Here is a 72,089-nt window from a genome sequence, read left to right as displayed (position 1 = left end):
TTTGATTCGGGAAAAACTTTTTCAAAAAATGTTATTCACATTGGCTAAAATATCTAAGCCAAAGTGTTCTGCACTTGACCTTAGAAGCTCATCTTTCTGAAATAGTTCTATTTTGTCTAATTACCTCCTGTTACATTAGATAAGTTTCTTCATGCTGGTCTAAAGAGTTCTTCTAGCCTGCTGGTATTTGCACATGGCATTTAAGTATTTGCAAGAGTACTTGCCCCTGTTCTTTACTCATCAGTTTGCAATGTCAATCATCACTTAGTCTCAGATTCTGCAACAATTATGAAGCAAATACTAGTTAGTTTTTTGGAGCTTTTTTTTTTTTTTTTTTTTTTTAATATAGTCTCCCTTTGTCACCCAGGCTGGAGTGCAGTGGCACGATCTTGGCTCATGGCAACCTTTGCCTCCTGGGTTCAAGTGTTCAAGCGATTCTCCTGATTCAACCTCCTGTAGCTGGGATTACAGGTGTGCGCTACCATGCCGGGCTAAGTTTTTTGTGGTTTTAATGGAGACCAGGTGTCACCATTTTGGCCAGGCTGGTCTCAAACTCCTGATCTCAAGCAATCTGCCTGCCTCGCCCTCCCAAAGTGCTAGGATTGAAGACGTGAGCCACTGCACCCAGCCGACTGGTTAGTCTTTATTTTTGCTTTGTTTGTTTGTTTGTTTGTTTATTCATTCTCCTAACAACATCCTTAAGCAAGGGCCACTGTTATCTCACTCATTCACTATTCATTGACAGTCACTCACATATGACAGCTTTAAAATTTGGTCTGCGAATTTGCAGAGTTTTACCTTAATAATCAGAGAGAGATGCGGTCAAATGCTTACAGGCAATTCAACATGTTCTGGTGTGCACAACATATAGTGAACACACAGAGGATGAGGAAGCAAGGTCCAACTGGCGGCACTGGGAATGTCCTATGAGTAGAAGGCAGAATGAAGAGAAGTCACTGTGAGTATTGCAGAAAGAAATAGAATTCTCAGTTTTCCACTTGTTTTAACAGATTGAGACATAATTGGTAAACAACAAATGGTACAAATTTAAAATATACAATTTGAAGTTTGTGTATTTCTAGTTATAAATTTATAAAAATACCACCATACTTAGGATGATGAACACATCCATCACCTCCCAAAGAATCCTGCAGCCTTTTTGCAATTTCTCCTGTCTTTCCTGAGGTACTTCCTCCTCTACCTCTAGGGAGCATGGATCTGCTTCTGTTACAAGACAGGTTTAAAAATTCTAGAAATTGATATAAATGAAATCATACAAGGTGAACTCTTTTTTTTTGCTGTGGGAAAAGAGTTCTGGCTTCTTTTACTTGGAATAATTATTTTAAGATCCATCCATGCTGTAGCCAGTATAGTTTATTCTTTTCATTACTAAGAGGTATAACTATTTTTTAAATTCCTTCATCTGATAATGAACATTTGGGTTGTTTCCAGTTTTTGACTATTTCAAATGAAATTGCTATGAAGAATTTTATATATAGGAAGTATAAGTGTTTGTAAGGATATATACATTTATTTTGTTTATTTCTCTCAAGCAAATATGAAGGAATAAAATGATTAGATTACATGAAAGTTTAAACTTTTCAGAAACTCTCAGTCTGTTTGTATATTTTTTCTTCCCTCTAGCAGCATATGAGAGATCTTTATATGCCACGTTATAATTGTTTTTTCCTAATTTGGTGCTGAGTTCTCTCACTGAGAGTGGCCTTTAACCAGAACAGCTATTATCTAAGAGAGCCTGGACTGGGGGTAACATAAAGTTCAGGTGTGTGTGTCAGGAGAGATACAATGAAGTGAAACCAAAATGCATGAAACAGAGAACACTTACCATTCACAGGTCCAGAGAGCTCAGGCGTGCTGATGGGAGGCTGCCAAGAAGTCTGCAAGAAGTAGACCCAGGAAGTTTACCCAGTTGGTGGGGGGGAGTGAGAGAGAGAGAGAACCTGGGGAACTATGCTATTAAGGTCCATGGTCTTTATTCTTTAGGTTTCCTGTGATGGTTGTGTATTACCTAGTTTAAAGAAAACATGCATGCAGCAGGGAACTTGTTTCTATGACTCTGATGTTGACTATTAAGTTTTATTGTGGTCAGCACCTGCAGGGTGTGTTAGGTTTTGGGTCTGTGAGATGAAGAACAACTGGGCTATATTACAAACAGCCACAGGGAGGGGAGCTTTTAACCAGGCTGGAGGTGATGGGGTATGACTGTATTTCAAACACCTTATGTCAGGCCTAAAATTGGATTCTGAGGCAGCAACTATATTAAACAAATGTAAAATACTCCACATCTCTGCCAACACTTGGTATGGGCAGGTTTTTAAAATTTTAGTCATTCTAAAAGACAGAGGTATCACACAGTGGTAGTAATTTGCATTTATAGTGATTAATAATGGTTAGCATCCTTTCATTGGTTGTTTACCATCCGTATATCTTCTTTAGTAAAAAGTGTTTTCAAATCTTTTGCTCATTTATTATTGGGTTGTTTGTTTTCTTAATGTTTTTGAGAATTCCTTCCGTATTATACATGCAAGCCCCTTATCAATTACATCAATTACAAATATATTACTTACAAACATGTCCCCTTGCATTTGATGAGCAATGACTGTGTACCCAGCCTAGTGGGTACAGGCATGAGCTCACTGGAGTCACACAAGTGAAACCCTGTTCCCTTTGTGGCAGAGGTTTATTTCACACTTATGGATGAGGAATTGAGGTTCAGATAAGTTACGTAACTTGCTCAGGGTCACACAGCAACACACAGAGCCCATGCTTTCAGCAACCCAGGGAGTATTAAGGGGTGGGGTTGGAGAGACAGGCCATGTTGGACCATGAAGAGTTCTGAAGGCCAAGTTAAGGTGTCATGGCCCAATCCTGTGGCCACTGAAAGCCATGATAGGGTTTTGAGTGAGGAAAGGAGAAGGTCGTGGCTGTATTTGAGAGAGAAGAAACTAAAGGAGAGGTGTAACATGTTAAAAAGCAACAGGGACGATGCAAAAACCATGTAAATTGAATTTCAACCGAGGAAAAGTACAACATGGAAATAAAATATACATCAGATTAGATTGTGCCTATACTCTGCATCCACTTTACTGTCCCATTAGAATCAAAGTTTTCAATTTTGATAAAGTCCAAATTATCACTGTGTTCTTTTAGAGATCAAACTGGGCATTGCTTCTAAGAAATGGTTGCCTGACCACCACCACCCCCCGACCCAGGTCAGAAAGCCCCTTCTCATATGTTTTATTCTAGAAGGTTTATAGTTTCAGGTTTTACATTTAGGGCTACAACCCATTTTGAGTTAACTTGTACATAAGGTGTGAAGTATACGTGATAGTTCTGTTTTGTTTTTCATTTGCCTAACAGATATCCAATTATTTTTTCAAGCACCATTTATTTGAAAGACAATCTTTTCTCCATTTGATTGCTTTAGCACCTTTCTTGAAAATTGGTTGTCCATATATGTGTAGGTCTATATCTAAACGTTCTGTTCTGTTCCATTGATCCATCTGTCTATGTCATTACTCAATGAGCATAATGTCTAGATTAATATCACTTTATATTAAGTCTTAAATTCAGGTAGTTTTGTTTCTCCAACTTTAGCCTTTTATTCAAAATTGCTTTGGCTACACTAGACTCTTTCTATCCCTATATAAGTTTTATATTAAGCTTGCAAGTATCTGTGAAGACCTGCTGGATGTTTTATTTAGAATGAATTGAAGTTATAGCTCAATTTGATTCATATATTTTGTCTGCTTTTCTTTCCATCTTGGCTAGAAGCAGAAAATGTATCTCTGCTAAGTATAGTTCACTTGATAGATCCTTTACAATTCAACTGGGTTATAGATGTAAATTTTACTTTCTATCAACTGATGAGTTTGAATTTGACTACTTAAGAAAATATAATAATAAAGCTCAGTGGAAAACTGGGTATTTATATCCAGGATTAAAAGATATCTGTAGTGAAGGACTAATATTGTTTGATGATTTGTTGAATTCTTCTTTGAATGCTAAGAATTGACTAAGGGTAATATTTTATACTGAAAATTACTGTATGCTCTGATTTTAGACATCCTGGCTTATATCCTCGATCTGCTACTTAATACTCTGTAATTCTCATTTATTACTTAACCTCTCTCATCTTCCATTTCCTCATCTATAAAATTGAACTTTTAATATGCTGTAAAGCAAATAATTATTTTCATAGCTAAAGTTATAAAATATGTAGAAAATATTAAGCTCTTAGAAGTGCTACCAATAATTACAAGGCTATTACAAATTTTTGAATATTTTCAACAACTTATAAGGATAGATAGCTGATGGGTGCTCACAGCCTTCTTCCCCACTCCAGTCATGCTATGAGCATTGCGGAACAGAGACTGAGACTAGAAATATGGTGAACAGCACAGTATAAGCACATGGTGTTTCTGCAAACTTCCTGTATGCGATTTAACAGTGCTGTGATTCTGGCTAGCTTCAAGGTCGGTCTTTTTCTTTTGCATGTCTTTACCTTTTTCTTCCTTCCCTCTTTTTCTCCCCTGGTCTTAGCTGCTTTTAAAATGTTTCTCCTTATCATAGAATTTGAGAAGTTTTATATGTTGTGCTTTGGTGACGTTTTCCCCACCCTTGGTGTCCACTGAGCTTCTTGACCTGTAGGGTTTTGCTGTTAACAAATTTGAAAAATGACCATGATTTCTTCAATTTTCTTTTCTGTCTACACCCATCTTTGGGGACTCCAATTGCATGTATATTACAGAACTAGCTCCTTTATTTTCTCTTCATACGTTTTCAGTCTCTTTCTATGTTTAATTTTCATTATTTTCTATTTTTTCAAGTTCACTATATTTTTCATTGACAATATTTAATCTGTTGTTAATTGAATCCAGTGTATTTTTTATTTCCATAGTTCTCCTCTGTAGAAGTTTAATTTAGAATTTTTTTTTATTTCCTTGTCTTTTTAACAAGTTGCATCTCTTTTTTACTTTCTTGAGCAAGTGAAATGTGATGGCAACTCTCTGGTATTCTTTACTACTTACCGTATCATCTGTGTCATTTCTGGGGTCTGTTTGTATGAATTGACTTTAATCCTTATTATGGGTAATATTTTCCGGCTTCTTTGTGTACCTGAATATTTTTTATTTAACAGAAGTTATTTTTGATTTGACTATATATGTATTCCTATAAATATTAGTGATTTTTTTTTTCGGGAACATGCTTATGTTCCTTGGAATCAGGTTGATCCTTTCAGGTTTTTGTTTTAACCACTGTTAGGAAAAACCTAAGCAGTATTTAGACTAGAACTTATGTTTTGCCTCTACTGAAACAAACCTTTCTAAGTATTCTATTTAAATTGCTAAGTTTTTCCTCTCAGACTGCTGGGAACAGGCACTGTTGTCACTCGTGTGTGTTCCAGAGACTGTTTCTTCTAATCCTTTCTGGGTTGCCATTTTGCCAGCCTTGGGTAGTTTTCTCCCATTCATTCCATGACCAGTGCCCAACTGAATTCTCAAGGGGGTCTTTCTTGAGGTCGTATGAACTTCATCTCTTTGTAGCTTCCTGTTCATCAGTTCTCTTTCCTATGACCTCCAGGCACCCTGGTATCTCCACATTTTCGTCTCAGTCTCTCTTCTCAACCCAGGGAGACCACTGGCTCCCATGTGGATTCCCAATTTCTGCTCCATCACTAGCAAACTCTCTCTAGGATTAAGGTAGGCCTGTTCTAGGATTTAACTAATTTGTCTCTTTTCTATCAAAGACGTCTGGAATTATTTGTTTGATGCCCAGTTTCTTGAAAACAATGGTTTTATATATTTTGTCCACTTCTGGTTTTCTCTGGGAGGATAAATCTGCTCCATGCCATTTTATCTTGGTTAGAAGCAGGCATCATCTACTCTTTTTAATATTACCACTTTCATCAATAAAATGCCACAAAATCTAGCATTAAAATCCATGATGCCTAATATAAACTTTCTGAAAATTGATTTCCTTCAATTCTTACTTTCCAAAAATATGCATATTCAGAAAACTGTTTTTAGGTATTTAAAATTTTAGAGATATGTATTCGATTAATTACGTTTGTCTAATCCGGTTCTCTGCTGAATTGTATCAGACCATTAGGATCTAACCGACACTGGAGTCCCAGGCCCTCCTCCTTCCACAGGCTTCTCTGGGTTTCCACAGTTCTTAGGGGTCCAAGCTCACCTCTTTATGTTGTCACCTCTCTTACATTCTCTGTCCTAGCTCTGTCTCCTAGGACATCTCGGTCCTTGCCCATCTCAGTTCTTGAATCCTGAGCTAGCTTGCTCTCTTTCTCTCTCTCTCTTTCCATTTTTAACTTCTTCACAGAGCCTCTGATTCATCCACTATTAAATTCCAAAGAACACAAAACCTGTATGAAAGCAGAAGTTTTTACCAAAGATTTGAGTATTAGAGGGAAAAGATCATATTTAGCACTACGCCAGTAAAAGAGTTAAGCCCTCAGACACACCACGGAGTCATCCCAGCAGCTTTCAGTTTTCTTGTACATTCACCTCCCCAGTACCGGTTCTCATTTATGCTTTTTCTCAGATTACCTCAGAAGTCTGAATTCTTCACCAGGAAATCTTGTGAAAATGCAGGTTTTGAATCAATTTGTGTTGGGCAGAGCTCACAAATTGTATCCTTAATGAGTTTTCCATTAGTGCAGATGTTGATGCTCCACGGACCACACTCTGAACACGAGATACTAGAACATACAGATCCCCCTTCTTAGTAGGCAGTTACCCATGAAATAGCAAAATGTGTTACCTGCACGTGCTCTCTCATTCTAATGTAATTAGATGACTACACCATTAAACTAATGGGGTAAAAAAAGCAGAGAAACAACATGTGTGAACATCCTTGTATAGAATTTATTTTGTCAAATCTAAATCTTAAGAGCTACTATTATACTGCTCTTTAAGTAAAACAAAATAAAAATAATAAAATGAAATAACTCTTAAGAGCAAAGTCCGTATTCCTAAGGATTTCTTCCAATCAAATCAGCCACTAGAATCCAGTAAAATGTGAGGACAACATTCCTAATATTTTAGGATGATTGAGACACTTGCCAATCATTTTTTCCCACAAATAATTCTGTCTTAGGAAATCAATTAAATGTTTTATACTATGTTTTCAATATACTAGACTACCCAATATGTATTAAATAAAATGTGAAATTATATAAATGGAAAAATATTTTATAACAATTTGAATAAGAATGGACAATTTTGCTACATTCTTGTTTAGATATGTATATCATATTCTTTAGCACGAGGAAGAATTCGAGTTAAAAATACATGCATAAGTATTACTTTACAAACATAACCATCTCTTTCATTGAAATGACTCTCGAAACAATTTTACCTGTTACAGGAACATGAATTCCCTGCTTAAGAGCTATGTCTAAGAGACTATATAAGAAAAAGCAAAGCTCTGTTTTTGATCACAGAAAGAAAAAGATTTCTAAAGGCACAATCAATCCTATTTAAACAATTAAAAACAATGAGAAATTATGGCTTATGATTAAGTCAAAGAAAATTGAAATATGTTCTTAATGATTCCTAAGGCATGTAGCTAGAAGTACTAAGATAGCAATATGCCTGTAAATCCTTGGAGAGGAGAGGTAATTTACTCAGGGTAATTAGCTCATCCTCACACTCTGTCTTGCGAGGTGCTCTGGGACCACTTGTGCCCCTCTTCCTGTATAAACCTGGTGTAGGTTTGCAGGCTTGCTGAGAATGCCACCTGCTCCCTGTGACTGGGCATCTTCCTGCTTGTTCTCTGGGTGACTGTGAAGAGGCCTTGGCTCTAAGCCAGACATTTTGTTTCCCATGTGAAAACCAAATAATATCAAAAAAAAAAAAAAAAAACCACAAAAAAACAACCATCCTATGCTTGTGAAGGTTGTTTTGGGAACCTGTATGAGGCCTGAACACATTTTTTATGAATTCTTTATGAATTTACCTTTGTTTCTTGCTGACAGGTGTTCACTGATAATGTGGCCTTCTGGTTTTAAAATATTTGTATTTAGGCCGGGCGTGGTGGCTTAAGCCTGTAATCCCAGCATTTTGGGAGGCCGAGGCAGGCCGATCATGAGGTCAGGAGATCGAGACTATCCTGGCTAGTATGGTGAAACCCTGTCTCTACTAAAAATACAAAAAGTTAGCCAGGCGTGGTGTCGTGTGCCTTTAGTCCCAGCTACTCAGGAGGCTGAGGCAAGAGAATCGCTTAAACCCAGGAGGTGGAGGTTGCAGTAAGCTGAAATAGTGCCACTGCACTCCAGACTGGGCGAAAGACTAAGACTCCATCTCAAGAAAAAAAAAAACTGTATTTAATTTACCTAAGCAGCTGATACAGAGACACACCAATCCTAATTCTAATGCTTAAAAATGCATTTTATTTACACTTTCTTCTTTACCCTTGGAGTTTCTATGCTTGTTTAGGCACCATTATTCCAGGGTTCCAAGCCATCAAGTAAACCATTCTCATAGGGTACCTATTTATGGAATGCATATCAAAAGCTGGAAAGACATTGACATTTGGGATAACTATATCTTGCTAGGCTCTTGGTATGTAAAATATATTGTATGCCTCATATTTATGTCATATTTAAATCCACTTGAAACATTTGTGTTTGATAATATAGCCATAAAGAACCTGGGTTAGATTTTGTATGTACATTGTGATTTAATTTAAGTTGCAAATGAGAATATTTGATACATAGAAATAAGGTACTCTCCTCATAATTCTCCAACTTTCCAACATTTCATATCTCATCTGGCATTCCTGGCAAAAATTTCTATTAGACATTGAATTAAAAATGTGTGTATGCTTATGATATGTCCACGCAAAAATTTGGCAACATTTTCAGTGGCCGTAATGGGAATTAGGAAAGTCTTTCCCATGCCACCCAACAACTAAAGAAAGAACGAGTTTTCCTATCGAGTGCAATTTGCTACTGACATTGAAGATCACCCTGTTCCACATTTATGAGACAGTTTCTTGATGCTCTTGTTCCTGCTTCTTTAGACAACTTGACCATCTCTTCCATCTCCTTAGCTGTGTGCTGACCTCACTTTGAAGCTCAGAATGACACTACATGTTCCTCAGCCGGGGTGACTGTAGGAAAGAAAGGGAAAAAACAACAACAACAACAAAAACATAAACTTTATTTCTTGTTCTTGTCATCATTTTTTTTCTCCTCCTGATAACGCTTTCTTCCTGTGGATTCTTTCTGATACATTTTGTGTCAAGAGAAAGGAGAACTTTAGACTTTTCAAAAATTTGCACTTTTATTCCTCTGCAGACTAAACCCTGTGTGGTACTTCCTGCCATCAATTTTCAACCCCCTCCTACTCTGCCCATCCTCCACCCTTAGGAAACTCTTGGGTCTTATGTCTTCCAAATTGCCTGTGGTTAAGGTGTCAAATGGGTTTGCAGGACTACACAGACCAATAAATGGCATGGTAAAGGGAGCCCATATGCAGGCCAAGTGTATATCGTACATGCACTTGAAGGTAGTATGAGATAGATGACATTTTACATTGTGAGAGAATCGAATACATTATTTAACATGTGGTACTGGTCCAGTTGGCTAACCATGTGGAAAAAGAAAACAAAGTTAAACCCCTACCTCACAACACATACCCTAATAAAATCCAGATGAATTAAACATTCAGATATAAAGAATGGAGCCATAGGATTACTGAAATGAAACATAAGTGAATTTACGCTATTGGCATAAAATAGGCAAAGAAAGAGAATATAAGGAAAAGAGCTGTTAATTTAACACTCATGAATTTTCTGTATAGTAAAAAGTAAAACTACCAGCACATAATTTGTAGTATATAACTTTAATATAATATTGATTTTATAAACATGTCCTAATATTAACTAGTTGACTACACCAGTAGAAAAGTGGACAAAGGATGTAACTGATGCTGAGAATAGGAAGCAAATGGCCAAAGTCCATATGATAAATTGTAGAAAAATAAGCAAAAAATGTAAGTTCAAGCAATAAGAAAAATGTCATTTTACCTATAAAATGGGGAACTAAGATGCGTTATGCATTGTTTGCAAGGCTGTGGTAAAGATATATGGTCATACATTTCACTGAAGTTTAAATTGGTTCTTTATGGTGGGCAAGTTGGCAAAATGTATCTAGAGCTTTGAATATGCATACATTTGAGGCCAAATTTCATACTAAGAGTTTACTGCAAGAGAAATTGACATGTAACATATTGTTTAAAATATTTAAGTATTAAAAAAACTAACATATTGTTATAAAACTTTGATTAAATTATAACACACAAAAAAGGTTACTGCAAATCCAGTTAAAATTATGAGGGATACTATTTAAAATCATGGGTAATAAATTACTACTTACATATTAAGGACGTAAGTACAATTCAAAACAAAACACTATATAAAGTCAAACCCCGTTAAAGTATTGTGTGGATATTTATAATTTTTAACTGGTTGATTGGAGTTTATTACCTATTTTCTTTTTTAAAAAAAGAAATAATGCTTTTCTCATTAAATAAGAATGTTAAAATAAGTCTCATAACCATTTATATATGTCACATAAAGTTCTGTTACAGTATGTGATATGTTTTGGCTGTGTCCCTACCCAAATCTCACCTTGAATTGTAATAATCCCCATGTATCAAGGGAAGGATCAGGTGAAGATAATTGAATCATGGGGGCAGTTTCCCCATACTGTTCTCATGGTAGTGAATAAGTCTCATGAGAGCTGATGGTTTTACTAATGGGAGTTCCCCTGCACAAGCCCTCTTGCCTGCCGCCATGTAAGACGTGGCTTTGCTTCTCTTTTGCCTTCCACCATGATTATGAGGCCTCTCCAGCCATGTGGAACTGTAAGTCCATCAAACCTCTTTCCTTTATAAATTACCCAGTCTCAGGTATGTCTTTATTAGTAGCATGAAAACAGACTAATACGGTAGACATCTTTAAAATCAAACAAAATGATGTGTTAGAGTCCCTTTCACAAAATTCTTTTGTTTATTTCTGAGAGGCCACTAGGTGATTAGAAAAGAATAAGCAGATACACCGGAAAAATGTTTGACTTTCAAATTTATATTCCTTGGATGGCACCATGTCATTCATTAGCCACTGTTACCTGACAAAATATTTTGCAATAATAATCTACTATCCCTTCTTTTCATTCTCTCTGGACTTAATTTAATTCATGAGGGCATTTCTTATGTGAATTTCTAAACCTTCTACTAAATAACATGAGAATTATATTCCCAAGTTTTACAATTATGTGATAGAGACATTATAGAGACAATGAATGTCTAACCCATGTATCTGCTGTATATTGAGGTAATGTATACTTTGAAATTAAAAACAAATTCATTCTTAAACAAATGAGAGTTTTCTCTGCTCCACAAAGCAATCTGCTGAAATTTGAAAGAAACGTGTGTCTGGAATTTTTCCCAGTTTTATTTCTCAGAATTCTGAGATTGTTTCCTGGGACTCCAGATCTATTGGATCTCAATATGCTTCCCTGTTCTATAGCTCATTAATCAGTACATAACCATTTATTTTCCTCTAAAAGACAATTCTTACCAGCCATCTTTGATGTAACAAATGAGTTCTTAAAAGTTGGTGTAACAGAGAAGTTACAGCAACTCTTCTTTCTTTAAGACTGTGTCCTCTTCTGAGATGCCTCCCTTCAGCTCAATGCGTAACAAATAGTGCTGTATCGAAGCCTCATAAACTTGCTGCCCTAAATGATTATCTGTCCCAACTGTTAGCAAGTGGAAGAACTGCTAGACACTTTGGAATTTTGGTATTTCTCTTAAGTCATACCACTAGAGTCTGAGAAGGGTAAAATGAATTGTAAAAAATGTTTCTACCAAGATTAATCAATTAACTGGATTGTCAAAATATCACTGCTTTCTCTATTTTATTTGAAAAAATAGTGTTTGATATATAATAACTGTTAATTATTATGCATAGTAATTGTTAAATAAAAGTTTGCCATGTTATCACGTTCTCTTAAATGACTGAGTTTTAAGCTATTATTCCGGAAAACCAAGTTTGAGATTCTAAGGAAACATTCTGTCATAGGAGCCGTACTCATTGCCTTCAAGACAGACCTATTTCAATACTGTCAGGATGTGCACACACATGCTTGTGTTCTGTGTGTGATGGACACATATTATTATAGGTGTTCTACAAGAAAAATCCTTGAAGGGTTTTATGGGTTCTCTAATTAATAAAAAGAAAAAAAAAAAGCCAAAAGGATGAGATGGCAGTAAGGAATGTAGGGTTAAGGAAAACTTGAAATTCCACATGAAGTGAATGCCTATGGAAAAGGGACATTTGTTCACTCGGAATGAGACTGCCTACTTACTCAGTATCATAGAATTAAAGAAAAAAAATGAGAATAGGTGTGAAGACTGTAATTACATTTTCATTATTATGTTACATACTTAGGATATAGGATGGAATTGCCAAGGTCATTAGACCACCTTCACAGCCTTCAAAAGGACCATACATCATCTTGTTAGGGCAGAGGGCTGTCTGCCTTAATCACAGTTTGAAAGGTAAGACTACTTCACCTCTGCCTTAGTAAGGATATTTATATCTTTGTTGAAATAGACATCTTGCCTTAAACTTATCTAAATCTCCCTTGCTCCATTTCAATAGGTTGCTAACTAGTTCTATTTAGTTTGGAATGTATGTGTATTCCATTTGATTGAAGAAAGTTGAAAATGCATACGACTATTTATCACACACTAAGAACTTCCTGGTATCTTGGATGTGGAATGAGAAATCAAAAATTTATGACCCCAACTTTGTCATGTACTCACTGCATAACATTGACCAAATTACCTATCCTCTCTAAGCCGTAACTTCTACATCACTAGTACATTTCATGAAGTTGTGAGAGTCAAATACAATGATTTATATGAAGGACTTAGTAATTAAACAAGAGACATCATATTTAGAAGTCAGTCATTTTTAATATAGTAAACACCTTCAGTCAATAGATGCTTTCTACCATTCTTTTTAAATAATTTAAAATAACATTGTACAGGATTGACTTTTCATGCCAGGCTTTGTTTCTGCAATGTGGTAATTCATATTAATGATTCATTTTCCTGATTTCAAAATATGAAATTTATCTTTTAACTTCTCCGTCTCTCCTTCTTAGCCCATATGTCAATAATGACTGAAAGTATTCATTTCCATCTTTAAACTGCCTATTCCAGCCACCTCCCACCTCCATCTCTTTCCTTCTAAGTTTTCTTCATCTTCTACTTTGGGCAAAAGGAAATCGATGTGTCAGACAGGCCTAGTTTTGAATTCTGGATCTGCTAGCACTTCTCTGTGTGTCCTTGGTTATATGATATAGTCTTAAACCTTAATGTTCTTGCCTGTAAAATGGGGATAATAAAAACCTCTTAACAGTGGTTGTTTCATGCAGCTTTCATTACAAACTTCCTCATTCAAAATCTTCAATGATTTCCATTTTTCACAAAATGAAATTCAAAATTTCTGTAGATTATTGAGACAAGTCCCCTACTCTTCACCTAAATTTATCTTTTATTTATTCTCTCATCATTATCAACAACTACTAGGCTTTGTTGCCTTGACTCCAGAGGCAAAAATCTTATCTCCCAACAATGTCTCTTAAGTTAAGTGTAATTCATTATTTGATATTCTTGTTTCAAAATGGGTAGAGGAAAACTTCCTGCATATACCGTAAAATAATTTTAGGGAAAATATACTAATGTATGTTCCAGAGCACTGGAAGGTCCAAAGCTACCTATTTGCATTGTACCATTACTATTTGATGTAGCCTTTTGCTCATTATGCAATGAGCTGAAATACATTTTTCATCATGCCTCCTGAGTCTCTAAGTAAGAGTGATTGACTCATTCCTTTTCTACCAGTGAGATTGCAAAGCAAAAAGAAATATGTAGTATTTATTTACTCATGGAATTCATTCTTATGAAGGTCAGTTGCCAAATGATGCCAAAACCTTACTTTCTAGAATGCTATTCAAGTTATCAGGCTTTAACGTTTTCAAGATGTTTATGTTTGACAACCATATATAACATAAAATTATGTGAAGTAAAGTATAACATAACTGTTTCTTTTCTATAAAACATGCCTATTTCAAGTACATAGTACACTGCACTGCAGATAACCGGCTGATAACCAGCTCTTAACACATACAACCTAATGATTGAATTAAACCATAGTGTATATTTTTCTAAATGTATTCTTAATTAATCACATTACAACCATCAGTATTTGGGTGAACAGCTTCAGCATCCATTAGTTTTTGAGCAAAGAACTAGAATTCGGAGCATTCAAATGATACTAGAGAAAAGACATGAAGACTGTTTATGAGATTGGTCCATCTCTGAGAAATGTCAAGATTTAAGAAGAGCCGCAATTTCAAAACCAGGGCTACTTCATTGTGGACCTGAATCTATTTACCCAGGGTCAAATCAAGGATTTGGAACAGACCATGGGAACACACCACTTTCAAATTTTGAAATATTTGCAAATACATGATGAGATATCTTGGGGATGGAACCCAAGTCTAAACAGAAAATCAATGTATGTTTCGTATCTACCTTATAGACATAGTCTGAAGGTAATTTTAGATAATATTTTTAATATTTTGTTTGACACCAACATTATTCCTGTCTCTGAATTTATATGCTACACATAAGCAATCATTTTCTTATACCTATTCACATGTAAGTACTTAACAGTTAAAAATTGACATACCATTCATGCAATAAAAAATAATATGCTGAAGGTAACTAAGCAGTATAGCAGCAGCATCACAATAAACAAGCTGTTACAAAATAGCAATAACAAACAAAGGAAGGCTTCCAGTCTCCACCTACGAGTCTGTATTTTAATTTAAAAGTTACTGTACGCTGTATTATTATTATTTTATTTGAGAAGAAACATCAGAAGCAGTCGAGGGATTAGGAAGTGGGTCCTCTGGGGAAGAGGACATATTCGGCTGGATGGCTTCTAAAGTGTTTCCTCCAGTCATCTCCCTCATTAACAATATTTTTTCTTACAAGCCTCTCTTTGATTTTATAAACTGACATGATTTCTTGCTCTATGAATCCATGCTGCTCCAGTCCTTCAATAAGCTGATTAAACATTTTCATTATGTCTTCTGTAGGCACTTTCTCTGCAGGGTTAACAATGTCATCTTCATTGCCACTATTATCATGATCACCTTGATTCTGAACCATTTTGGCTATTTCTCCATCAGTCAATGAGTGAACAACTGAGCCTTAATATCAATAACGTCTATAACATTCTTCAATGTTCACTTCATCCAGTTTACTGAGGGACTCTGAAGGTATATTTTTTGCATATGTAAAGAGGTCAGACAACATTTTATTCTCACTTGATACACAGAATCCCTCAAAGTCACCACCTTATTAATCCTCATCACTGAGCATAGTTGCAGACCCAGAGGGTATGCTAGACATGCATAGCTATGTATTTAGTTCCTGTGTTCCAAGCCTTGGCAAAAGCCAAAACAGCATCCTTCATGCTAAGTTCCTTTTTAGAAACTTTCATATTTATACCACTATTCACTGATGCTAGCTAGCATGGTATTCAAGAAAGTATTTTTTATATTAATTTTCATTGATCTAAGGATACCTTTGTCACACAGCTGAATTAATAAAGTCACATTTGGGGAAAACACATGAAATAAACATGAATGTTTAAAGAGAATTTCAGCTGCAGGATCTGCTGAACAGTTGTCAAGGAATAACAAAATCTTGCAGTCCTCATCCAGTCCAGCTTCCCTGCAGTGAACATGAGCTGCTGGTACAAAATGGTGATGAAACCAGTCAGAAAAGCTGCCCCTGATGACCTATCCTTTTTCATTAGCATAGTAACGACCTAGTAAGAAATGTACTCATGGAAAGCAGTGAGGATGCAAGCTTTGCCTATCATGGCGAGTTTACACTTATGTACGCCTGCTGCATTAGCACAGTGCAGGTGTTCTGTTCTTGGCATTCTTAATTCCTGTATGAGCTGTCTCATTGGCTGTAGTCAATTTTGGCAGGGAACACCAAAACAGTGAAGTTTCATTCGCATTATAGACTTGTTTTGGCATCAGATTTTCTTCCTTTTTTTTTTTATTATACTTTAAGTTTTAGGGTATATGTGCACAATGTGCAGTTGAGTTACATAGGTATACATGTGCCATGTTGGTGTGCTGCACCCATTAACTCGTCATTTAACATTAGGTGTATCTCCTAATGCTATCCCTCCCCCTCCCCCCAGCCCACAACAGGCCCTGGTGTGTGATGTTCCCCTTCCTGTGTCCATGTGTTCTCATTGTTCAATTTCCACCTATGAGTGAGAACATGCGGTGTTTGGTTTTTTGTCCTTGCGATAGTTTGCTGAGAATGATGGTTTCCAGCTTCATCTGTGTCCCTACAAAGGACAAGAACTCATCATGTTTTATGGCTGCATAGTATTCCATGGTGTATATGTGCCACATTTTCTCAATCCTGTGTATCAATGTTGGACATTTGGGTTGGTTCCAAGTCTTTGCTATTGTGAATAGTGCCGCAATAAACATACGTGTGCACATGTCTTTATAGCAGCATGATTTATAATCCTTTGGGTATATACCCAGTAATGGGATTGCTGCGTCAAATGGTATTTCTAGTTCTAGATCCCTGAGGAATTACCACACTGACTTCCACAATGGTTGAACTAGTTTACAGTCCCACCAACAGTGTAAAAGTCTTCCTATTTCTCCACATCCTCTCCAACACCTGTTGTTTCCTGACTTTTTAATGATCGCCATTCTAACTGGTGTGAGATGGTATCTCATTGTGGTTTTGATTTGCGTTTCTCTGATGGCCAGTGATGATGAGCATTTTTTCATGTGTCTTTTGGCTGCATAAATGTCTTCTTTTGAGAAGTGTCTGTTCATATCCTTCGCCCACTTTTTGATGGGGTTGTTTCATCAGTGATGACCATGGCAAACTTGAAAATGATGGGTAGATGCTCCACTGCTTCATGATGGGTAGATGATTTATCACTACAAACCTTTAAAAATTTGATGCTGTGTTTTTTATTAGATTTCTGCAACCAAGCTATTAAGTATTCATAGTTCTCTTCAGTTTTCATTGTGATAAATCTTTGATTGTTTCATAATCAGATACCATTAGGTGGTCTGTGTTCACTGTGATGCTGGTGAATCCACACTCTCAATGTCGCACACCTGTCTGTGTTTTGACTTGCACTTGTCACATGAGGTCAGGTGTGGAATTTTCCACTTGTGGTGTCATGTGGGCACTCAAACAATTTCGGATTTTGGAGCATTTCAGATTTTCAGATTAGGAATGCTCAATTTGTATCTAACTTTCTAAACCTGTGAATATGAGACTGTATTTATCTATCCCAAGAACAAACATCAAAATATGTCCATCAGTGATAGATTGGATTAAGAAAATGTGGCACATATACACCAAGGAATACTATGCATCCATAAAAAGGATGAGTTCATGTCCTTTGTAGGGACATGGATGAAGCTGGAAACCATCATTCTCAGCAAACTATCGCAAGGACAAAAAACCAAACACTGCATGTTCTCACTCATAGGTGGCAATTGAACAATGAGAACACTTGGACATCGGAAGGGGAACATCACACACCAGGGCCTGTTGTGGGGTGGGGGGAGGGGGGAGGGATAGCATTAGGAGATATACCTAATGTAAATGACGAGTTAATGGGTGCAGCACACCAACATGGCACATGTATACATATGTAACAAACCTGCACATTGTGCACATGTACCCTAGAACTTAAAGTATAATAAAAAAATATGGTAGCTGTCTGAATATTATCTAAATACATAGGATATAGAACTCCCATTATGAGTTGTAAAATTGTAACACTTTGAGAAGTAAAGAAGGATGGAGTAAAGATTGAAGGTTGGAAATGGAGGCAACATTCTCTGATATGCTTTTCCCTGATATAATATTTGACATACAATCAATACAAACATTTTGCTGATACAATAATAGCTAGAGATATTATTATGTCTTTGTAACAGAGAGATGTTTAATATGAAATAAATGATGCATAGTAGATAGCTTAATTTGCTTGGTGGCGAAAAACACTGCCTAAATCCTTTGGGGCTGAAATTTGCTGATTTCAAAATGTATGCCAATCACTTAAACCATTTTAAAATTTCCCTTTTCTTATAATAAATTACAATTATTAAAATATCACCCATAAGAATTGAAAATCAAATAAATTTTTGAATTATACTTCATGTATTCTTATAAAGAAATGGAATCAGGAATATGTTTCAAAAAGATCTTTGTCAATTATAACTATCATTGTATTACTAGGGTTTCATTAAAACTGGATTTTCTCTACTTTTTTTGTATTTTGGTTAATGAGTTCTTTGTGATTTATTCTATCTTAATTAATTTTGCCTTCTTTTTAAATATATCTGGAAATTTAAGAGTGTAAAAAGTGACAATTAAAAATCTTTACATAACCAAAAGTAGATCAAGGTTACATTTCGCTAGGTTGGCAATAAAATTATCCATATAATTACATAATTCATTCCCCTAAAATATTATTTTGGTAAGTTACTTAAAAATTTTGGCACATCTTGTGTTCCTTTTGAAGAGAAATCATCCTATATATTTCAATATATTTTAGATTTTTTTCTAACTCCATCTTTGTTTTAAGAAAAATCAAAGTTTATAAACTATGTCTATATTTACAAAATCACTGTGTCAGAGCATGACTTTTAATCATCTCTGCACTTTAACACAGGCCTTAGGATATTTACAAAAATTGGAGAATCAAAATTAGAGAGTTGCAAACACCCTTGAAATCCATCTAGTCCAGTCATCTAGCTCTCCACTTCTTAGTACCACAGGCTAAGGAGACAGACTGAGCAGTCAAGGTAACAAGCCCCTCTACCCTTTCTTTGTACAAAACAATTTCAGTGTTTTTGAAGTATTTGTAACAATGTTCTTAGCAACTTCATTATACCATTTAACAAGAATACATTGAAAATCAATTCCCCAACACTCATTTTGTACGCTAATTTTGTAAGATCCTGAAAAGTTTCACTATTTTATGGTTTCATGTGTTACAGATGAAAAAAAAACTAGAATTCAAATTTTCTGAGTTTTTTTTTACAATATTTTATGATTACAAAGTTAGAAGACTAAGAATAAAATGGCCTAATTTCCATAATGTGAGTGGTAAATGCAGAGCACTGGCCTAAAGAAAATATTTCAAAAAATTAGTCATCTTTTCCTTAATTTTTTTCCAACCTATGATCTGTTGAATGAGCATTTTGCATATATAAATAAATAAATTACTTTGTAAATAATCTTGACTGGTTTCTGTTGACCACAGTAACCCACTGCACAGCACAGCCTGTAATTCCTATGAACCTAGGGAAATGTATTTAAGTTTATTTTTTGATTACACAGGTCCTCATTGTGTAACTAAACATTGCATAGAATATGCCAGTGATGATGCAGAAAAGCTGTCAAAATCAATATTTAGGGGAGAGGTAGCTGCTGGCAGCTCTGACACATTGAAAAAGTTCAGTGACTCAAGTACAAAGACAGGAGAAAATCATTCAACAAAACCCCTGAAATGTGTACTTGTTTTTCCTGACCTACACATTTTAATTCCAAAAAGAGTGGGAGGCACATAATTATTTTTGTCAACATAGATTCATCAAACACAGGGCAAATATATTCAGAACAATGGAGATATTTCCTTCCTGCCAATTCAAGAATTATTAATTTGCCTGAGGAAAACGTTTACATTTATGATGGTATATACACATGTCTACACACACATATGCATATGTAAAAGAAAAGCGTATCAAAATCTAACTGTGCCGGAAAGTAGGACACAAGTGTTAGCTGCATTCACAATGACATTGCAGTGACCTCATAGCTTGCTTTGCCACAGTTTGCTGCCTTTTTCATTGTTGTTCAAAGGAAGATAAATTTCAATATTTCCCTTGCTTGCATAACATGGTGTCGCATTCCAGACTGTTGGTAGTGTTTCCACATATAAATTATTGGTCTAGCACTTCACAGAATCTGGTACGCTGCTATTTTCAGCAGTCTATGCTTCCTCCCAGCCTCCTCCTTGGTGGTATGACTGTTACAGAAACATTAGAGGGAACAGAAATGCTGCCAGTGCACAATGTGAGTGGTATTATGAGGAATCAGATTGCTAAAAGCATGCATATTTGATGAAGCAAGCTAAACAAGGTTATACTGTTTAATAGCCTAAAAAGGCAAATAATAATATATGAGAAATCATTTCTATATCTGTAGGTGTAAGAACCCAAAGTTAGAAAAAAACATCTTTTGTCGGGATTAAGGAAATTTATTCAATGACATCATAGCAAATAAAATCAGATTTTTTTATGTGAGTAAACTATTAATGCATAGCAGAATTAATAATCTTGTAGCAATGATACCAAATTAATTTTATGTTTTAAGCCTATGATATAAGTTAGTTTCCAAGGACAAAGCAGTGTGACTAAAGCCCTCTGTAAAATATCATTTCCTAAATAATAACAATACACCTGTTTGTTTTTACACTTTTAAAATTTTTACCTCTCTGAATAATTGAGAATTTGAAATCATCACACAAGGAAAGCAATATGCTTTTTATTTGCATATAGCATGTTCTTTTCATTAAAAATGTAATATGGTGAGAGGTAAACAAATCTGCCCAAAAAAAGTGTGCAAACCTGCCAGCCTAAGTGGTACTTCTTCTTAAAAATTGTACTGATTTTATTTAACAAAAAGTTCAAGTGATAATTCTAAATAAATAGAATTGCATTGTGGAACATATGTTATCACATTAATCATTTGCTCCTACTGCTATTTCATACTTGGTGGTCATTCTTATGCCATATCTGTAATTATGACATTTTTCTTTACTCTAATGTCAACTGATTACTGATGGGCCCAGAAATGGCTTTCTGTTAACAAGCCTGGAGCAGCTTTGTGCAAAAAGGCTTTTGGGAATAAAGAATTGATTTGTGCATCTTGCAAACAGAAGAAATTTGGGATAACTCAACTAGTGACTAGAAGAATCCCTTCTCTCAGAGTAAATTCCAGTGACCATAGAGTATGGATTGTTGACCATTCTTGACATGCCATTGGTCATGGTGATGGACATTGCATGCCTGTCCCAAGACGGACATTACTGATCATGACAATGTTTGAAATAGGAAAACAGGCTAATAGAGTTAAAGTGAATTGCTTGTAGTCTCACAGCTAATAAGTGACAAAGCAATCATTGGAAACTAATTCTGTTTGTTTTGCTTTTGAGTGGAAGAATGTTAGATCCTAATGTATAATGTTTAGTTCAATGTATGTCATGATAAATAGACATTTACCAAAAGCATACATTTGTCAAAGCTCTGAAGTGTTTGGCTGTGAATGGAGACTCAAGACTTATTACTCAAACCAATATTCATACAGTCTTCTCCTGTTGACATTCATGCTAATATTTTTATCTATTTTATAACCGAAGTGCTTTTGTATATTTTTGATTATAATTTTCTGAGTAGAAGCTGTCCTTGAATAACATTTTCAAGACAAACTACACAATTATTGTAGTAGAAATATGGATTCCTTTCCAGGTGGTATTTGAGATCACTAGAGGACAGTAAGGATTTGTAGAGGTCATTTGTTTTTTTAAAAAAAATTTAATAAAAAGCATTTATAGTTGTAATTTATTTTAATTTCCAGTATGTACGTATTTAAAGCAAGTATAGATAAAATTTACTTTGTGATAGCATCAATGTTTAATTAATCATTTGCTTTTTCAATCTTGAAAGCTAGTGATGTTTACATTTTCTGTTTCAAATCAACCATTTTTAACTTATATTACATCTACAAGAGGTAAGAATAAAAAAATTGAAATGACAAAAAAGGATTATCAAAATTATTACGATGTGGAAAACAATCTTGAGCGTAATCTGTAGCTGAGTAAATAGCAGAATGTGAAGCATTATGAATTATTTTATAGACTTTGGAAAATATGAACAAATATAATTGTTTATATTTACAAAATGTCTCCTATTTGTATACCTCCTAGATCAAGCTGTGTTCATTATTATGGTGCTGCTGCCGCCTAGTTAGCCTATCACTATCTAGAGTCATCAGCTTTCCTTAAAGCCCTTTTCTCTCCTCCCCTTAAAGCCCTTTTCTCTCCTCCCCTTAAAGCCCTTTACTCTCCTCCCCTCACCTAAAGTAAGTTAAATACATTTACTCACAGAACTAGAAGTGGGTGGACTGGCTAATGAATGGTTTAGCTTTGAAATTATACTTACAGAAAATATTAGATTAAATTATGGGAAAACATTTCCCCAAATGATTTTTCTAGTACTATGCCTATAAGCTTTGTGCTTCAAAACAGTAGTGAGAACAATTGCAGTTATAGAACAACTAAACTATTTACTGAAGACAAAATGCATACCGTATTTTCTAGGATGTATTCAATGTCTACAGGCCTGACTTCATTTGCTTTTGTTTTGAACATTTGTTCTTGTTCTCTTCTATGTGCAGGCGCCAGAACTTGACTCATGGCAAGGCTCGTAGTCCAAATTACCCCTTTGTTCTTTCATGTAAATGCCTTCCCTTCATTTTCACACTCTTGCCATGGCACCATTTTTTCCTGGAAACCCACAAACAAATTTCTGATTCTAAATTTGTCTAAAAACTGAAATAAGAGAGAAAAGTTAGAGTTTTTAAAGGAGTGATCCCATACTTAAGGTAGAAAAAATGACTGAAGTCCTGGAAATAATAAAAGTTACATGTGGTTCCTCTCCTTGATCTGACCATTTCAAAACTTGGAAATAGATACTACTTCTTTCTCTTCCATACTTCCAAAAAAGCAGACAAGAAAAGCTCACCTCTTGCTTCAAATAATTAAAGGAAGAAGGTAATTGACACATAATCCATGCTCAATAGGTTTATAATATTTTTCAAATAAAATCATCTAAACTAGATAATAAATGTTATTAAAAATTTCCACTAATTGAGCACCATGAATCAGTTATCTCACTTTATTTCTACACAACAAATAGTAAGGTATTAATTTTTAAAAATATTATAAAGAATAAAGAGCCTAATATGAGCCAATCCCCAACATGATTTATTTGTTCTAATTTTGTTGATAGATCAGTGAATAAAGGCAAAATAACTTCCCTCCTAGAGCTCATCTTCCAGGCAGGGAAGTCAATAATCACATCACATACAACATGGAAAGTGATGCTAATGTTGAAAAAAAAAAGAAAGAAAAGAAAAAAACTAAGCTTAGGGAAAGAGGGAGTATGTAGGTTGGGGTGGTGGAGATATATCAATGAGGAAGGTTAGGGAAGGCCTCCTTGACAAGGAGACAACTGAGCAGAGAATGAAGGAAGGAGGAGTTGGGCCATGTGACCATCTGCTGAAGAGCCAGACAAGCAGACACAAGGTTGCCTTTGGGTGGATAATGCTCACTGTCATCAAAGAACCACAAGGAGGCCTCATGCTGGAGCCAACTGAGCAAGAGAGGAGCTAGAAGAGGAAGAAATTAGAGATTCCGACGGAAGTGAAATCACCTAGACCCTTGCAGACCTGGGCGAGGAATTTAGTTTTAACAAGAAATAAGATGAGAAGTCACTGGAAATGTAGACCTGAGACTCGGAGAAGTCAAGATATCAAACCAAGGCCACAGACCAAGAAAGGGCAGATGCAGACCCATGTTGTCACGTGGACTGCACACTGGACAAATCTGCCTTGTGTAACACTAGGATAGATGGACACAGCATCTCTGTGTAATGCTGAAGTTGTTCAAATAGGAAAAAAAATTGATTGTGGCTTAGTTTTCAGAACAACCCATACAGAGAGAGTGGAAACACAGCTGTGCCTTGAGGCACAGAGAATATTTTTCATAAATAAAAATAGAATATTGAAAGAATCATGAAGTCAGACTTCAGGTAAAAGACTAGCCTGATGTAAATTTAATATCATGTTGAGTTTAGTAGGAAATTGCCCTAGAGATGAAGGCAGTAGTTAGAGAATAAAAGTGTAACACTAAAAATTCTTGACTTTGTTTGTAGGTCAGTGGGGAACTATCATAGCATTTTGAATAAGGCAGACATTGGTTTGCTCAAAGGAAGGATTTAGAAAATTTGGACAAGGAACAGTCTGAGCTTTCAGTTTTTACCAGTAAATTGGTAGTGTCAATAAAAAAAGGAAATGATGGGCATAGGCGATAATTAGAAGAAACACTTGAAAGGAATTTGTTATGAGCTGGGAGCGGTGAAGTTGAGAATAATTTTCCCTTTCCTCGCATCTCCCACACATCCCAATAGCCTTCTTTCCTAGGCTCTTTTATTAGTAGTCGTATTTCAAAACTCCTCCTATCACCAGTTTCCAAAATTTTGAAAATGTCTTCATTCTCTCCCTTCCTCCTTTACCTCCACATTGAGTTTCTTCATTCATTGCATAAGATGGGTTTCTGCCACATTTCTCATGTAGTGTGCCCTCATCCCAATTCCCTGACCTACTCCATGACACAGATATTTGTTTCTTGCCTCCACGTTGGATACATTTCTCACTTGTCTCCTGTCTCCAAGGTTATCAGCACATCTGTAAAAGCTCTTCAATATGGCCCAACATTCTTTTCAGTCTAATAGCTCATTGTTTCTAAGTATGAAATGGAAACTACTGCCTGAAAACACTATCTTTTCATGTATATAGCACTCTGGGTTTTAAAATATTTCCTTCCTTTTGGCTTATTCGGTTTCCCCTATCTCAACCACACATACCATTCCATTTCTGCCCATTTCCCACCCCAAAACTTCTTTAAAAAACATGTCTCATAACATCTTTCAACTCCATGAAATACTACATAGAGTAGTATAATGAACAAATATATTCCAATTATTCAGCTTCTGCAATCATCAAATCATGGGAAGTTTTTGTTTCCTCTAAATCCCTGCCAATTTCTCTTTGACTCAGAATTGTTTTTAACAATCCCAGACAACGTAATATTTCATCTCCAAACATAGGAAAGCCAGTCCCTAAAATACAAAACTCACATGAAACATAACCACAATATCATTATACCTAAACATTAGCAATAATTTTTTTCATATCATAAATAATAGTGCTGAAATTTCTTAGCCTTAGTACTTTTATTCAAATAAATATGCAAAGTCCATATATTGTAATTGTTTAGTGTTCCATAACTATATTTTAGGTCCCCCATCCTAGTCTTTTTGTTTTCCATGAATTTTGTATTTTGAAGAATCAGATTGTTTGTCCTGTAGAGTTTTCAGAGTCTGCATTTTACTGATTGAAGCCCTGCCATGTCACTTAACAGTTTCAGCTGTTCCCTATATTTTTTGTAAATTGGTTGATGAAAAATGGCTTGTCTTCTAGTTTATTTTGGTTTTGGTAAAAAAATTCTTCACATGTAATAATGTTGTGTACTCATATTTAAAGAACATAACATCAGTTTCTCTTCCTTCCTTCCTTCCTTCTTTCCTTCCCTCCCTCCCTCCCTCCTTTCTTTCTTTCTCTCTCTCTTTCTCTCCTTCCTTCCTCCTTTCTTTCTTTTCTTTTCCTTCTTTTCTTTCTTTTCTTTCTTTCTCAATCTCACCCTGTCATCCAGGCTGAAGTACAGTGGCACAAATGTAGCTCACTGCAAACTCAACCTCCTGGGCTCAAGCAATATTTCTGCCTCAGCCTCCTGAGTAGCTAAGACTACAGGTGTGTGCCTGGCTTTTTTTTTTTTTTTTCTTCTTCTTCTTCTTCTTTAACGTTTTGTAGAGATGAGGTTTTACTATGTTGCCCAGGTTGGTAAATTCCTTAGCTCAGGCGATCTTCCCACCTCAGCCTTCCAAAATGCTGGATTTACAAGCATGAGCCACTGCATCCTACTCAATATCAGTTTATTTTTATGAGCTCACCAGTCATGGATGAAAACTGACTCCTGGAGAAGGGGTTAAAAAGAGAATGCAAGATGAATGTTTGACTCCTTCCTTTTCTTCTATAAGTTTTCAGAATAATGCCTTTTTTTTTCCCTAAGAGTCCTGATCCTAGGTACCAGTAGTGCTCATTCCTTTTGAGTGGGTCAGTGTTTCTAGTCATTTTCTGTGGGCCGGATGAGGGTATCTTTATTTTTTTTTTAATAAGAGATGCCATTCATCTGATTTTTATTGATAATACAGGTGTTCTCTTAAAATTTTTTCTCTCTTAATTATGTATTTATTTCTCTCATGTCAAAATTCCAGTTCCCAGTAACACAGACATTTGTTTTCATCTAAATACATACACAGTAGTCTCTGTGTGAGAATACCAGACATTGGAAGAGAGTCACTTACTGATCAGGGAGTCCTGAGCAGATCTTACCAAGGAGAGATATAAACTTCTATAGTGTAAGCTTTTGAGCTTACACTATACAATTTTGGGATTGGGAGTTAGTTATCTGTTAAAACAGTTAACAGCTTCTTTAATACATAAAGTATCTAATGCTTTTGCCGTACCCTGCTTAAAAGTTTGTAATATCAATCGGTACTGTGAATAAATTACTTACCATTCTGCATTGCAATGGATATCATGACTTGAATAGCAATAGATACATGTATTGAGATCTGTGTGAAGGGTCAAATACAAGGAAGGATTTTGTAGTACTGGACTAGAAAATATTTTATCCTAAGTGGAAACAGAACATATGGGCATGTAAGCAGCTTGAGCATGTACTTCAATTCCCTGGTAAGAAATCTCCTCTTGAAAATTTGAGTCAGATAGTCTGAAGTGTTCTGCTGGAATGAAATCAATATATGAAATTTAAAATGTTGGAGTAATCTGCACTTAGGTAACCATGCAGTGCAGTGACTTCATGGGTGCCTTCAGATTAGAACAATATAAAATTTGAGGAGCAAAAGTGCAAACATTTGAGAAATGCTCATAGTTAAGTGGTGATTGCTGAGGAGATTTAAAAGAAAGAAATACAAAATTAATCATAGAAGAAAGAAGATAATATAGTGCCAAAAAACCCACAAGAGAAATAGTTTAAGAAGTGAATAATACATTAAATAAGACAGAGAAATCAGCAATACAAGACAACTGAATTTAAAACTTAACAGATTATTTGTGACCTGACCACTGAGTAAAAATACTCAGTAAAGTGGTTGGAATGGAAACAGTATTGTTTCTCAAGGGTACAATAAAAGACAATGACTTGGAGAGGTGACTGCAAAACAGAGTGACAAGATTCTAAGTAGAGCCATAAGACTCACTGTGAAAACAAATGTCCTGCTCTATTTGGTTCTAAAATTCATTATCTGCAAAAGTTCTACAATGCTGAGGGGCCATATTTTGTTTGTATGTTTCAACTCATACTTTACCTCTGCTGCCTCACAATAGCCTGCAAAAATAGCCACTGCCCCACAATACCTTGGAAGTAGGAACTGCGCCTCACGCAGGCCGCCTACAGGACAGGGAAGCAGCTGGAGACCCATGAGATGGCTGAACCAAACAGAATCCAGACCGGGCTTGCTTTGGAAATGTGGGGCAAGAAATACCAATTAAATAAGGCAGTGAGTGGTGGGAACTAAACTAAAATGCCATCTGGTAGGTCATGGATGGAGAGAACCACGGGGCTATCGATAAGCCAAAGCTGCAAGCTGTCAGTGACTCTGTGAAGAAACCGAAAGTCAATGCGTGCAGCGAGAAGAGGGTGATTGAGGAAGTGCTGCAGCATGGCTATGGGCGATAGAAAGACTGCAGCTCTTGACTCAAGCACGGAGGGAGGAGGTGGTTTTGAAACAGCCTCGGATGCTGACAGATTGCCTTCTGTAGCTCTAAGTCCTTAAAATAACCCAACTCGGTGGCTGTGTGTGGTTTTGTTTGTTTTGTTTGACCCAAATAGCTTGGAAGACTCAGACATCTTCTGTAGTCTCGGTTCTAGCAGTGCCAGAGCTAGATGAACCTGGTAGTTTAAATTTTCAAAGGGTTGGTAAACGATGTATGGTAAGCAGGAAAGAAAGGATAATGAGCACAGTAAGAGGAACTAGGGGAAAGGTACTTTGGTGAGGCTGAAACTGCTTCAGTTCCCGCTCTGCCTCTCTCTCTCATGAATCACTATGACCTGAATAGGGAGAAAACGAACGCACATGTTGGAAATCAGGTTGAGCGGATTTCACGTCATTTCCACATAGCACCCTATCCAGTGAGAGGAAATTATCTGCCTCTTTGTGAAAGTGACAGGGATGTGCAGGCACAGTGCAATTCCTTGGGGAAGTGAGGGCAGTGTCTGCATATAGTTATCAAGCAAGAAATTGTTGAGTGTTGCGATTGCAAAGAAAAGAACAGAATTGAGAACACCCGAGTCTTTATCGATCAAGCCCCAGAATAGCAATCATGACAGGGCAGGTTATGAGTTTAGCCAGCTGTGTGAGGTAACAAGGCCTCCTACAGCTCTTCTTTTGGGAGCTTCAGTTGAGTGATAAGTCATCCTCTCTCTAGAGTAAGGCAGTAGCAGGAAACAGCTGTATGCCAATTGTAAATTCTCCCACATTTCAGTGGAGATGTAGTCCAGGTCTTACTTGCCCCTGTGGATTATCTAAGGCAACTAAAATCAATTGATGAAATTTCCTTCCCACTGGGTTAATTTTCTGGAGCTGAAAACAGCCTTCTGAAAACCAGGAATCGATTCTGTGAAGCTCTTATAAATAGGAGAGTTAATAATTTGGTAAAAGTTTCCTCTTCTTATAAAAGATATTTTCTCCTCTCTCTCTGTTTTTTTTTTTTGAGACAGAGTCTTGCTGTGTCACCCAGACTGGAGTGCAGTGGTGCGATCTCGGCTCACTGCCAGCTCTGCCTCCCGGGTTCACGCCATTCTCCTGCCTCAGCCTCCCGAGTAGCTGGGACCACAGGCGCCCGCCACCACGCCCGGCTAAGTTTTTGTATTTTTAGTAGAGACAGGGTTTCACCGTGTTAGCCAGGATGGTCTCTGTCTCCTGACCTCGTGATCCGCCCTCCTCGGCTTCCCAAAGTGCTGGGATTACAGGCATGAGCCACTGCGCCTGGCCCATAAAGGATATTTTCTCTACCTCTAAGAAACTCCATGCCTAAAACATATGAAACATCAAAAAACATCCTGGATGATATCAGAGAGAAAGAGCATCAGCAAGTGTTTGCTGGCATTAGCAGGTACTATGCTAATATATAGGCCATGGTATATGTAAAGCAAAAATAAAAGAAAGAAAAAAAGAAAGCTGATTACACAAGACCAGTATGTCCTGATGATTGCAGTTGTGTTAGGAAATCTTTTAGTTAATTCTAACATCCTTTGTTTTCTTATCTTTAGCATTTGTACTTCTGTTTTGGTGGTCATTGCAGAATTACTTTGGTATTCACTAATCACTATTAATTCATATGCAAGTAGCCATTTAAATATGTTTCCCTTTGGAATGAATATTAGCTACTATGGTTAATAAATAAAAGTAATTTTGGGGAGTTCTCTGGGACTAGGAAATTATGTAGCCTTTTACATAATTAATCTTTAAGTTCCATTGGTTGCAAGTAATGATGATCGTCTTTTGACAATTTATTGTATAGGTGTAACAAGAATTTTAGTTTTGGGAAATTCTACCCCACAAGAGATTCTTTTGAATATTCTTTCTGTAGAGTTCCAAGTAATGAAAAGAAAAACTACTGTTTATTGAACATCCATTCCATAATCTGTCTTTAAATATAGTTGTCTTTCAATGCAAATAATAAGTTTTTCTTATACATGTTTTTCAGATAATATGTAAAATATTTTTCACATTCATTCAAGGTATTTTAAGCACCAAATGACATTACTTATGGACCATTCTATTCTTCTGTTGTGTTTAATCTCAAAATAATAAGATAAGCAACTATAAATTAGTGAATACTTGCCATGACACATAGACTTTGCATATTGTAGCTTATTTAGTAGATAATAAAAATTATTTTGCATATAAAGAAACTGAGACTAGTAGAAGATAAGTAGCTTGATCAAAATCTAAGATCTCTGTCCTGCATATTCTAGTTTTGCCTCTTTGGCTCTCCTTTCTAATCTTTTTCTCCCTGTTCTGTGGCCCAGAAAGCTACCTCTATGGGTCATGTAAACTCAGCTCTTTTGTATTCTGTTTCCTGATTGGCGTCAGCCAATAGACAGCACCAACAGTCATCAGATGGTAGGAAGAGAGAGAGCAGCAAGGGTATTTATTCCTCTGCCTTCTTTCTTAACAATGCACGTTTTGGCTTTGGCTGCGTTCCTTTTAAAAGGCACAACTTCTGCTGGTCAGTCTTCTTCTACAGCTACCGGTTTCTGTGTTGCAATAAATGCTCCCTTTCTTTGCCCTTTCAGACCTGGGGCAGTAATGCCTCCATGCTTATCAACGCTAGGGTTCTTATTATTCATGGTTGGCTAACACAGGACAACCAACACCATTATAAATTACTCATTATATTCTATGAAATCTCTTCAATTCACCTCCTGAGAGTGCATCAATTTCTTCCAGGACTTTGACTGATATAGAAATTGTCACCAGAATTGGCTGGAGGAAGCAGAACCTTAGATTGGAATTCTGGTATTAAATCATTCACATATTTAATGAATGCATTTATTATCTCCCTTGCCGGGGAAAATGGAATATGATGATCTGTGTCATATGGTGGCATCATGAAGGCAGGTAGAGGGCAAGGCATTTGGAGAGCAGATGACTGTGACTCAGTAGCCATAACTAGAATGATAAGTGTAATAAGCAAAGCTCAGGCTGCTGTTGCTGGTGGTTCTAAAAAGGATATCCAGGGAAGTGAACCAACTAAAAGACTGGAATGTAAGCCCAACTCAAGGCTCACATGAGGAACTCAGATGGCCGCCAAGACAGCTTTAAAAATGGCCTTAATCTGCCATAGCTCCAGGGCAGATATGGCTGAAACTCAAGCCCAGTTCCCAACTGCAGTTGTCACAGAACTGCAGCACTAATGAATGTGACCCTCCAGAATTATTTTACTAAGGAGATCTAAGGGAAGAGTGGGTGTTACTGAGATATGGGATGGAGATATCCCCGCAGACAAAAGCAAGGCTAGTAACTTTTAACCCTTAAGTCATCCTAAAGGTTCCTTATCTGGTAAAGTAAGGATTTTCTGCTGAGTGAAAGAATCAGGCTTCTCTTGAAACTCTTGCAGTGACTCCCCCTGGAGCACTTGTCTTTTCTGCTCACCACCTTCATGGCTCCCAGACCCACAATAAAAATCAGATTCCAACAGACCCCAGTTGGAGGAGTAAAAAACTCCTGTAGGAGAAAGGAATTCTATACACCAAAAAAGTGGCAGATTCAATTGACAGGAATCTAGGGAACATATTGGAGTGGATTCTGAGAGTGTTAGACCAAAAAGCATAAAAAAACAGGGTGATATACCCTACAGGGAGCAAGGATTTTGTAAGCAGCTGGAAGCAGCACTGATAGTTTAACTAAGTTAGTGAATTCAGTCTGACTTATCTTAATCAGTGGGGTTGAATTGCAAAGCTGCTCTGGCAAACTCTGTATCAGAGATCAACCAAACCATGAGCCAAACCCAGCCAGCCAGCTTGTTTTTGTAAATAAGGTATTATTGGAACACAGATGCTCAAACTCAGTAATGCCTTATCTATGCATGTTTTTGTACTACAATGGCAGTTAGATCGTTTTGACAGATACTGTACAGTTCACAAAACCTAAAATGTTTGTGGTCTGGTACTCTCTAAGAAAGGATTTTTGGCCCCTGCACTAAAGGAAGGAACAAAAGCGCTAGCACAAAGGAATATTGGAGTAGATTAATTTAGAAGAACCTGCTGTCATCCCTCCTGTTCCCCTGCTATATCTCTGGTAAGGCTGGACAACACCTTTTCCTTCACCGGGACCTAAAGAAATGTAATAATATTTCTCCTGCAAAGGTCATGGGTGCATTGGTTGATGTTGCAATCCATGTAGACTCAGGGGTTGAGCAAAGTTTTGTGAGTCCTATGGCTGCTACAAATTCGAAGTCCTTATTTAAGTAAAATGCACAATATTACCAATGCAAAAAAATACAAGGAATATTGATTTATGATGATAGAAAAACATCACAAAATATGGAACTTTAAGGACAGTTGTCAAATAGAACTAACATTACAAAATCCAAAAATGAAAACTTTTTTTAAGAACAATTTACTTTTTGATCAATTCTTTAAGTTTTTATTTTTATTTTTCTCTCTCTCTCTATTGGGATAGCTTTTCTGTTTTTGGTTTAGTTTAGTTGTGTTTTGTTTTGATGCATAAAACTTCTTTTTTTAAATTATACTTTAAGTTTTAGGGTACATGTGCACAACGTGCAGGTTATTTACATGTGTATACATGTGCCATGTTGGTGTGCTGCACCCATTAACTCGTCATTTAACATTAGGTATATCTCCTAAGGCTATCCCTCCCCGCTCCCCCCACCCCACAACAGGCCCTGGTGTGTGATGTTCCCCTTCCTGTGTCCATGTGTTCTCACTGTTCAATTCCCACCTATAAGTGAGAACATGTGGTGTTTGGTTTTTTGTCCTTGTGATAGTTTGCTGAGAATGATGGTTTCCAGTTTCATCCATGTCCCTACAAAGGACATGAACTCATCTTTTTTATGGCTGCATAGTATTCCATGGTGTATATGTGCCACATTTTCTTAATCCAGTCTATCATTGTTGGACATTTGGGTTGGTTCCAAGTCTTTGCTATTATGAATAGTGCTGCAATAAACATATGTGTGCATGTGTCTTTATAGCAGCATGACTTATAATCCTTTGGGTATATACCCAGTAATGGGATGGCTGGGTCAAATGGTATTTCTAGTTCTAGATCCCTGAGGAATCGCCACACTGAATTCCACAATTGTTGAACTAGTTTAAAGTCCCACCAACGGCGTAAAAGTGTTCCTATTTCTCCACATCCTCTCCAGCACCTGCTGTTTCCTGACTTTTTAATGATCGCCATTCTAACCGGTGTGAGATGGTATCTCATTGTGGTTTTGATTTGCATTTCTCTGATGGCCAGTGATAATGAGCATTTTTTCATGTGTCTTTTGGCTGCATAAATGTCTTATTTTGAGAAATGTGTGTTCATATCCTTTGCCCACTTTTTGATGGGGTTGTTTTTTTCTTGTAAATTTGTTTGAGTTCATTGTAGATTCTGGATATTAGCCCTTTGCCAGATGAGTAGATTGCAAAAATTTTCTCTCATTCTGTAGGTTGCCGATTCACTCTGATGGTAGTTTCTTTTGCTGTGCAGAAGCTCTTTAGTTTAACTAGATCCGATTTGTCAATTTTGGCTTTTGTTGCCATTGCTTTTGGTGTTTTAGACATGAAGTCCTTGCCCATGCCTATGTCCTGAATGGTATTGCCTGGGTTTTCTTCTAGGGTTTTTACAGTTTCAGGTCTAACATTTAAGTCTTTAATCCATCTTGAATTAATTTTTGTATAAGGTGTAAGGAAGGGATCCAGTTTCAGCTTTCTACATACGGCTAGCCAGTTTTCCCAGCACCATTTATTAAATAGGGAATCCTTTCCCCATTGCTTGTTTTTCTCAGGTTTGTCAAAGATCAGGTAGTTGTAGATATGCAGCATTATTTCTGAGGGCTCTGTTCTGTTCCATTGGTCTATATCTCTGTTTTGGTACCAGTACCATGCTGTTTTGGTTACTGTAGCCTTGTAGTATAGTTTGAAGTCAGGTAGTGTGATGCCTCCAGCTTTGTTGTTTTGGCTTAGGATTGACTTGGCAATGCAGGCTCTTTTTTGGTTCCATATGAACTTTAAAGTAGTTTTTTCCAATTCTGTGAAGAAAGTCATTGGTAGCTTGATGGGGATGGCACTGAATCTATAAATTACCTTGGGCAGTATGGCCATTTTCATGATATTGATTCTTCCTATCCATGAGCATGGAATGTTCTTCCATTTGTTTGTATCCTCTTTTATTTCATTGAGCAGTGGTTTTATTTCTCCTTGAAGAGGTCCTTCATGTCCCTCGTAAGTTGGATTCCTAGGTATTTTATTCTGTTTCAAGCAATTGTGAATGGGAGTTCACTCATGATTTGGCTCTCTGTTTGTCTGTTATTGGTATAAGAATGCTTGTGATTTTTGCACATTGATTTTGTATCCTGAGACTTTGCTGAAGTTGCCTATCAGCTTAAGGAGATTTTGGGCTGAGACAATGGGGTTTTCTAGATATACAATCATGTCATCTGCAAACAGGGACAATTTGACTTCCTCTTTTCCTAATTGAATACCCTTTATTTCCTTCTCCTGCCTGATTGCCCAGGCCAGAACTTCCAACACTATGTTGAATAGGAGTGGTGAGAGAGGGCATCCGTGTCTTGTTCCAGTTTTCAAAGGGAATGCCTCCAGTTTTTGCCTATTCAGTATGATATTGGCTGTGGGTTTGTCATAGATAGCTCTTATTATTTTGAGATACGTGTTCTTAACAGTGGTTCCACAGTGGTAGAGGTCAAATAGTAACATTTAGCTATGAGATAAAGTGCACCCAATTACCATAATATGCTTTGAGTTATCTGTGGTTGTTGCTGATTCATCACTAATATCTCGGAAAGATGTAGATGAGTAACCCTTTTAGGTACTGTTTGACATATATAATAGGATAAGGTAAAGGTTGTTGAAATCGAGTTGAGTTGAAGTAGTGAAGATTCATGAACTGGATGTTCATGTCACCCCAACATTCATATGTTGAAACCCTAATTCTGAATTAGATAGTATTTGGAGGTGGGCCTTTGAGAGGTAATTAGTTCATGAAAGTGGAACCCTCATGATAGAATCAGTTCCATTAAAAAAAGAGAAAGAGACATGAAATCCTCTCTCTTTCTTCTGTGAGGATACAGGAGAAGAAAGCCACTTGCAAACCAGGAAGTAGGCCTTCGCCAGATACAGAATCTGCTGACACATTGACTTTGGATTTCCTGGCTTCCAGGATTAGGAGAAATGAATGTCAATTGTTTAAGCCACCCAGTCTTGGGTGTGCTGTTATAGCAGCCTGAACTAAGATACTAGCTTAAGTCAATTCACAAAACTGGCTCTCCTCAACTGATAGGAAGCCAGTTTAATGGAGGAAGAACTTATATCACAGGCTTCTGTGGTATCTGAGAATATCTCTCCAAACCTCTTCCTAAAGGTACCTGTAGACATTTACCTGAGTGTCTGTTAGTAAAAAGGCAACACATAGAATTTGTGATTTATGTTGTCTGTGTTCTTATACTAATCTGCTGAGCTTCCACCAAGATCCATTGCTAATAGTAAGAACTTACAGAGGTCAAGGGATAAATGGATTCTTGGCTTAAGTCCATTTCACTGGGGTCCAACTGAACCCCAAATCCATCTTGTAGTTATTGTATTGTATGTTTTAGAAGGCATAGTGAGAGTAGATATACTCAGTGACATGCAGGACCTTCACATTGGCTACCATATTTGTGAACTGAGCTATTATATTAGGAAAGGACAAGCAGAGTCCCTGAAACTGTCCCCTTTTACCCATCATCCCTCACAGTAACCAACTGAAAGCATTATTGCATCCATAAAAGCACAGAAGAATTTTGTGCCACCATCAAGAGGTACAGGGGTCTTCCCAGCACGTCTCTGTATGACTGGCCTGAATGGCCAGTTGAAAAAGGCAGGTGGGAAATGCAGAGTGAAAAGGAATAATTAAAAATATAATTGGGTGGTCTCACTAATTCCAACTGTAATAGTTTGTGTGTTATCTTTATTGGATCAAACAGTGTTAACATTTGGCATGTGGCATGCAGCTACCGACATAGTACTGTGCTTTCTTTCCAACAGCCTTTAACAATGACAGCCAGGTCAATTTGCCTCCTGAGACGTGGACAGCAGTGCCATCACCTTTTCTTAACTCAGGATAATATCTACTCTCCTGCTCTCTGAAATATGTAGATTTCAGGACCCTCAGTCACCTTAATAGTACATAGAACATCATACTCTCTGTTCATTGATGATACTGCGCTAATTGGATCTGGTGAGTACAGTGCAGCAGGCTTTAATATGAGAATATGACAGAGAAAAGATACAAGGCTCATGTAAATCCAAGAGCCTCACAAATTGGAGAGGTTCTTAGCAGTCCAATAATCGGGGAATCTTAAAAATATTCTGAGATAATTTTCTGTATCTTGCACTATCTACCATGAAGAAAAAGCCACATTTTGGTAGACTGTTCGGCCCACTGACCAAAATCTGTTAGACTGATATATTTTAGAGGACCTGAACCAAGTCCAATTTTGCAACAGTTCCTAGATACAGTATAAGCTTCCCTGCCTCTCACTTAAGGCCTAGGCATATCATTGGCAAATAAGAAGACTCTGAAAAGCCCCACTAGGAGAATCACAGTACTAGTTCTATTCTATTTACAATTATTCGCCATTTCAAAATTAGTTCCTAAGATTGAGCACCTGACAACTTGATATAGGTAACCAAGAGATTATGCAACTTAACGGCCCACTATGAACTGCTATTGTATGATCCTTAAACCACAAAATTTGATGTGCACAATAGCATTTTATTGTTAAATGGGAATGACATTTATAAAGCTGGGCCTCTGAAAGTCCAGTGGAGCTAAGTTAATTCTAATTTGTGATTGGGAGGTACTCATGACAGAAAATCGCCATTTTGACATACCCCAAACACAGCAGCACAAAGCAACTGCCTGTGATTGTCAATTATCTGCACTAACTTTGAATAGACAACTGAGAGTAAAATTGACCATTAGCTGTTATTAATCTTTTAAATAGCTTATTTATCAGGACAATATTTTCTTTGAGGAATGGTTTCACATCGTTGATAAACAGTTTCCTATTACTAACATTAAACTAAATAATATATGTCATATTTCTTTTTTACCCTTAGAAAGTTAATCTAATAATATTATTCTGATTAGTGGTACTTTTTTTAATTTTTGTAATGTTGTTTATGGTGTTTGATTTGTACTTTTTTGTCTTTTTCATACCTTTTAATAACATCCGATTTACTACTGGAGCATTTTATTTTCATCGTCTCTTAAAATACTTAATAACTTTTAGATTTGTTGTTCACAAAACTAAATAATTGCTTGATGTTTCATTTTATCCTTCTTATTAAATAGGCAGCTCGTGTACATATGAAAGTGTCTTTTTATACACCGAAACCAATCTATACAGAACCCTAACATTTTGCATGGCTTCTAAAAGCAAAATTTTCCTCAAATTTGTCACCACCTATAATTTTGACATTTCTCCCAGTGTCACATGATTCTTGGTGTTCCTAATAGATCAGTAGTGATTAATCTACTTCCCATATCCAACATCATCCTGGGTTCATGCCAGCTGGGTCTCTGAATGAATTGCAGCAAAGAAAGTGATTTGTTATTAAGACTGGTACTGTCAGGCATGTAGCACCCTTGATGAGTGAAGTTTCCCTCAGTAAGCTTATTTCTTTTTCCCCTCAAGTCTTACCAGGAGTTTGCACCCTTGCAAAGAAATGGCACAATTGCCAGTCTAGGCAAGATGAAGAGGTAGCTGAGGGCTTAGAGAAATCATTATAAGATCATACCTTCAAGTCTGTATTTCAGTGATAGTATAATATGGGTTACTAAGACCGAACAGTACACATTCACATGCATTCCTTTAGGCTTTGTGAGTATCAGCAAGTATTAATATGTCAGACATATTGAGAAGAAAACAGTATTGGGACATATCTAGAAAGGTTAAAGGAAAAAGCAAGATTCCTTTTAGAAGGTTTGGCTGATGAGTCTCAAAGCTTGTTTCTTCCTATAATGGTGTTTTGTACTTATTGCTATCATTATATTCACCATGCCTGTTTCTAATAGACTCCTACAGCTCATAGAAGCAACTCAGCCTCATAGTCTTTCTAATTCTAAACATAGACATTTGTTATGAATAAACGTCTCTTAAAGCATCCTTCTTGATGAGATCGTCACTCTGTCTCTGATTTTCTTGATACCTCTTATTATGACAATTAACTAAGGATGTTTCTGAAACATATTCCCTTACCTTGCCTACTCTGACAATCATTACAGTGCATTACATTCATCTCCAAATTCCTTTAAGTAATTCATAATAGTGTGTGGAGGACTGAGATATTTGGAATCCCACTTATACCTGTAAAGATTACTCTTAAAATAATCATTTGTCATTTTAATTTCATTTTACTTAGTCTCACTTTCAAAATGCAAAACTATTACTTTCTCTTTAATAGTATGAACAAGGGGAATACTGTAGACTCAAATCTTAGGTTGCCTGCTTCATTCCTTTATCTCATTACAATTCCATCAGTTTCACTTTTTATTCCTGTCTCATCTGATATTTCTTTCTTTTATTGAGATTTCTGAGATGCTTGATTTTTGTTTTCATTTGGTATATATTTTTCTATTATAATCCTGAAACTTCCAGAAAGTTAAGAAAGACACTTTTTGATTCCAACTTTCATTTACCTCTTTGGGGAAGCCATTGTGCATGCTAACGGGTGTCCACCTTGTGCAAATAATCCCAGATCCACAAAGCACTAGGAGAATTAGCCTTTGTCTTTTGCTCTTCTATGGTTACCTCTATTAAGGTATTCATCAATAAACATGCAAGGAAATGCTTCTCTGCAATTGCTGTCATTTACTACCTAGTGATGTGACAAGTAAGGTAGAAAAAAACGTGCAAGTAGACCAGATTTCAAGCAGGCGTGCTTCGAATCATAAACTTAAACTACACTGTAAACTTCTTCCATTTTTCCCCTGTCGACCATACTCAGTTTTCCACATTTTCTAGTCTCGTCTATGGCACTCCCTAGGAAAATCACACAAGTGGTTAAGTTAAGCTTGTAAACATATGACTTTTGAGTAATTGTCAATAACTTGGAAAGAGACTTACTTTAGCATATCTTTTTGTGATGTATGGCTAGTTCTTTCTTGGTCATTACACTAATGCTGTTTGGTTTTGTTTAAATATTATGTTTCTGAGATCAGAATTATGGAAGAACTAGAAATTTACGTTTGACTTTATCTTAGAGAAATCATTTGGGATTAAACTATATTACATTGTTATTTTCATTGTCTGTGCACTTTTGTTTCTGTTTGCTATCAGGCACTTTTTCCATGGATTAAGTTTACTGATTTCTAAAATATTATTAGAACACACTAATATAATTTATTGTCAATAAATTATTATTATTTTACCTATTAAGAAATCTAAGAAACAAATCCTGCGTGGATGCTAGAATTTATTACAATGCCACTTATTATGATGCCACTTTAAGTCAAATAATTATGCATCATCAAGCACCCAACACACTGTCTGGGACATCATATAAATGTGAGGATGTATTGGAACTGGCACAGAGTAGGATCGAATCCCAGCGATTTCATCCAATTACTTGAGACTGGAAAAGTAAACCATTTAAATAGAGAAACCCTTAGTTATGTAATACTAAATTAGAAATAGTATTATCAGATTGGCCGAGTTGCTGTGAGAATTAATAAATTGTTGCATATAAATATAAATTGTCTTTTTAATAAAAAAAATGGATCAATCCTCCCAGTGAAAATAACTAGAAAATATGGGAAAAATACATTGTAAAAAGTCTCTCTGAAGGCATTAGAGAGATGCCAAGGTTGCTTGGACTTGAGGAGCTAAGTCCTGGAGACTAGGGACACTCATGCAGTGTGAATGATGTGGCATTTCCTTCTAAGGGACTCCCTGATCCTTAAGTGGCTGGGCTGAGAAGCTAAGTCAAACCGAGTGTGTCCTAGGGGGCAGGGAAACAAGGAAGAGAAAACTACACACACAAAAAATCCCTTTAAAATGACTACGTATGCAAGTTAAAGAGTAAAAACCAAGATAGAAAACATTACCTTTTCTTATATGTGACTACTTATACCTTAATTTTTTTGGGAAAAAAAAAAGTATAATTAACTAGCTAAATGGAGTTGGAGGAAAACTATCCTGTCTTGCGTGAGATAAGTATTACATGCTTTCGTGATGCAACAGTTATTTGACTTTTATTTTCCAGATGCAAGTTCTTACTTTTGTGCTTAGAAGAGTAATGTTCCTAGGTTGAAATTAGGGACATTATGAGGAGAATTGCTTTACCCTTCAATCATTACTATAACCTCTTTCCTATATCTATATGCAATGAAAATCAATAGGCAAAACTTATGGCTCTTTTGAGTTCCCTAGATTCTATGGTAAATGAAAAGCCAAAGAATGACCAACATATTTGTGAAAGAAAGCAAAAAAGAGAGTATGATAAACTTCCATAAATTAGATATTAAAATTTGCCTGAATTTCTAAACTTTTTCAGAGGATGTTATAAGTGCTTCAAAACTTCTGGCATAATAAAAGAGAATAATATTTACTGATGCTTAATTTTTTTCACAACAATTTTTAAAGGTGTAAAAAAGTTTTATAATAGGATGTATAATATGATCACACATTTCTTTGAAAGCTATTATACATATAAGAATAAATATCTCAAAAGATCATGCATCAAAGAATGTAAAATTGCTTACCACAATATGGAAGGACTCAAGGTGATTTTTATATCATTCTATATTTCCTTTGCTTTCTATTTTTTTTTTTTTTTTGAGACAGAGTCTCGCTCTGTTGCCCAGGCTGGAGTGCAGTGGCATGATCTCCACTCACTGCAAGCTCCGTCCCCTGGGTTCATGCCATTCTCCTGCCTCAGCTTCCTGAGTAGCTGGGACTACAGGTGCCCGCCACCACGCCTGGCTAATTTTTTTGTATTTTTAGTAGAGACGGGGCTTTACCGTGTTAGCCAGGATGGTCTCTATCTCCTGACCTCGTGATCTGCCTGCCTTGGCCTCCCAAAGTGCTGGGATTACAGGCGTGAGCTACTGCGCCCAGTCTGCTTTCTATTGTTTCTTAAACATGAATTATGTCAATAAATTATGGAACATACTAACATGGATGTCATCAGTTCTATCAGTGCTTTTTCTAACCATTTCCAAAAATTAAATGGGTAAAATCTTGGTTTTTGCTCTTGCTTTGTTTTACTCTTACCTTTTACTCTGATACGGATTCATTGCCTTTCTACATGTTTTGTATTGCTGAATCAATCAGGTATTAATCAACTACTTGTGGAGTGCATTGTTAAGGTGCATCTGGAATATCAGATCACTGAAGATTGAGTGCCCATTTTGTGCCAAGGGCTGCCTCAGTATTATCATTTCTACCAATACATTTTGGCCTCACATAATCATATGAATTAGGCACAATTCTATTAATTGTTAATAACATAAATTCAGAACACATTGGTAAATACACATAGCATCTTATTTGGTATTAACGGCAACAGTTAAATTGCATATTATTATCTCCATTTTACAACTAAGGAAACTGAGGCTCAAAGGGTTTATTGTAAGTAACTGACAGTTATTCAGGAATTAAGTATCACATTCAGTATCCAAATACATATTCCACACACTCAAGATACTTTGCTCCTCCCTACAATCCCTTGCTCAATGCCAGGAGAAGACTAAGATTTTAAAAGATTATATCTCCATGGACACTTAGTAGATAAGAGCTGGAATTGAGATTGCAATCTATGATTTTTGACTCTTTTCAATAAAATTGTGTTAGTATGTTGGGATATATGTGTCTGTCTATCTATCTATCATCTATCGCATAATAACCCATACATTCCTTATTCCCCGTGGGCATTGCCATTAAAATTTATCATAGTATACTAGCATTTATTAGAGGCTCCCAATTAAAAATTTATATTAAACACACAATGGTAATTGTAGTTTCTTGCCAAGACAGAAGTTGTTGCAGCTTGTCAATATTCTTGATTCTTTTTTCCTTCTGGAAGATGTTAGGTGGATTATTATTTCTATTCCTCTTGAAGTTAGGCATAATTGTGTGATATGAGATCATTTTAAGGTGGAAACATTTCAGAGCTGATGTGTGATTACTCATGCTCTTTTTTCCTTCTGTGGCAAACCTTGACATCTTGCATTGAGATGCATAGTAAGATGGTGGAAGCTCTGCTATGTGGGATGATTGCAGGTTCACCCAGCCAACCCGCATGGGACATGGAGCATAAACAATAAAGAAATGTTTTCGTTAGGAGCCAATGAGATTTTGAGATACTCCTTACTGCATCATAACCTAGTCAGTACTAATCACCCCTGACTAACTACATCTATGATTTGATTGACTGTTGAATAAACACTTACATTCTTTCAAACATTAAATTTTTTTGAGTGTTTAATTACGCCAAACAATATGCTAGAATCTATATGTATTATGGTGGGTAAAATATAGAAATAACATCTTTTCTCATAAAATGTACATGATTCAGGACTCGCTTGACTATTTTACTTTAGGAATACAGAGAAACATGACATGGTCTGCAATTTCCCCAACATATAAAAAATGATAAAAATTTGTTTTTTTTAAGCAAAATACAAGAAATTTTAATATTTGAATTATTACTGTATTTATAACAATATTAACTTTGGTTTATAAGAAGGGATAGATAAAATGTATACTTAAGAGGCTTACCAAATGATTGGTGGAGAGCAGTTTATGTGTGTGTGTAGAATTAATAGGCCAAATGCCATTATGCTGAGAGCCAAGGCTTAGACAAAAAAAACTACAGATAAAACTGTTTCAATGATTTATGCCATCTTTACGTCCTCTACCACTCTCCACATGGTCTACACACTTTATAATTTTACTCTTTATACATTGCTTTTCTTACTTTGTTCACCTATATAAGACAGCTTGTGTTGTCATTTTTCAGAGTTACATCATTGGTAGCTATTTGGAAACTTTACGTGAGACAGATACCAAGTGTGTTATCTTGTGCTACTTCATGGTGAAAAGAGTTGAAATTTGATTCTCTGTTTACCATGTTAAGAAAGAGCCACCACTTCAGTAAACCATAAGCCCCCACCACCCACCTGAATCCCCCTCCCAGACAATGCACAGAGTGAGTGAGCAGAGCTGGACGTGGCTGATGTTTCAAGGCTTGGCTCCCCACCTCATGAGACAATCTCAGCGTTTAGTAGTTTAGCAGGCCCTCCAGAATTTTCTGGTCAGGCATAAAAAACAGTACCTTCTGATGAGAAAGATTTCACAAAGGTTACTCAGATTTCTTTGTTATTTCTGCAGTTCATTTTAATAGAACTGTATGTGTTTTTGTTTGTTTGTTTGTTTCTGTTTTTGAGACAGAGTCTCGCTCTGTGGCCCAGGCTGGAGTGCAGTGGCGCAATCTCAGCTCACTGCAAACTCTGCCTCCCGGGTTCACAGCATTCTCCTGCCTCAGCCTCCCGAGTAGCTGGGACTACAGGCGCCCGCCACCACGCCCGGCTAATTTTTTCTTTTTTTTTTTAGTAGAGACGGGGTTTTACCGTGTTTGCCAGGATGGTCCCGATCTGCTGACCTCGTGATCTGCCCGCTTCGGCCTTCCAAAGTGCTGGGATAACAGGCATGAGCCACCGTGCCTGGCCAAATTGTTTGTGTTTTGGAGTTAAATTAACAGGTAAGTGATTGGAGCTATGGAAGTCCATCTATATTTTTACATTAACTTCTATTGAAATGATTTCCGGCATATCTTAAGTACATTTGTATTTTCCTAAAATTCACTGATTCAGTGTGAAATACGTCAACATTTTGACTCCACAATGATAAAACCTACAAGAAAAAAAGAGGGGGAAACCTAAAATATCCATTGAGAGTGGAATACTTTCTGGCATGTTCATATAAAGGAACACTACGTAGTAATGGAAATTAGTGAGCTACTGCAAAATACATCAACATGAATATTTCTGACAAAGCTGCTGTTGAGTAAAATGCCAGACATAAAATATCACATATTACTATTTGTATAAAGTTGAAAAACACAAAATCAAATTATATACATATATTAATATTAAGAGTTTATATTATAGCATTAATCTAATAATAAGGGTTACTGCTAGAGAGGAAGGTTATATGTTTTAGAAGCTTCTGTATTCTGATAATTTCCTATTTTCTGATTAGGTTGTTATTTATATGGGTTACTCACCAAACTACTTATTCAACAAACTGTACTTTTATTATTTGCACAGTTTAGTGGCTGTCTGTTATACAATAAGGAGAATTTCATTTAAAGATCTAATACTTTTGGTACTTGTATCCTCTTCTTAAGCATTGCAATGCCTTACAATCAACTTAAAACTTCTGTATCCTCCCCAATTGTATGCTATTTTTTATATACTATGTATTTATATTTTATCATGTTTAGCATTTCATTATTCCTCATCCTTTACTCTCTCCCTCCCTCTGTGATTCTTTTCCATGTGTCTGGAAAACACCCGTCATGTCTCCCTTGGTGTAGGTCAGCTAGTGATACATTCTCTCCATTCAGTTTTTGACTGTGAAATAGATATTTTAATTCACATTAATTTTGGGCTAGATGATTGGATAGAAAATCATTGGTTTATTTTAATACATAAACTAATTCTATCTTCTTTTTGATTCATATTTGTGTTCTTGTTGAATATACTCAGCTGTCAGATCTCATCTCTGCTGTAGCTTTTTGTGTTTTACCATATAATTCTATGTATGTTTCTCTTTTTTTTGTTAAATGGAAATTAGATGAAATAAGTGAAAATTATATTAAAAAGCTTTTTATTAGTTCACCTGAATCAAAATTTTACTGTGATTAGCAAGCACTTTACATCATTATCTTATTTAACTACATGAGGAGGAGTTATTTTCATATCTCTATTTTATGAATAAAGAAACATGCAGAGAAAGACTAGGAGACTTGCTTAAATGCTCACAGCTAGAAACAGGTGGAACAAAATTTCAAAATCAAATTTGCCTAACTACAAAATTTATGTTCTTGATTTCTGCACTATGCTGTCTCTGATATGCATTTTTAAATAAACAATGGAAGTTTAACTTAGAAGATTTTTTGAAATCTGTATTCTTATATTTCCACTAAAATATGAATCCATTATAAGCATATACCACAATTATACACCCCACAAACATATGTAGATACATGATATTTATATTAAAACTCTAGCACTGATCAAAATCTCAGTGTCCTCTTCTAAGCTGAACTATCTTATTGGCTTAGAACAAAACCTCAGTTTTCAGTTGGCATAATTTTCAAGTTCAATTCAAACCCACCAAACAAACAACAATAACTCATCTTTTCAAAAAGTGCTTAGAGAATGTCTTTGAAAATAGCCACTTACATGCCTCATGAGGACTCTGAGAAAAATAGTGTATCCAGATACATTTGATATAATCCTATACATGATAACAGATTTAAAATAATATTTAAAGGAATAATTTTCCCACTAAGTTTATCTATCTTATATGCTTAGAGACATAAATATATGGAAATTTGTGATTAGTAAGAGGCGCCCTTATGTTCTGAAATCAAATTAAACATACCAAAATGCCAACTATTTTTGAACATATATATTTCTGATTGCTGTAGGCTTATTTTACTTTCTCCTTCATTCCAAAAGACTCATCAAGATTCAATGTTGAGTAACCTGTGGATACTAATTTGGTTTCTTCTTGCTTCAGGATCACAGGACAGAAATCTCTTTCTGTTAGCTTGTCCTCCTCTGCTAAGATTGCCGTTCTCTCATTCCTTCCATGATTGGCTTTCATTTATCCTTAGAGACAGCCCTGTTACCATCGTTGTTGAGAATCCTATCTGTTTTTTCCACTCCTCACTATCTCCCGCCCAGCGACCTCCATCCTGGTGAGGTACTCTCCAACCTGATTCCCTCACTTATTCTGCTTCATGCTTCCGTTAACCACAAATTGCTGTAATTAATTATCATGGGCCTCAACTTCATTGTGATTTGTTTAAAATGAGGGTCTCTTTATACTGTTTTTAAAGCAGCTTCGTTGAGATGCAATTCATATACCATACAATTCACTCACTTAATATTGCACTTAATATGGTGCAATTAAATAATTTTAGTATATTCTCACGATTATGCAATCACCACAATCTAATTTTAGAACATTTTGTTCCCCATAATAGAAACCCCACACACGTTCGCAGTCAACTTCCATTGCTTTTCCTGCCCTAAGCAACCACTATTGTAGCATTACCTGCTGCTAGTACAATGGTATGCACATAGTCAATTCTAAATCAATGTTTGCTTTAAAATACAAGAAGGGAAATACGTTAGGTCCCTAGGGCTGCCCTAACAAAATGCCATAAACAAGGTGGCTCAAAACAATAGAAATTTAATGTCTCATAGTCCTGGAGGGCAGAGTTCAAAGTAAACTTGGCAGCGGGACCATCATGCTCCCTCTACAATCTTTAGGAAAATTCTTCCTTGTCTCTTAGCTGCTGGTGGTTGCTGGCAATTTTTAGAATTTCTTTTTTCCTTTTTCCTTTTCCTTTTTTTTTTTTTTTTTTTTTTTTTTTAAGACTGAATCTCACTCTGTTGCCCAGGCTAGAGTACAGTGGCGCAGTCTCAGCTCACTGCAACCTCTGCCTTCCAGGTTCAATCAATTCTCCTGCCTCAGCCTCCTGAGTAGCCGGAACTACAGGCTTGTGTTGCAGGAAGTCAGGGACCCCAAACAGAGGGACCAGCTGAAGCCATGGCAGAAGAACATAAATTGTGAAGATTTCATGGACATTTATTAGTTCCCCAAATTAATACTTTTATAATTTCTTATGCCTGTCTTTACTGCAATCTCTGAACATAAATTGTGAAGATTTCATGGACATTTATCACTTCCCCAATCAATACTCTTGTGATTTCCTATGCCTGTCTTTAATCTCTTAATCCCGTCATCTTTGTAAGCTGAGGAGGATGTATGTCGCCTCAGGACCCTGTGATGATTGCATTAACTGCACAAATTGTTTGTAGAGCATGTGTGTTTGAACAGTATGAAATCTGGGCACCTTAAGAACAGGATAACAGCAATGTTCAGGGAACAAGGGAGATAACCTTAAAGTCTGGCTGCCTGTTGGCTGGGTGGATCAGAGTCATATTTCTCTTCTTTCAAAAGCAAATAGGAGAAATATTGCAGAATTATTTTTCTCAGCAAGGAACAGCCCTGAGAAAGAGAATGCGTCCCTAAGGGAAGGCCTCTGAAATGGCCACTTTGGGGACGGCTGTCTTTTATGGTCGTCGATAAGGGATGAAATAAGCCCCGGTCTCCCAGGCTTATTAGGACGAGGAAATTCCCGCCTAATAAATTTTGGTCAGACCAGTTGTCTGCTCTCAAACCCTGTCTCCTGATAAGATGCTATCAATGACAACGTGTGCCTGAGACTTCATTATTTCATTCCAGTCGTGTGGTCCTGTGATCTCACCCTGCCTCCATTTTCCTTGTGATATTTTATTACCTAGTGAAGCATGTGATCTCTGTGACCCACACCCTATTCGTACACTCCCTCCCCTTTTGAAAACCACTAATAAAAAGTTGCTGGTTTTACGGCTCAGGGGGCATCATGGAACCTGCCGAAATGTGATGTCTCCTCTGGCCACCCAGCTTTAAAATTTCTCTCTTTGTACTTTTTCCCTTTATTTCTCAGACCAGCCGACACCTGGGGAAAATAGAAAAGGACTCATGTTGAATATCGGGGGTGGGTTCCCCCCATAGGCTCATGCCACCACGCCTGGCTAATTTTTTTATTTTTAATAGAGATGAGGTTTCAGGATGTTAGCCAGGATGATCTCGATCTCCTGACCTCATGATCTGCCAGCCTTGGCCTCCCAAAGTGCTGGGATTACAGGCATGAGCCACAGCACCCAGCAAATTTTTGGAATTTCTTAACTTGCAACTGAACAACTTTGCTCTCTGCCCTCATCATCACCTGGAGTTTTCTCTGTGTATCTGTCTTCATGTGGCCACCTTCTTATAGGACATCAGTCAGATTAGATTACCACACACCCTGCTCCTGCATGACCTCATTTTAACTCATTACATATGCAATGATATTATTCATAAATAAGGTTGCATTTTGAGATACTAGAAATTAGGACCCGAAAAAAATATATATATGTATATTTGAGAAGACACATTCAACCCATAACATAATGGATGAATAATCAATGTATATTATTCTTTCTTGTTTGAAAAGGGTTTCATCTTAAACATGATGACAATGAATAATGTTATTATTTTTACTTCTTCAGATGGAAATCCTTGCAGAGCATGTTTGTTTTATGGTAATTCTATGAGACACTCAGAGTAAATTATTCCATGAGTTACTATATTGAACAGAAATGAACTGATTGCATTTTATTTCAAATTTTGTTCATGTTTCTACTTAGCATCTATGGTCTGCAACTTCTCTCTTAGGATATCTCCAGTGGAATTACAAGTAAGAGATTCCACCTGCCACATTCTACATCGTCCTTTTTCAGAAAATGATGCCATGTGCTTGAATAGCTCAAACCAGATCCGCATTATTAAAAATAAGTGGTGAAAGGGTGACATATTTTGTATCTTTTCCCTTTCCACATGCAGCTTTCTGGTGAAATCCAGAGATGATTCTTTGCTCAAGTATAATTCTATTACCTAAATCAGAATTCTGGATCCAAGATCTCTAGGTCTCAAAATAGAATTATTTACCAACAAATGATTGGATAACAATTTGCTTGAGAATTGGGGCAGAAATTGATTTGAAAACTACACTGTAGAGTACCCAATAGATCTCAATAGCAAAGCCTAATATGAAAATGTATTAGGAACTAGGTAAATAAAAGGGAAATGCAGTGAGTAATTATTATTTTAAGGATGTGAAGTTGGGCATAGTATTGTAGCTGCCAGACAGCAGTAGAAACAAACTCTCTGAAGGATGAGATCACCAAGGAAGTTTAGTAGAGAGGGAGAACAAAAAAGGGACCAGAGAAGAGAGAAAATTCTTTAAGTCTGCATTTATTGCATTTATTAAGTGTTTATGTAACTATGATCAGTTCTGGGCAATTTATGAGTGAGCCTCTAAAGTCAGGTTTCCAAAAGCACCAGCTTGAAAGAACTTTCAAGTACTTATCCAAGTGTGCCATTAATCTTGTGATGCTTAATCAGAACTACAAAAGAAACTTTTATCTGAATCAAAGTAAAAATGCCAAATAAATCACAATTAGATTTACTGTTATATTTTGTAATTTTCTTTTTATAATTAGTTTTTGATTTATAATATGTTACTTTCTGGTTGTTTTTTAAAGAAACTGGAAACCTTGATAGCGTAATGTTTTTGATGACCTGATTCTTTTAAATATTTCTTTCATATATTGACCTGTTTTGCCCTTAATATATACTTGAACTGTAAAAGAGGATAACTATTAATAGAAAACCTCTTATAATGCAATGTAGGTGGTATAAATGTTTTTAAGATTTATTTTGATTAAGAGGCATTAGGTTCTTGTATCCAGTTTAACTTCTCGTGTTCTTATATTTACCAAAACTTCCTCTGTCTGAAATTATAATGACAATCTTGCCTGAGTCCTTAAAATTTTATATATAAAATTGAATGTTTCCTATTTGTAGTTTTTCTTCATTATCTGGTTCCATAGGTGAATAAAGATGGATTTTTTAAAAATACATTTTGCTAATTTTATTTTTTTAATAGGAAATGCCTATATTTTCTTTGGGACTAAGAAACTCTCATGGATCATGTGGAGGTTGCACTTTTGAATAATGCATAGTTACTTCCTCTAAGGTTTCTTACAACTTAGTAGTTTAATAAAGCAAGAAAAGGAACAAAAGAACTGAAGGGCTGAAAATAAATTATGGGTGAAGGAGCATTGTGAGGCCCTTGCTGTTTTCATAAGGTCGGATTACTTACTAACTTCATACACAGATTTTTCTCTCCAAGAGCTTTGCTTTTTGTAATTTGACCTGGATATTTAACACAAAAATTATAGCAAAGAATAGCTATTAGACTGTTTGTATAAGTGGATTAATGAACTTAATATAAGTACAAAGTAAAGAAGACATAGGTATCAATAGAAAAAAAAAAGCATTCTTCCTGGAATTAAAAGATTTCTTAAAGTTTTTTCTGTTTGTTTACTTTGTAAATAGAAGATTTATAAGGGATTAAACTTATGTTTCACTCTAGCTTTTAGACCTAGTTTGCTTAAGTCACTATGGAAGAAATTATAGGTCATCTACCTTTTTTATGGATGAACGTGAGAGCTCTTTCTCACTCATCAAATTTCAAACGTTTTTAGAACAACAAAATATACCTTATAAAAACATAATATTCATTAAAAAGAGAACCTTGATGAGAAATATTAGTCTATAAGTTTTTGTGTGTGGTTTTCTTTTTTTAATGTAAGAAACTACTATAATGATGTATTAGAGATTGTAAACAATGAAAAACAAAATATCACAAAGGCTTATGTTTTAAAAAATGGTTACTTTATATCTGAACTATCCCAACAATAGCCTGACACTCAAACAATCTACATTGTGTAGCAGAACAGTTAAAATTAGTGCAGACACCTGGAAACATTCCAAGCATTATGATTGCTGGCCAAAGACAATTTCCTTTAAACAACTAAGAAAATATACATGAAATTCTAGTTTGAAATTTATGGAAAAGAAAAATGCTCATATAGAAAAGCAGCAGTCTGAAGAAGATTCTGCACACATAGGAAAAAAGTCTTAAAAATTATTTGAAAAAGTGATGATGACAGTGAGTAAATTCAAATTGCAAACATTCCCTCAATATGAATATTGCACTTAGCATTATTTAGACCTGTCTTGATAATGTTTTCATTCTCTACCCTATAGAAAATGAAGAAAATAATTATCATATGACATATCACCATGCATATATTTTTCAATAATCTCTGAATACAAAGTAATAATTTTATAAAAATCTGATAGTCTCATATTATATTATATCACTGAGGCCAGCATGGCCAGAGAACCTCCGAGCTCCATTGTGGAATTGTGATTGTCTAATAAGAGTTTCATACTAATTAATCCTTACTTTACACTCTATAAAATGCAACTCAACTGAACATAGCTAAATCCTGTTTCAAGGTAGAGTAATTCAATATTGATAGATACTTTCTCTACAATTATTACCAAGAAGATAATTTTTTTAAGTGGAAATACGAAGGCTGCCATTGAATAGCAATATCTATAATACTCAAGTGACTATGCATGAAACACTGATCTTGAAGTTTGGTTTAGCCTCTATCACCAATGCTTACCACTATTCATAAATGCAGTTAAAATTGTATAGGTGTCATTAATCCAGAGAGAAACAGCTGTCTCCATTGATGTATCAATTGTGTAGAAGATAGAGATCCATGAGTCTGTAGTCACCATTCCCAGTTCACTATATTTAAGAAATATGGGAATAAGTAAATGTTATAGTGTCTAAAATATTTTAAAAGATACTTATGTGAAACTATTTTCCCATATTTCGAAAATTATCATCAAGTAACAGTTGGCAACATATTAGATATTATTTGAAGACTGTAGGAGTTTTGCATGCTATAATAATGATTTATTTTGTAATTATCATTAATTTTCATGAGCAACTGTCCATTTGTAAATAAAATTGCTTGATTGTCTACGAGAAGCCATAGATGGACATAGACCTTGGCTTCTATTACTTGTCACTGATGTCTTTAGCATTAAATCCTAGGTAGGAATGAGGACAATATGCCTCTCAGGATGAGTAAATCTGATTTTTTCAATGCGTATTATACTTCCTTATAATGACCTGGCAGTTATTCGTTCTCTACTTTAATGCCATGACTATTCATCATATGATGAATTTTCTAAAAGTCAGTCCATCTTGGTTTACTACATAGATGGAACCTGCCTCAAAAATAATAATAGGACTTTAACTCAAAAAGATTAATTTTAATAACTTAAAAAGTACGCTCCTTGAGTGTATACATGTTCCTTGTTCTTGCTGATATCATAGATATATCTAAATAATTGTGAGTGGGTTATTTCTAATGTAGAAATCTCCAGATTTAGTTGGAAAGAAAGTAAACTTAGGAGTTAAACAGACCTTTGTTTGATTTCTAGTTCTATAACTTACTTGAGCTATGATTTTATTTTATAACCTATAATTATACCTTATTTTACCTTATAATAAGCAAGCTGAACTATTTAATTTGCATGCCTGACAATTGCTGATTTTATAGATTAAAAGAGAAAATTGTTACAAGAACCTAGCACAGTGCCTGGTTCAATGTAAGCAAATGTATGGAAAAAAAATAACATACCCCATGAATAGCAGTTTTACTGAGTAATTTCTGACACTATATAATGTTCTAGGCTTTTTTTTCTCTCTCTCTCTTTTTTTTTCCTCCAACCCTAGAATCAGCCATTTCTTCAAGGAGACATGGTATTTATTATTGGAAAATAACATTAGAAAGTAAGACCTGATGGGCTCTTTGCTACTAGGATGTCGTTTATTTTAGCCCTGTCAGTTGACAGAGCACCTCACGTGTATGCACAAGTTTATAAATATCTCCCTATAAAGCCATCTGTATCTATATTAAGTAAAACATGAATTAATACTGGTTCCTCTAACTATAATATATTATCAGATAGATCATTCTAGTCTTCTCACCTTGTTTATGTGTAAATCCCAGTTTTTTAGAAAAAAATTATTTATTTTTGAGACAGAGTCTTGCTCTGTCAGCCAAGCTGGAGTGCCATGGCACGATCTCAGCCCACTGCCACCTCTGCCTCCTGGGTTCTAGCGATTCTCCTGCCTCAGCCTCCCCAGCAGCTGGGATTACAGGCGCACGCCACCATGCTCAGCTAATTTTTGTATTTTTGGTAAAGACGGGATTTCACTATGATGGTGAGGCTGATCTTAAACTGCTGACCTCATGATCCACCCGCCTTGGCCTCCCAAAGTGCTGGGATTACAGACGTGAGCCACTGCACCCAGCCTGTAAATCCCAATTTTAACAATAAGAAACCTAGCCCCATAATCTGCCATTTATTCATTTATTTACTTAATTGTTCAAATTCAGTAAACATGTATAGCAGTATCAGAATTGTTAACACAATTTCTATAATAAATCTTCCCTAATATATCTCTCTACACATATCCTACTGGTTTCTTCCTCTGGAGAACCCTAATACATACTCTAATGGAATACAACTTTATCAGCTAGAGTACAGTGCTTATTTGCACATTCTTTGGTCTTTAGTCTTACAGACTCCACTCACTTCAAAAGTTGTTTTGATCACCAATTCCCCGTACTTACTTCCCTCAGATGTTGCATTTCTTTCTAAAATTCCTTGACCTTTTATTTTTTATTTTAAAGTAAATTTGCACACATTTAATTTCACTGCTTGTATTGTATAGTTCTTATTGACAAATGCATATTGTCATGTATCCACAATTGTAGTATCATATAGAATAGTTCTCTGTACTTTACCTATTTATCCCTTACCCCAGACTGAACCACTAGCAACCATTGATTACTTTACTTCCTCTATAGCTTTGCCTTTCCTGGGACATATACAATTGGAATCACATAGTATGTTGATCTTTTTATACAGGCTTTTTTATTCAGCCATATTCATTTAAGTTCCCTTATGTATTTTTGTTCCTTAATAGGTTATTCCTTTTTATCACTGAGTAATATTCCATCGTGTGGATGTATCACAGGTTTTTAAATTCATTCACCTATTAGATACCATCTTGATTGCTTTTACTTTTTGCCAATTTTGAATAAGACATTATAAGTATTTGTGTGTAGGTTTTGTGTGGATATAACTTTTCAAAGTAACTGGAGAACTGCCTTGGAGCACAGTTGCTGGGATGTATGGTAATATTATGTTTAAATATGTGAGAAACTGCCAAACTGTCTTCTAAAGTGGGCGTACTATTTTGCATTTCCACCAGCAATGAATAAGAGTTCCTGTCAATCCACATCTTCGTCAGCATTTAGTATAGTCAGCTTTTTGGATTTTAGCCATTTTAATAGGTGTGTAGAGGAATTTCATATTATGGTTTCAATTTGCAATTCTTGAAGACAAATTATTTTGAGCATTTTTTCATATGCTTGTCTTTTCAGATCTATTGCCTATTTTATATATAAGTTTTCTTGTTGTTCAGTGTATATTTTGGATACAAATTATTTGATTAGGTACATGGCTTACAAATATTCTCTCTGAGCTTCTGGCTTGTCTTTTCAATCTTTAAGTAGTGTCTTTTGCAGAGCAGATGTTTTTAAATTATAAGAACATAAAACTGACCACTTTTTCTTTTTATGGGTCATGCTTTAGGTATTACATCTAAATTCTTATCACCAAAGCCCAGAACACATAGATTCTCTCTCGCATCTTCTTCTAGAAGTTTCATAGTATCTTATTTACATTTATACCTGTGATTCATTTAAATTTGTCAATTGAAGAATGACAAGGTTTATACATTTGGAAAGTAGAGCTTTATTTCTCATAAAGGGATGCGGCCTTCAGAGTGGCTGTTCTGACAGGCTGGGAAGCGTAGTCTCCAGCCAGAAGACAGCAACAGACACTTCTAGGGAAGGGAAAAGTGAACAAGAATTTATTCTGAGCAGGGAGGGAGAATACACATATTTAATAAGCTGTAGGATGTGTCATGAATATTTATTAAATGAAAAATATTCACATGTACCATGCTCCTTCAAGGGTCTCAGGTACAAAAAATGGCAGCATTAGTATGATCCAAGGGTGGAACTTTTAGCCATCTAATGTCAAAAGGTGAAGTAGAGGATGTATATGCTTTACTGCACATTCTATTTAGACTGGGCCAGAACCACTGCATGGTTGGTGGTCTCTTATCTGGAAGAAATGCTGGTCAGTGGTTGTGCTGAAATCACAAAAGGGCAGGGCAGCACCAGACAGTTTGTTGATATCAGCAGTGGAGTCTTTCAAAAGGGCTGGTTTCAGTTTAGCCCTTAGGGACGAATGTCTAATGGTGATTAGTGAGGGCGGAGGGTATAACCAGGTGTATCTGATCCCCGCAAACTGTCATGGCTGATAATTCAGTTTTCAAGGTTTCTCTGAAGTCCCTTTGGACAAGTGGGGGGGGGGCGGAGGGGTCTGTTCAGTTGATTGTGGTGCTTAGGATTTTATTTTTATTTCTCAATTTAATTTTTGTGAAACTTGTAAGATCTAGGTCTAGGGTATTTTATTTTCTTCTTTTTACACACAGTCATCCAATTGCTGTAGTACCGTTTATTAAAAATGTTATATATTTTTCTGTTGAATACCCTTTGTACTTTTGTCAAATACCAGCTGATTACATTTGTTTGGGTCTTTTATTAGGATTTCAATTCAGTTTTACTTATCTGTTTGTCTGTTCTTTTGCCAATATCAGATTGTCTTGATTCTGTAGCTTTATAGTAAGTCCTGAAGTCAGGTAGTATAAACCCTTCAAATTTGTTCTTCTCTTTCGCTGTCATGATGGGTATTTTTTTTTTTTAATGGAGTTTTGCTTTTGTTGTCCAGGCTGGAGTGCAATGGCACGATCTCGACTTACTGCAACCTCTGCCTCCTGGGTTCAAGTGATTCTCCTGCTTCAGTCTCCTAAGTAGCTGGGATTATAGGCATGCGCCACCACGCCCGCCTAATTTTGTATTTTTGGTAGAGACGGGGTTTCTCCGTGTTGGTCAGGCTGGTCTCAAACTCCTGACCTCAGGTGATCCCCCTGCCTCGGCCTCCCAAAGTTCTGCGATTACAGGCATGAGCCACTGCGCCCAGCCTCATGATGGGTATTTTAGGTCTTCTATTTCTCCATATAAACATTAGAATCAGTTTGATGATATCCACAGAGTATAATGCTAAAATTTTTTATGGGAATTGTAATGTATCTATAGATAAATTATAAAAGAATTGGCATCTTAATATCGAATCATTCCAAGTAACACAGAGGTTAAAGAAGAAATTTCCAGAGAAATGTTTTTTCAAATTTTTTCTTTACACAAAAATTAAAATATCACCTACAAAAATGTGAGAAGCAGAAAAATCAGTGCTTAAGAGAAAAGCATAACAGGGAATGCATATATTTGTAAAACAAAAGATCAATAATCTATGTTTCTTTATTGGACAACTTGAAAAGGAAGAACAAGTTAAATCAAAAGTAGGCAGAGAAAAAGGTATAATAAAGATTATGACAGAAATCAATAAAATGTAAAAGAGAAACAATATAGAAAATCAACAAAACTAAAAATTGGATCTTCAACAATATCAATGAAGTTGAAAAGTCTCAAGGCAGGCTAAGAAAAAAAGAGAGGACACAAATTTCTGGTGTAAGAAATAAAAGAGGAGATATCACTACAGATCCCATAGATATTAAAAGGACAATAAAGTAATATTATGAACAAACCTATGTCCACTAATTTGACAAATTAGATGAAATAGGCCAATTCATTAAAAGACATAATTTTCCAAATCTCACAAAAGTAAAAATAGACAGTGAAAAAGCCTATATATATTAAAGAAATTGAATCAGTATTAATAACCTTTTAAAACAAAAGAATCTAAGCTGAGATGGGTTTGCTAATTATTTCTACCAAACAACATGCACCAATTTTCTGCAATCACTTTCAGAAGATAGAAGTGGAAAGAATCCTTTGTAACTATTTATATGATGTAAGCATTATCCTAACACCAAAACCAGACAAAGTACCAAAACTGTAAAATAATTTCTCATGAATATTCATGCAAAAGTCCCAAGAAAATAGTAGCAAATCAAATCAAGCAATATTTGAAAATAATTATGTACTACAACCAGTGGAATTTATCCTAAGTTTGCAAGGGTGGTTCAACATTAAAAAATCAATTAATATAATCCATCATATCAACAGGAATTGAAGACAATCATATGATCATATAAATAGATGTAGAAAAACTATTTGACAAAATCTAACACCCTTTCATTATAAAAACCATAAGTAAACTGGGAATAGAGGAGAACTTCCTCAACTTTATAAAGAATGTCTATACTAATTTACAGCTATCATCATACTCAACAGTGGGAAACCCAAAACTTTCCCACCAAGATCAGAAACATGGCAAAGATATTCCCTCTCACCACTGCCTCGGTGTTTGTTTTGAGAAGAGTCTCACTATGTTTCTTAGGCTGATCTTTAAACTTCTGGGCTCAAGCTATCCTCCCATGGAGAAGCCCCCAGCAGAGGAGCTGGGATAACAGGTGTGCACTACCACATCCAGTACAACAAATCACTACTGCTTTACAAAACTGTACTCAAAGCCTAAATAATGCAATAAGACAATAAAAGAAAAATTAAAAATTGTACATATTTTTAAGAAAAAAGAAACTTTCTTTGTTCACAGAAGACATTTCTATATAGAAAATCTGAAATAGTTGACAAAAATATTAATACAATTAAGAAGTGATTGTAGTAAGGTTGTAGGATATGTGGTTAACATATGAAAGTCAACTGCCTTTCTAAATAGGAGGGCTTTAAGCTGTTTGTGCCCCCGACAAAATGTATATAATTATATCCTTACCCCTAAAGTGATGGTGTTAGGAGCTAGGGCTTTGGGAAGTTGATCTTGTCATGAAGGTAGGGCCATCGTGATGGAGGAACAACAGCTAGACACAGACTCTACACCCTTCACAAAAACTAATGCAAAATGTGTTGTATACTGAAATGCAAAACTATAAAACGACTAGAATATGACATGTCAGAAAACATAGATGACATTGGGCTTGACAACTGCTTTTTAAATACAACACCAAAGGCAAAATGACTGAAAGAAAAAAAATGATAGCTAAACTTAATTAAAAATAAAGTTTTATTCTCTGAGAAAGATACTATCAAAAGAATAAACAGGCAAGCCACAGAATGGGAGAAAATATTTGAGAAAGATATGTCTAGTAAAGGAGCTATCCAAAACATACAAAAATCTGTCAAAATTCAATAAGAAAACACAAAACCCAATTTAAAAATTGCTGAAAACTCTTATCAAAGAAGACAGGCCGATGGCAAATGAACGTATGCAAAGATCCTCCCCAATATATGTTATCAGGGAAGTGTAAATTAAAACAACAATGAGATACAACTGCACGCTCATTAGAATGGCCAAAATCCAGAGCACTGACAATGCCAAATGCTGGAGAGAATATAGAGCAACAGAAACTTTCGTTCATTTTTGGTGGGAATGCAAAATGGTAGAGTGAATTTGGAAGGCAATTTGGCAGTTTCTTACTAAACTAAACATATTCTTAGCATAGGATCCAGCCATTGTGCTCCTTGTTAGTTAGCTAAAAGAGCTGAAAACTGGGTACACACAAAAGCCTATATTCAATTTCTTATAGCAGCTGTATTCATAATTGCCAAATCTTGGAAGTAACTAACATATCTTTCAGTATGTAAATGGATAAGTATACTGTGGTAGATCCAGACAATGAAATATCACTTAATGGTTAAAGAAATGAGCTGCCCTGTGATGAAAAGATGTGGAGAAAACTTAAATACATATTATTAAGTGATAGAAGCCAATCTGAAAGTCTACATACTGTATTATTTCAACTTCATTACATTCTCTAATAGGCAAAACAATGGAGGCAGTATAAAAATTAGTAATTATAAGGGGTTAGTAGAGAGCACTAATGGGGTGAATATGTGGAGCACAGAGGATTTTTAGGGCAGTGAAACTACTCTGTATAATACTATAATGGTGAACACCTGCCATTATGCATCTGTCAAGACAGAATATAAAACACCAAGAGTAGTTCTAATGGAAACTGTGGACCTTTGGTGAAAATGATGGGTTGGTGTAGGTTTATTAATTATAACAAATGTACCACTTTGGTGGAGGATGTTGATTGTGGAGAAGGCTATTCATGTGCAGGGGTGGTAGGTATCTGGGAAATCTCTGTATCTTCTGTTTAATTTTGTTGTGAACCTAAGACTGCTCTAAAAATTATACTACCCCGGTTTGAGAACATGTAACATCTCTCCTTTTATTTATAACTTTTTTGATTATTTTATCAGTGTTTCTGCATATAGATAGTATTTTCTTTCTTAGATTTATCCCTAAGTGTTTCCATTTTCAGCACTATTATAAAAGGTATTGTGTTTTTAATGTTAAATATCTATTTTTCATTTCTGGTATATAGGAAGGCAATTAATTTTTGCATATCAATCTTGTATGTGGTGACCCTATTATAATTACTTATTAGTTCTAAGTGTGCTTTTTATTTTATTTTATTTTATTTTATTTTATTTTATTTTATTTTATTTCATTTTCCTGTTTTGGATTTTCTCCATGGACAATCATGGCATCTGCAATAGAATATTGTTTTTTCTTTCTCAATTTACGTAAATGTTCCTTTCTCTTCTTACCTTATTGCATTAGTTAAGAATTCCAGTACTGCAATGAATGAGTGGTGAGGGGAGCATTCTCATCTTGTTTCCAAACTTAGAGAGAAAGTGTCCAGTTTCCTATCATTAAGTAAGCTGCTAATAAAAACACCCTTGCAAAAATTATGACAATTAGAAAATTATAACAGTGAAAGAGACCTGATCTACACCTCCCACTGCCACATCTTGCCTTTCCCTTAATTGTTCCTGGAATTAGGCTAAGCTAACTTTGGGAGATATTTAGTTTATAATTTAAATGATAATAGCCCTTCTACAAAACTCAATCAGCTTTGTAAAGCTAATGAAAGGCCATCCGGCTAGCAAGAGAAGAGGAACCTGAATTCTGCCAAGATGTGGACTGGCCATGAGATATGCAACTTTACTTTTGTAGATCAGCCTTTTGAGATACGTTTTCAGGTTTTTCATATGTCTAACACCCACGGCTCCACCTGGATTTGCCAACCCCACTCCTGTGGCTCCACCCCAAAGCAGTTCAGCTCAAGAGGACAGTTTTGACTCCCTATGATGATTTCAACTCCACCCTAACTAATCAGCAGCAAGCACCCATTGCTAGCTACTCCCCCGACTTCCCCTAACCTGCCTTTGAAAAACTCCTAACCTAGGAGCCTTCGATAAGATTGATTTAAGTAATAACTCTCTCTGATCCTTGGTGTGGCCATCCTAACATCAATTAAACTTTTTCTTTACTTCAATGTTGTGATCTTTATTTGTGCAGCAGGCAGGAAGAACCCATTGGACAGTGACACTAACTGTAGGGTTTTTGTTAATGGTGTTTATTGAGTTGAGGAAGTTTATCTCTATTCCTAGTTTGCTGAGAGTTTCTATCATGAATGGGTGGTGGAGTGAATGTGTGTAAGTTCAATTAGATGGTGCTGTTTGGGTCCCCTATATTTGTACTGATTTTGTACCTGTTTAATCTATGAACTATGAAGTTTAGGTTAGCCTAAAGCTGCCTCCTTATGTATTTTAGTTTGGTCTAAAGGTTTCTCTGTATGTAGTGATCTGAAACATAACTAGGTGTGCAAACAGACAGTAACCTATTCTTGTAACAAGTAGTCAAGTTTCAGCCAATCACAGTAGCCATACTTCACCCACTCACTGGTGACTATAAACCCCCCTAGATTTGAGACGGGTCTCAATTTAGAAAGTTTATTTTTCCAAGGTTGAGGATGTACACCCATGACACAGCCTCAGGAAATCCTGATGACAGGTGCCCAAGGTGTTCAGAACGCAGCCTGGTTTTATACATTTTTATGGAGATATGAGACATCAATCAACATATGTAAAATGAACATTGGTTTGGTCCTGAAAGGCAGGACAACTTGAAGCAAAAGCAGGACAACTCTAAGCAAGGAGGGGGCTTCTAGGTCACAGGTAAGTGAGAGACAAATGGTTGCATTCTTTTGAGTTTCTGATTAGCCTTTCCAAAGGAGGCAATCAGATATGCATTTATCTCAGTGAGCAGAGGGATGACTTTGAACATAATGGAAGGCAGGTTTGCCCTAAGCAGTTCCCAGCTTGACTTTTCCCTATAGCTTAGTGATTTTGGAGGCCCAAGATGTTTTCCTTTCACATGACCAACTCTCCAAGCCATGCTCAAGTAAGGCAAACACCAAGCTATAACCAATCCAGCCATTTCTGTACTCCACCTCTGTTTTCTGCACTTTCCTTTCTCTGTTCATAAATCCTTCCTGACCTCATGGCAGCTCAGGAGTCATTCTGAACCTATTTGGATGGGATTCTCCCCAATTTGGAAATCATTCTTTGCTCAATTCAACACTGTTAAATTTAATTTGTCTATAACATTTTTATTTTAACACTACTGAAAGATGGATGTTGAAGTCTAGTTGTAATTGTGGATTTGTCTCTATTTCTCTTTTCACTAGTTAATTTATTTATTTTGCCTTGCGTATGTTGACACATTACAGTTAGGTGACTAGTAATGAAGAATTTACATCTTCTTGGGGCTAGAAGTGTCTGTTTTCTCTTGTGCACTTATTTTTGTATCCCCTTTTGTCTTTAGGTTACCCTAAAATCTCTTTCTTAATTAGCATCTCTGCCTTGTTGTTTTACCTATAATCCATCATTATTCTAGAGCTGGGCTGATGTGATGAATTGTGGAGAGAAGAGAACATGTAATTTTAGGATTAAGCTCAGTGTCAGTGTTTTGGTGGTTCTGTGCACCTTGGATGTGAACTTCACTACTGTTTCTCACCATCTCTCTCCTCTTTCTTCATAATACAGGAAGGCTGGAGTATGTCCTCATTGGATAATTCTCTTCTCCTAAGTAGAAAAAATATCTTGGAGAGTCTCAGCCCTGCTAATAGGTAGGTCTTTGTTCTGGAGAACTCTCTGGGCTTGTTTCCAATTTTTTTTTCCTTCTCTGCCCCTCCCCACTAGAAACACTAAGTTTTGTTTGTTTGTTTGTTTATCGGTTTGGGGTTTGTTTGTTCGTTTTTGCTTGCCTCTTCACAATGAAAAACCCAGTTGGCTTCTTAGAGGAAAATCCTATGAAGAGTTGTTCTTCTCCTAAGTATTTGGCCGCTTTCATGTTGGTCTACACTCTGTCTCCAGCAATTCATCAGTTACCACTTAGGCATTCCTACCAGTGTGGGGCTCCAGGGGCTTCTGCTGTAGGTAAACTGATTGATCGATCTTGGCTATAATTCTCTGTATTCTCTTGTCTCTCCAGATTTGGGGCAGGCAATTTGCCCTGAAACTTCAGTTTCTGATGAGTCTAAGTAAAGTCATTGATTTTAAGTTTTGTCAAGTATTTTTTCTTGTTACAAGGGTAAGAGTGATAATTTCCAATCACTTTACCTGTTGGAATTGAACCTGGAATTTAGGTAGGAGTTTTAAACATTTGCCCCCTGTATTTATTCACATGACATTATCAACAACACTCATGAAAAAACAATCATATTTGAATTTTATTTTTTATTGATAGAAATCACACAGCTATAGTTTTAACACAGTTGTATTTTCTTTTTCTTTTTAATTTTCCTGCTAAAGTCAGTGCTAATTCACAGATACTTTTCTAAGGGAGACAAGAATTAAATAGCTGTCTTCCTGGTACTTGCATCAGAAAGAGCAACAATAGTACAATACAAAGATGTAAGAGGAAGAATTTAACAAAATAAATTAGATACGATGTTTTCATCTTTGAGTTATTCAGAGAATGTGAAATAGTTTAACACATAATGTAAATTTCGTTAGCTAAATTTTGCTAAAATAACCGAAGGGATCCAATGTATACTATTACAGAATAGTCAACCTCCCCTGATATTTGTAGGGTTTTGAGCTAGACGTTGTAATTGTGATTTCCTAATTTTAAATATATTTGTTTTCTTTAGGAGGATGATTATTATTAAAAAATAGAAATATCAATGATCCTGCATTACGTTTTCTGAAATTGTCTAAACATAACATTGATTCATTTAAAACAATTCACATGCCTGGAAAATACTCATTATTCAACGTATGCTCTCCTTTTTAAATTGAAACTTTTAAAACAGTGAAGTTCAGCAGTGAAGTGCAGCTTCACTGAATCAATTCTAGTTTTCTAAGATTTTCATCAAAAGTCAAGATGAAACATTTTATGCTCTCTGAATAGGATGTCTTGTTTTGCACACAAATTTCTGGTGTTCTTTGGTTTGTAACAAAACTTTCATTGTAGAGATCAGAAGAACAGTATGTAGAATTGAAACCTCACCAAAAATGAAAAGCAAAGTATAAAATAGGCTCCAGCATCACATTTTTCTACAGAAAATTGAAGTTAAAAAAAAAAAAAAAACAGTCTCTGTCAACCATTGTTGGCAGGAAATTTACCTTTGGAACGAGGGTGAGATTTGAAAAATGCTATTATGGATGCAAATTAATATTTAACTGAGAAAAACATCTCTTGCATGTACTCATTTGTCTAACAAAACACAAAGGTGTTTGTATAATATTTTCTTTTTTACATTAGCAAACTAAGGCACAGTGAAGCTTAATAGTTTGTTTATTCTGTTTTGTTGTATTTTCCTCTGGTCATAAAGATACTTTGTATCAGACTCAGCATCAAACTGGGATCTGGACACAGGTCACAGTAGAATCCAGTATTCCTGTTATCTATCTCTTAAGAAAAAGAAATTTGTTGCTTTCTATTGATTTGTCAGAAAACCTTGGAGGTTTGACTTAAAGTATGGCATTGGATAATTGACTTTATTTCCTGATTGAAAATGGAATATAAAATAAACAAATCATTCAAGCTCATTTTAATCTTCTGTGTTCAGATAAATCAGATACAAATTGCCTTTTTGAAAGTGGTTTTTACTGAAGGTATGTTGTTTTTCTTTTCACTTGTCTCCTTAGAAAATGGGCAGAACAATTGATATGTTTTAATGAGTGAGTGCTTTTTAAATGTCTCCTCAAGGAAGCATCAAGATTTATTCCAATAACTACTTTTACAGCGATGCCTTTCAAATGCAAATGCAAATGCACATACATCTGTCCATTAAAAGGCAGACTTTGATTCTATAGGTTTAGGAAATTGACTTCGATTCTGTATTTTTAACAAGCTCCCAGATGGTGCTGATGCTTTTTATCCATGGACCACACTCATAACAAGGATTTTTCTCCTGAATAGACTTAAGGCAACAAGACAAGCCTTGTGCCTTACTTATCATAACCAGTTGGGCACATTTTCAGAAATTAACTTGTAATTAAATAATTGGGTTTCAACCCTGTTTGTATGTTACCTGACCATGGACATTTAAGTACTGTCAGATGTTTTTTTGTTTCCTATTTTAAGTTCCAGGGTACATGTGCAGGATGTACAGGTTTGTTACATAGGTAAATGTGTGCCATGGTGGTTTGCTGCACCTAGCAACCCATAACCTAGGTATTAAGCCCAGCGTGCATTAGCTCTTTTCCCTAATGCTCCCTTGTACCCCTCTGACAGGCCCCAGTGTGTGTTGTCCCCTCCCTGTGTCCATGTGTTCTCATTGTTCAGCTCCCACTTAAAAGTGAGAACATGGAGTGTTTGGTTTTCTGTTCCTGCATTAGTCTGCTGAGGATTATGGCTTCCAGCTTTATCTATGTCCCTGCAAAGGACATGATCTTGTTCCTTTTTATGCCTGCATAGTAGTCCATCGTGTATATGTACCATATTTTCTTTATCCAGTCAGAATGGTGATTATTAAAGTCAAGAAACAACAGATGCTGACGAGGTTGTGGATAAATAAGAACACTTTTACACTGTTGGTGGGAGTGTAAATTAGTCCAACCATTGTGGAAGACAGTGTGGTGATTCCTTAAAGATTTAGAACCAGAAACATCATTTGACCCAGCAATCCCATATATACCCAAAGAATTACAAGACTGTTTCTGTGTGTGTGTGTGTGTGTGTGTGTGTGTGTGTGTTTTCCTCTGAGATGGAGTCTCGCTATTGTTGGCCCAGGCTGGAGTGCAATGGCACAATCTCAGCTCACTGCAACCTCTGCCTCCTGGGTTCCAGCAATTCTCTGACCTCAGCCTCCCGAATAGCTGAGATTATATGCGCCCGCCACCATGCCTGGCTAATTTTTGTATTTTTAGTAGATATGTGTTTTCACCATGTTGGCCAGGCTGGTCTCAAACTCCTAACCACAAGTGATCCACAAGTGATCCACCCGCCTCGGCCTCCCAAAGTTCTGGGATTACAGGCGAGAGCTACTGCCTGCACCCTAAAAGACGTTTTATAGTGGCGTCTCAATTCTACTATGGCAATGTGGCTCAGACTCTGTAGCAGTAATATATCACTTGTTTTCCAGAAGCTCTCCTTTCCTCTGTGTGGTGTCATAAATACGGCTAACTTTTATTAAGCATGGACTCTTAGTGGGGATTCATGTAGAATTCTGAGTAAGAAAAGTGCCCCTGCTTTTTGAGAAAGTGCCAATACTTTAGTATTTTACAAAATACACATTTTCCTGTTTTTTAAAGGTAGATTGAAGGACATTTTAACTATAAAATATTTCAAACATAGTAAAAAGTATAAAAAATAGTAGCAAGTACATGTTAATATTTTGTGATTTTTACTTTCTCTTTCTTTCCCTTAAATGCAGCTCTTAATACTGCCTAAAACAGGATCTTTCTCCCTGGCCCAGTGGTATCCCTTGTTTTATATCATAATCCAAGATTACTTTAGACTTAACATATCTATAGCTATGTTTAGATATAGAAATTTCTACAGATGGTTCACAGATAGATAGATACATAGGTAGACGATAGAGATATACAAAAATAATAGTATCATTTCTTTTCTACTTTTTTAAAATTTTGCATAAACTGTATCTTATTATATGGATCATTTGGCTTGTTCATTCAAAATAAAGACTGTAAAATGTATATCTAGCCAATACACTTAAACTACTGATTATCATTCCATTGTTCAATAGAACATCTTTATTTATCCTCCTAGTATTAGAGAACTTTCTACTCTATTTTGATGGCAAATAATACAGCTATAAGCATCAGAGGGCATACATCCTTGTGCGTATGAGTATGATGGTTCCTCCGTGTTGTTATACTTAGAGTTATCCAATTTGCGCATATTTCACTAATTTGATAGTTATGTTTTAGCATACATTTTTCTGTTTATTTGTACAAGCAATTATCTTTCATATTTTCTTCTTTTTGATTCATTTGTCTTGAAAGCTATGAATAACTTGTTTATATGATTTGATAATTTTTATTTTTTAAACTTGTGCATAATTAGGATTTTAATTATTTATATACTCAGTATGCTAATCATTTCTTCAGTTATGTATTTTGAAAATATCATCTCCCAGATGTGGATATCTTTCAATTTAGGACATGTTTATTTCAATATAGAAAAATTATCTAGCTTTTAGTTTGTTTTTTTCCTTTTGAGGCCTTATAGATGTTATTTGTGTAGGCTATGCAGTAAGAACATATTTTTTCATGCTGCTTTGCAAATTCACCTGTCGTAAAAAGTTACAATACATTTACAAAATTTTACATGTACATATGCTGCATGGTTAGTTCCTTCAGAACATGTATACTGTCTACCATGATACCAATAACACACTTTTTTTTTTTTTTTTAACGGAGTCTCACTCTGTCACCAGGCTGGAGTGCAGTGGAGCGATCTTGGCTCACTGCAACCACCGCCTCCCATTACTGTAGCTTCATAATGAATTTACCTAAGTAGTAAATAACAAATTTAGTTCTTCCAATTTGTTTTGGCCATTCTTGGGCTTTTCTTCCTCCATATGAAGCTTACATCGTTTTTTCTTCAGTTTCATTAGAAAGAAACTGGTGGAAATTTTATTGGAATTGCATGGAGTTATGATTTGAGAAAAATATACGTTGAATAATATACTTCTATATATTTATGAGAAACATGTATGTTTTTAAAAGTATATGTCTTACTTTTAAGTTCTTTGACAAATTATTGTAATTGACTTTATTAAAAACTAGCATAGGCTAGGTGCTGTGGCTTATACCTGAAATCCCAGCACTTTAGGAGGCCAAGGCAGGTGGATCACCGGAGCCCAGGAGTTTGAGACCAACCTGGGCAAGATGGAGAAACCTCATCTCTACAAAAAATACAAAAAAAATAAAAAATAGCTGGGTGTGGTGGCACACACCTGTAGTCCCAGCGACTTGGGAGGTTGAGGTGGGAGGATCACCTGAACCCAGGAGGCTGATGTTGCAGTGAGCCATAATCGCACCACTGCATTCCAGCCTGGGTGACAGAGTTAGACTCTGTCTCAAAATGAAAAACAAACCAACAAAAATATACATATATATTGGTTAGATTTTTTTCCCCCTTCCAGGTATGCAGCAGAATTTGACAGTATCTTCATTTTTATTATACATTGACATGTTTACTCAGTTATAAGAATTCTATTAATGTTGGTATCATCTCATATTCTCTCAAATATTCTATTATAGAATCACATTTTTCATCTTTTTTTATAACAAGAGTTTTGCTGTTTGAGTTTTTCCTCCTAATTATTTATTTATTTTTTCCTACTTATATGTTGTTCCGTGGTGCAAGACCTCCAATAAAACGCTGTGCACACATAGTAATAGTGATAACTTTTGTCTGTTTCATAATCTAATTGAACTGCTTCTAAAATTTTACCATTATATATTATTTTGGATAGTTTGATAGTTATTTACTATCAAATGAAGGGAATTATCTTCTCTCCTTAATTTCTGAATGCACTGGTTCAGTTAGATATATTGGTTGTTAATTATTATTATTTTTACATGAATTGAAATGATCACATCACCTTTTCCTCTCTAATCTGTTAATATGGTAAGAATTTAACATATAGTTTGTCTAATGCTAATGATACCATTATGGCCATTAGAGGTTAAACCTAGTTTGTTCATGGTGTTTTATTCACTTTCATAATTTTGGTGAGAGTGCTGTGATGCCAATATTACACTTCACATTTCTGCATATCTAATCTTGACTTTGATTTATCTATAATTTTCCTTTTTCAGGCTATCTTTGCCTAGTTTTGCTATTACAGCTATGGTAGCCTTATAAAATGAGTTTGGAAGCTCTTTCTCAGTTCTCTGGCCTCTTTTAAGTCTTTGGGACAGTTTATATAATTTTGAGATTACTTCTTTTAGGGTTTTATAGAAATTTCTTAAATAGATTTTAAACTAGAGAAATTAAACTACAGCTTTAAGTTTTACAAGTAGTTTATTGAGGCTTACATTTCATTTTGAATCAGTTTTAATAATTTTTACTTTTTGAAAATTTCTATTCTATGTAGATTGTAAAGCTATTTAGACGATTTTGATTTTTAAGCCATTGAATTTATTGTTTTACATTATTTTAATTTCTAGTGTTTGCATGTTTATATTCTTTATATTTTCTTGATTCATCATGGCAGAGTTTTATCAACAGTATTTGTTTTTTAAAGAATCAGGTTAAAAAATATTTTCCATAGACATATCTTATATTGATTATGTTCTTACACAAATATTTTTTGTGCTTACCCTTTTGTTATTTATCTAACTCTCTGAACTAAATATTTATCATGCATTTCTCAGCCTTTTTGTGGAAATTAATTTTAAAATGGAAAATGTCCCTCAAAGTACTGCTACAGTTGCAGCCTCCATGTTTTGAGATATCATTTGCTAATATTATCATTAATCAGTATTGTGTCTTTTGTATGTTCTGTTATTTGTTTTATAACACATGAATTATTTAAATATATATTTTTTGTTTTCCAAAGTATGATGCTTTTGGTGATTTTTCAAAATATGAATTCAGCATTTTATGGTGTGTGCATGATATGTCATCTGTCTTTGTATTTGTTGAGACTTTTTTTGTGTCCTATGTTGGTGATTGGAATTATCTATCTACACTTCAAAATTATATTCATGTTTTTATATGTGATGTAACAATCTCTCTTTCACCTTGCTAATTATATTTTTATATTCTTTAATTCTTTTCATGTCTGTGTGGATCACTTGTTTTAAAACATTTTGAAAAAGGGTTATTATAAATAGAAGATGTTAAAATTCCTAATTATGTTGTGCATTAGTTGGTTCTGGGGGATAAATTTGTGAATTTCATTTCATATACTTTGGTCTTATAACAGTATGTGTCACCGGTTTAGGATATTACATCTTATGTATACTTGTTATACTTTTTTTTAAATATTATTATTCATTAGCTTTCTCTATTCCTAGTTGCATTTATTTACTTCTTAAAGTATATTTTTATGATATTAATATTGCCATGGCAGCATTTTTTTCTTTATCATTTGCAATACATCTTTGATGGTTACACTAGGTAATATCATCACATATATCATTTAATTCCCTATTCCTCTTTTTAACAATATCTAATCTGCTGTTTAAGTAATTCATTAAGAATTCAATTTGAATAACTCTTTGTTCTTTCAAAGGATGTATTTTATCCCTTTTCCGGTATGTGTTACTCTCTTTCATACCTATTTTTTTTCTTTTTTAACACTTCTCTTCCTATCATGTCATCTTTTTAAGACTACTGATTTCATTAGACTTTTTTAGTTTTCCTCTTATCTCAAGTTTTGTGGCGACTAACCCTGCTTATTGTTACGCCTGCTCCTTTTCTGTATGGTGGATAATTTCTTTTTATTAGATATGATTTCCTTTTTCCTTTACTTATTTCTATTCAGTATTTGAAGTATTCTCCAAGTTGGCCTTGAGTTTGTATCTGTTGCTTATACTAGATTGTCATTGTCTTGGGGCTGATTTTTATATTCATATGGGCCTGATCATTAAACAGCTCTTCAGTAATATAAAATCAAATGAATAGAAAGCAAGGTGCCAGCATGAGAACTCAACATTTTTTGGAAAAATACCCTTACCCTCAGCCCCCAAGTATAGACATAAGTAGCCTCATCATTATATTATCTCTCAACTTCATGTTTTGGGCAGCCTAAGTTATCTTGTCACTGAGATTTTAGCATTGCCAAAGGTCAGGGCTTTCATCCCATTCATGAGTTTGATTTCCTCCCAATCTTTGGGGCAGAAATGTCTGATATTTCCCAAGCCTCTCATCACTTTAGGGCTCAGTTGAGCAATTGCCAACCTCTCTGTTTCCTGATTGTTAGCTTCCTCTTAACTTATAGCCCCTGCAGATTTTGCTGCCAATTTTAGCTCTAGCATTATTTTAAAAAGCTGGATTTAATCCAGAGTGTTTAGCTATTTGTAGGAAGATTTTCATGGTAACCTACTTCTTTATTTTATTGGAATCAGAAGTATCCCCTTCTTCTGTTATTCCTTATCCAAGAGACCGATAAAATTCAGAATTATTTCTTTTTAAATCAGTGCGCTATATTTGGTCTCATTAAAATAAACGATCCACTTTGTTTATTAGTTGTTTTGTTTGTTTTTAACTCCAAGTAACTTGTCAAGCTCCTATTTTTTTGTGCCTTTTTTATTCACTTAATCACCATAGACCATCACAACTACCATGCTCTTGCTGATATTCTCAGCCCTGTATGCTTATCCAACCCTTCTCTACCTACATTCATAGCTAGAATGAAATTTTTTTAACCCATCAAATTGTTCCTTCCTGCTTAAAAGCTTTGATGTCTCTCCAATACCTATAGATAAAGATCTTTAACGAAAGCTTAAGAAATGCTCGATGGCGTGGTCTTGATCTCCCTAGAAATTGCACCTTGAGATTGCTTCCCATTTTCTTTCGTCTTTTAAGAATGCTGGCTTATTTTCATCCCTCACTTGATCAGTGCTCTCTCATGTCAAAAATATATTATATAGTAATGTTTTTCAAAGTAGGTTCCTAGAACAGCAGTATCAACCTCATCTGGGCATTTATTAGAAAAGCAACCTTTGGGGTCACATCCTAGACTTCTGAATCAGAAACCCTGTGCGCAGATCCCAGCAGTCTACACTTTCACAAGCCCTCCAGGTGTTTCTGATACATGTTAAATTTGGAAAACCACTTCCATATGCTGTTTCTTCTGTTTAAGACACTCCTACTTCTGTACCCTTGGCGTGCTTGCCTAGGCAATCTGTCTCATGCTGTGGGCTTCAGATCAAAAGTCACTTTTTGGTGTGGCAAAATAGACCCTTAAATGAGGTAGAGTCTACCTATGATACTTACCTGAGGTTTGTTGCGCTTCCTTCATAATTATAGTTGCCATGTAGGATGAGATCAAATACTTTTTAATACATATCTTCTACAAGAAATGCAGGCTCCTGAAAGTAGAGGATTTCAGTTGCTTCTTGGCCATGTATATTCAAGGCTTGTCACATGCCCAGAAGTCATATAATTGGAAAACATTTTTAAGTGAATAAAATGAATGAATGCGTGGTTTAAATACTTTGTTTGTAGAGGTTGAAATTAGTACTCTCTAGTACTTCTCATCTTATTTTCCAGGTTTTGTTAAATTTTTCTGAGAGAATTAATATCAAGGAAGTCCGAACTACAGATATTATTTTCTGATTTCAACTATGTTATATGCAAATGTGTTTTGTGATTAAGGACAAATATATATTTATATATAAGATAGAGAGTTTTAAATAAATATATACTATATATAGTCATATAAATATAATGTGTGTATATATAGACCTATATTTATATATAAACATAGTACCATATATTCATATATATATAGTCCTATGTGATTTATTTTAAAGTCAATGGTTGGTGGGTGAAAATTGTGAACAGGTAACAGTTATTGAAATACTAAATCCAAGTGTAGACTCAATCTTCAGTTTCTTTAATACTCTTCGAAAACTTACTCTATGCAAAATGTTACTAAAATTTTAATAGACTACTACAGCAGTATTTCCAGGTGAACCTGGAAAGGACAGCTGGTGGTGACAGTTTGAACTGCCTAATGTGAGTTGTCCCAAATGTTGATGAGCTGCTCTCTTTCCCTCACCCTTCTCTTTCTACCTCTAAGGGCCTCATCCTGTTCTCTGTGCTCTGGAAAATATTTCATCTCAGAAGATTCTGTTTTCATTTTTTTTTGCTTTTGGTTATGTCTTTTCTTGAATATTAAGAATTTTTTTCTTTATTATAAAAATCTACTGGCTGTTT

The 72,089-nt window shown here is 35.6% G+C and overlaps 6 annotated features.

The window, feature by feature from the left end:
- Positions 1,700-1,749: a silencer, noted in NCBI's record as "silent region_5488". NCBI's record gives its function as "represses an Ori minimal core promoter by ATAC-STARR-seq in GM12878 lymphoblastoid cells {active_cell/tissue: GM12878}" and the evidence as "EXISTENCE:reporter gene assay evidence [ECO:0000049][PMID:35858748]".
- Positions 27,533-27,942: an enhancer, noted in NCBI's record as "active region_7978". NCBI's record gives its function as "activates an Ori minimal core promoter by ATAC-STARR-seq in GM12878 lymphoblastoid cells {active_cell/tissue: GM12878}" and the evidence as "EXISTENCE:reporter gene assay evidence [ECO:0000049][PMID:35858748]".
- Positions 27,993-28,202: an enhancer, noted in NCBI's record as "active region_7977". NCBI's record gives its function as "activates an Ori minimal core promoter by ATAC-STARR-seq in GM12878 lymphoblastoid cells {active_cell/tissue: GM12878}" and the evidence as "EXISTENCE:reporter gene assay evidence [ECO:0000049][PMID:35858748]".
- Positions 48,246-52,071: an enhancer, noted in NCBI's record as "VISTA enhancer hs1991". NCBI's record gives its function as "enhancer in: limb[7/7]" and the evidence as "EXISTENCE:transgenic organism evidence [ECO:0001131][PMID:17130149]".
- Positions 50,441-50,735: a silencer, noted in NCBI's record as "tiled region #6622; HepG2 Repressive non-DNase unmatched - State 24:Quies". NCBI's record gives its function as "represses a minimal TATA promoter and a strong SV40 promoter by Sharpr-MPRA in HepG2 cells {active_cell/tissue: HepG2}" and the evidence as "EXISTENCE:reporter gene assay evidence [ECO:0000049][PMID:27701403]".
- Positions 59,517-60,055: an enhancer, noted in NCBI's record as "OCT4-NANOG hESC enhancer chr13:105760089-105760627 (GRCh37/hg19 assembly coordinates)". NCBI's record gives its function as "activates a minimal SCP1, AML or CMV promoter by ChIP-STARR-seq in primed H9 embryonic stem cells {active_cell/tissue: H9 hESC(primed)}" and the evidence as "EXISTENCE:reporter gene assay evidence [ECO:0000049][PMID:30033119]".

The sequence above is a fragment of the Homo sapiens genome, chromosome 13 (genome assembly GCF_000001405.40).
Source record: "Homo sapiens chromosome 13, GRCh38.p14 Primary Assembly".
In the NCBI taxonomy this organism is placed as follows: domain Eukaryota; kingdom Metazoa; phylum Chordata; class Mammalia; order Primates; family Hominidae; genus Homo; species Homo sapiens.
This window is presented reverse-complemented; position numbering and strand designations above follow the sequence as displayed.